The following is a 72089-nucleotide window of genomic DNA, read 5'->3' on the forward strand; positions in this document are numbered from 1 at the left end:
TAGTCGATTCAGAGGTGGTTTAATATCGGTTCAATTAAACTAGTGTGGGCTGAAGGAGGATGGGGGTTGCTAGGTTGGGTCACAAGTCTATGTATGGATCCTAGGCTTCCAAATGGCATCATTTTTGTTTTTTTTCTATAAAAGGGCTAAATTTTTTTAATTCAATTCAACTTTTTACAAAAACAAAAAACCTTTAATTTAAAAAAAAAAAAACTTTCAAAGCTTTCTATCGCAACTAAAAATTCAATGCTATCTTGCAATACCTCACTACTGGTGGTTGTTGGCCACTGTGTTAGTCACAAAAAAAGCCCAAAAAAATACCAAACTGTTCCTTCCGACTCCATCTACCCCTTTTTGACCTTTTCTTAATCTAAATCTACCCTAAGCTCCTTCGATCTAAACAAAAACCCTTTAAGTCCACTAAAAAAAAAATCAAAATTTTTGCCCCATTTTTTTTTAGCTTTTTTCTTTATCTTGAAGCACTAGGTCTCTGTTCCATGAGAGTTATATTTGGTGTTTTTTTTTTTTTTTGTAAGCAATGAGGTTTTTTTTTATTTATTTTCTTGTTTGACAAAAGCCTTTTTTTTATAATTTTTTTTGTTTGCTTTCTAGTAGAATCTCACCCTTTTTTTTTTGTTATTTTATGGCGAGGTTTTTTTTTTCTTTTTTTTTCTTCTAGTCGCATGAAGGCTCAATTTATAAAGCCTAAACAAGGGATCAATCCCACATTTCTCGGCATGATCCATGTTGCAAGGATGATGGCGACAATTGAGGAAGGTGATGGCAACAATTGGGGGGTAATGGCAATAGTTTGGGCAATTAGGGGCTCAATGGGGTAGACGAGTGGGTTGCCAGTGCCGTGCATAATACCCACTACTATCAACCCCTTGATTTTTCCTCTTTTTATTAATTTTATTTAATTATTATTATTAAAACAAATAAAGTTAAGTAAATAAAAATGGGCCTTCAAATGGGCTCTATCTTAGGCCGTGGCCCCAGAAAAGTGAAATCAGGCTTTGACCCAAAAAACTTGATAAAACATAATGAATTTAAAACTGATGCCTAATTCGGAGAACCTAGACAAATTTGATATCTACGGTCGCCCCCCTTTGCGTATTGCTAAGAATTAAGAATAGGGCAAAGACAAAGATAACATTTATGTTCAAAGTTAAAAATTTTTATTTTTTTTAGCAAATTAAGAAGCTCTTCTTATTAAAGACCGGACAACTTGAAAGATCAAATCGAAATGCTCCTTTTACCAAAAACTCGATGACTTTTGAAAATTTAAATGGCTCATATAAGTAAAGGCTTAATAACTTTTAAAAGTTTAAAAAGTTCCTCTAAATAGAAACTTAACAACTTTTGAAATTTTAAATGGTTCCTTTAAGCAGAGGTTCGATAACTTTAAATACTCTTATCTTAAAAATGGCTTTTCTAAACAAAAACTCAACAACTTTAAAAATTTTCATCTTAAAAAAGCCTTATCTAAGTAAAGGCTCAATAACTTTAAAAATTCTTATTTTGAAAAAGACTTCTCTTAGTAGAGGCTCAACAATTTTAAAATCCTCATCTTTTTTTGAAACTAAAATCTCATCTTTGAAAAAGCAAATTTCTCTTTTCTAAATATTCAAGTCTTTTTTTTTATCATTATCCTTTCCTAAAGGCCAAAATCTTGATTTTCATTAAGGAATGAAAAATCCATGTCCTTGCTATAACTTGTAATCTTACTTGTTCATGAATGCATTTATTGAATGCTTTAGATACAGTGCATATAATGCAAACAAAATTATTCACTTCCAATTATGGTAAAAGGTTTTTAAAATCTTTCACCTTTTTGCTTTGATCATCATAATTCTCAACAATTGCCATAGGACTATCTTATTCTTAACGTTTGATTATTACCTTTTTTCTCAACAATTTTTTTTTTCCAAAAGTCTGTCACATCAATGTCTTGTCATGCTCTTTCATCATTTTCTACCTACCTTTATCAACCCTTAAAAATTAATGTTAAGATATTTTGTGTTATTGGTTTTTTCATCATTTTAATTGCAAGATAAAAAAAATGCAATCACACATTTCTCTTATTCATTTATAAGATGAATGAAGATAGCGAATGAGAAAGAGGAATGGATAGGCATTACTTTTAAAGAAAAGAAAACACATTTCATCAAGCAAATAATAAGTGCATGGCAATAAGAATGTTTAGGTAGGAATAAAAGCACCTAAATAATGATTACAAGATAATCATGAATAAATTATTTTTGGATTCTTTCTCCAAAACTCAACTAGATGACATCATTATTCTTCAAAGTTCATCAAACTATGTTTGCCCCTATGTTGTAAAGATATCTCCTAATGATGCTTCTGCTTTATATCCAAGCCACATTTTTAGGTTTTTTCTTTTCACCGCATCTTAGTTTATCAAAATAGGTAAATCATTTCCATCAATTTTTGTCAAAACTAATGCCCCTTCAAAAAAGGCCTTTTTCACCATATACAGACCTTTTCAATTTGGTATTCATTTTTCTCGATTATCATATTAATTCGAAAAGATCTTTTTTAGCACTAAATCTTTATTTCGAAAGCGCTGAGGGTAAATTTTTTTATCACGTGCTCTCATTATCCTCTTCTGGTATAATTGGCCATGGTAAAATGTTAGAAGTCTTTTTGCTTTAATGAGGTTTAACTGCTCATGGCGATTCTAGACTCATTCTACTTATCTAGCCCAACTTCCATCAGAATTCTCAATAAAGGAATTTTCACATAAACTGACAGCACAATTTTCATTCCATAAACCAACGAAAATTGGGTAGCCCCAGTAGATGTTCGAACTAATGTTCTATAAGCATGAAAGGAAAAAGGCAAATTCTCATGTCAATTTTTGTAAGTATCAATCATCTTTTTTAGGATCTTTTTGATATTCTTGTTTGTAGCTTCTACTATCTCATTTATCTTCAAATGATATGGTGCTAAATTACAATGACAGATCTTGAATTGAGTGCACACTTTATTCATCATTTTACTATTCAAGTTTTTGGCATTGTAAAAAATAATCATCTTCGAAAGCCTATATTTGTATATTATCTCTTTTTTATGAATTTGCATGCCTCTGATTGAGTCACGCTACATATGATATAGCTTCTACCCGTTTCATGAAATAACCAATCATTACAAAGATGAATCTATGTATATTTGAAACTTTTGGAATGATGGGGTTGATGACATCTATGCCCCACATAGAGAATGGGGATGAAAGAGCCAAAATATGCAAAACTGATAAAAGAGTATGAATCTTATCAGCATAAATCAACACTTATGACATCTTCTAGCATAATTAATACAATTACTCTCCAGTGTCAACCAATAATAACTAGCACTCATAATTTATCTAACCATCATATGACCATTTGCATGTGCCCCACAAACCTCGTCATGCATTTTTTCAAGAATCTTCTTTGCTTCAGCTGCATCATACATTTTAATAGTACTTGAACTGAACTTCTTTTATAAAGGATATCTACATCAAAGAAGAAACTCACAGCCAGCATTCTGATAATTCTTTTATCATTTTTTGTTGAATGCTCCAAGTATTACTAACTTTTGATATATTACATTATATTATGATACCATTGCTTCCTGACAACTTTTTTTTTAATACTTGAGCAATATGCTAGTACATTTTTCATATCTAGCTTGATGGGTTAGATGCTGGTATTTACATTTATTTTGATCATTACAACCAAAGTAGCCAATGTGTAAGTAATCTAGTTCTTTTTTCTAAGCAAATGATCAAATTGAAAATTTTCAAATTACTTGACCAATTTAGAGATGTATTTATGGTACTAAATTAACTTCAAATCTCTCATTTTTCATTCACCTTGTAATTGATATATGATCAGAGCTGAATCTTTAAACCCATCCAGCACTTTTATCTTCTTTACAATTATTGCTTGCAGCCTATAACATAAGCCTTATATTCAGTCACATTATTTGTGCAATTGAAATTTAATCTAGTTTGTGATAGGATAATAGCGTCCATATGGAGATATTAAAATAGCTCTAATACCATGACCCAAAAGATTTGTAGCTCCATCAAAATAAATCATCCAATATTTCTTAGCAAGTTCTTTCTCTTCAATAACTATCACATCTTCATCAAGAAAATCAAGCTTTATTGGTTCATAATCTTCGACCATGTGATCAACAAGGAACTCGGCTATTACACTCTTTTAATAGTCTTTTGAGTTACATAAATAATATCATATTCTAAAAGCATAAGTTACCATCACATTATTCTCCTTGTTAATTGAGGCTTCTTGAATATATGCTAAATGGGATCCAACTTTGCTATGAGCCATGTAGTGGGATAAAACATATATTATTCGAGATTTTAAGCTGTCCAGGCAATGTACAACATATCTTCTCTAATGGTAAATACTTAGACTCATGTCAATGAACTTCTTGCTTAAGTAGTAAATTACTCTTTCCTTCTTATTAGTTTCATCTCTTTACCCTAGTATACATCCCATTGAATTTTTATGTACTGTTAAGTACAAAATTAAAGGATTTTCTGAAAGTAATGGTACCAACACGGGTGAATTTGACAAGTGTTCTTTGACTTTATCAAACGCTTATTGGAATTCATTATTCCATTCTCCTAGATCATGTTTTTTAAAAAGCTTGAAAATGGGATCACACTTGTATGTCAGTTGAGAGATGAAATGAGTATTAGTTCAATATTCTAAAAAAGCCTCGCACTTTTTTTAAGGTACGAGAAAGGGATAAGTTCTTAATAGCACATATCTTATTTAGATCCACTTTGATTCCTCTTTCACTAACCACAAAACCCAATAGTTTTCCTGATTTAGCACCAAATATATACTTGACATGATTTAACTTCAACTGAAATTTTTTCAACCTATCAAATAGCTTTCTGAAATTGACTATATGATATTCTCTTTCACAAGATTTTGCAATCATATTACCTATATATACTTCTATCTCTTTATGCATCATCTCATCAAAAAAAGTCACCATTGCTCTTTGATAAGTAGCACTAGCTTTTTTTAACCCAAAAGGTATGACTTTGTAATAGAATGTCCCCCACATGATCACAAACATTGTTTTCTCCATATCATCTCGAGCTATCTTAATCTAATTATAGCTTGATAAGCCATCCATAAAGGAAAATATGGAATGTCAAGTAATACTATCCACTAAAATATTGATATGGGGTAGAGGAAAATTATCTTTATGACTCACCTTATTTAGATCTCAATAATCAACTCACATTCTCACATTTTTGTCTTTTTTGGGAACTAGCACTAAATTGGCCATCAATTCAGGATATTTTGCCACCTCCAAAAATTCAGCACCATATTGCTTTTTTACTTCTTAATTTTCAGCAACATTTCTAGCTTTATGTGTCTTAATTTTTGCTATACCAGCTTGTATTTTGGTTTCAAAGGAAATTTTTTCTCTACAATATCAATGTTGAATTCTAGCATATCTTGATAAGATCATGAAAACCCATCCATATATTTTTGGAGTAGTTTTTCTAGCCTTTACCTATCAACCGATAAAAGGGATGTACCAATTTTAACCTTTCTTTTGTTTTCATCATTCCCCAAATTCACTAGTTTAGTAATTTTCTAATGGGGCTCAATTGGTTTGTTTTCATGTTCTATTAATTTCAATGAATGAAGAGGCAATGTGTAAATATTTGAGTCTTTTTTATTATCAAGTTCATAAACATGAATTGGGTTTTCGAAATCAAATCCAAGATTATTGTCATGATTATCTTCATGTTCATTATTTGGAAACCTGCAAGTGGGTGAGATCAAGAGAATATTGGCACATAATAGTGAAATGATAAGAAAATGAAAATGAGAGAATGAAAAAAAAATGTATTGAATAAATGAAAATGAAAGTAATAGAAGAAATGTAGATACATCTTCTAAATCTTTTACTAAAATGACAAATACAAAACATCACAAAAGATCTCCTAATGCTTAAAAAATGAGCAATTAGGGATTTAAAGTTTCACAATACATTATTTTTCGAAAGTTAAAAAAAAAAAACAGGTAACTCTATGACTTTTCAATTATTTAGCTTGAAATCCAAATGACAAGGGCACACGAACAACTCTTCATCCAAACTATTATTTTCTTCTTTATCCACCAACTGAATGGTGAACATAGAAAAAGCTTCTACCAATTTTGCACTTAGGGCTTCAAGTTAATCTTGATAAATGCATCATTCAAAACAAAAAGAAAAATAGAGGTAAGGAATGACCATTGGCTCCGACTCTAGCTCATATCCCTTAAGATTAGCCATTCTCTTTTCTTTCTTCTCATTCATCATTTTCATTATGCCCCTTTTTATTGATTTATAACCCAAGCTAAATCTATCTCTATTTTTATATATTGCTAGTAGCTTCATGATTCATTGTAAATTTCTTTCAAGTCTAGTTCCAGGCTACCATCCCGTTCCAATAAATTGCTTGACGACTATTTTAATAATCGTTGATAGGTGCAGTGAATATAATTTAGATTTTTTAGCCACATATGAAGCATTAGCAATTTCAAAAGATCTATAAAAATACTACAGGGCTTTATCTGCCACTTTCACATAAGGAATATTTATCTGTTAGGTTACTAGCAAATCTTCTTCTCCTGCTATGTATGTAAGCTTTCCATCAATAATGAATTTGACTTTCTAGTGTGATGAGGATGGAATAGCACCTATCATATGAATCCATAACCTACCCAATAGGCAACTATATGAGGGAGAGATATCTATAACTTACAATTTCACATTGAAAGTACAAAGCCTAATTTGCAATGGTATTTCTATATCACCCAGCACCTCTCATCGAGTCCCATTAAAGGCTCAAACAACCATATAACTAGGCTTCATGTAAGATCCATCAACAAGTAGTTTTTCCAAAGTAGTCATAGGTATAACATTAGTTGATGAGCCATTGTCAATTAGAACTTTAGCAATTTTATGACTTTTACACTTTATAATAATGTGAAAAGCCTTGGTACTTTTTTTATCCTCTAGAGGAATCTTTTTATCACTGAAGAAGATGTAGTTTGAGGTTGCCAGACTACCAACAATCTATTCCACTACTCAACAGATATGTTGTGGGACATATATATTTGATTTATTACATTTAGCAAAGTATTATGGTAAAATTCTGAACTTAGTAAGAGTGACAATAGTGAAATTCTAGCTTACATCTTATTTAACTATTTCACCATGCTATTCTTACTATACTTTATCAACTTTAAATATTGACAAGCTTCATTTTCAGAGATCGATTTTTGGTATTTTTATGAGGGACTACCACAAGATTACTCTTACTTCGCTCTTCCTTCTTAACATTCTTTTTTTTTATTAGCTTTTTTCAATGTTTTTAGAGTGTAACATTGTCCCTTTAGGTCATAACTCCTATGCCTGTTATGTTTGCAATGTCTAGGTTGACAACAATATCACAATCATACTGCTATGGTATTGTCTTATCGCTCTAGTATGAAAAAAGGATAGGACTTTGATAGTCACTTTCAGTTAGGAGATAGGCCTTTCTGGCATCAAGGTTGGCTTCTCATCATAATATATGGTTTTAGTCTATGCATAAATTTCATCTTTGCATCAATGGTAGACACTTTTGTTTTTATCAAATTTTTATTTTTTTTATAGAATTCTATCTGACCTATGTCTATCAACTTTTGTACTTCTTGATGGAATTGATCACAATTTTTGATAGAATGACCTTAAACACCTTTGTGATAATTGTAACTCTCAACTGACTAATCATCCTGATACAATTATAAAGCTCTATTGGTTTCAACATATCAACATTAACGAAGCCTCACCAAACACTTTAGTCATCAAAGTTTTGACTTCATTTATCCTTATTTTCATATAGCATGCTTGCCCATCAATCAAAGAATTTATTGCTAGTCTAGTATGATTTCGTAGAGGATTTTCATTAACATTTTGAGCCTTTAGCTAGCTAGTATCAAAGTTTAACACTCTTTTCTTGATTAACCCTTGCACCTTGCTTTAGGGCAATGTAGTTCTCCGTAGAATGGCCTAACATTTTATAATGATAGTCAAATATACATTAGGATCATACCATTTAGGAAAAAAAAGTTTTAATGGTTCAACAATAATCGGGGCTAGTAAATGTTTTTCAACAACTCGAGGGAATAAGTCAATATATATCATGGGGATAGGGTCAAAAAGGGCTTTTTCTTAGGTATATTTAAAGGCTTTTGGACCACTGTTTGGGTTGGATCTCCATTTTGTTCTAGTAAATGCAGTAGGAAGGTTGTATGCATAGGTAGGTGTCTAAAAGGATGGTTGAAAATGGGTGGATAAGCTAATTGTTATATTTGGTATGGATAAGACATGAATGTCGCATTATTTATGAAAGGGTAATGGGTTTGGCACATTGGTGTAGGGTACAGAGTGAAACCTCTGATCTGTTACCTCACATAGTTTACTACTTGAGCTTCACTTTCTTGTTTTTAGGAGCTTTGCCTTTTCTTGCACCACTTGTCCCTTCTGTATCAAGCTTGCCATTCTTTATAACATTCTCAATAATCTTACCTAATATCACTATATCTACAAAATTCTTAATCATATTGGCAATCAGTCTTTCATAGTATGATGCTTTCAGGATGTTAACAAATAAGACAATTATTTCTTTCTTAATGAATGGAGGCTATACCTATATAGTCACACCTCTCCATCTTTGCGATTATTCCTTGAAGTTTTCAGTTCCCTTCTTTTTCATGCTCTACAGAGATAAATGACCTTGAGGTAGATTTATGAAATGCCAATATTGTGTAATAAATGCCTTTGTAAGCTCCTTTCAAGAATGGTACGAGTCTCGTTAAATTGAACATACCATCTACCTACAAAACCCATAAGGCTATCCTGAAATATATACATTAGCAGCCTTTCATCATAAACATATGCTGTTATCTTACAACAATAAATGGTGATATAAGTCATTAGGCATTTTGTGCCATCACATTTTCAAACTTGGAGACCTTAAATTTATGTGAGATAACCAAGTCTGGGACCAAACAAAGCTCAGTTGTATCCATGAAACCATAAAAATTTATTCCTTCTATAGCTCTAAGTCTTTTTTCTAATAATTTTTTCTTTTATTAAGCAATTGTATCTTTTGCTTTCTTAGATATTTTCATTCCTAGCCCTTTTTTCTCCTTGGGATCATCTAAGTCAAGATCAAGATTAGCTCAGATGGTTCTCTATCAAAACTGGTTTAGCAAAATTTTGGAACTGTTTTGAAGTAAGTGTGGATATCATTCTTGGATAAGGATATGGATATCCTTCAGGAGTAAGAATTTGCACTCTGGCTCTTTGAAAAGTTTAAGGTGGTTGGGGCTCAAACCCTAAAAGGTATATAGAATCCACTATGTTTGGTGATTACTCTTAAAAGTTAGGATTTCTTTCTATCATTTTTCCTTTATCGATGTTTTTAAGTATGTCCATTATCTTATTAAGATCCCTTTTTAGTTATTCTTACTCCTTTTAAATCTTTTCAAATTGAATGACCTATTCTTGTTCTTGGTGTTGTATGAATGGTGAATAGGTTGAGTCAAAATTTTTTATAAATAAGCTATTCTTAAACCTTTATTATCATAATTTAAAAAAAAAAAAAAACAAAATGCCATGCGTTGGAAATTTTTTTTCTAACTTCTTTTTGTGGTTTCTTTTTTGAAAAAAAATATGGTTATTAAAACAAAAATGGTGCACATGATGAATGAATGCATGTGAGGGATATTTGCTTTTAGACAAATTTCAACACTAGAATTTTCATTAATTTTAAATAACTTTTGTTACATGAAGTTTATCATTCTAGAATTATATCCATAAATACATTTGATTTGCTCATAATGATTATTAGCCTCATCTAAAAAGTTTATTAGGCGTTGTCCATATTCTCCTATAGGATTGACTTATTACTTTAATGCCTTTACCTTTTCAACCATTTCCCATGCTTTCTTCACCACCTTGCAAACTTGACTGGTCACGTGCTCTATGTATTGTTTCCTTCCTAAGTTTTTTTATTTTTCACTTGATATGAGCATCTTTTTTTGAATCACATGCGAAGATCTAATCATTTTCCTTTCTCTACCATTCATCTATGATTGTTGAAATATGATTTTTATGGTTTTGCAATTGATGCTCCAACCTTTGGATCACTTAGTAAAGTGATTCCTTTTCATTTAGTATTTCAAGGTACTTTTTTCTCTTCTTTGTAAGCATAATCTTCAACCTTTCTTTCTTTTTCTGGTATTCCACCAATCTTGGTGAAGCTGTAGAGTATAATCCCTTCCAATTCTAGCATTCTTGAGAAATTCTAGTAACTTCTACTTACTTTTCTTGAGTTTTGCCTTTCCAGTGATTCATTTCCTTTTAGAGCTCATCGATTTCACTTTGCTAACTAAGGTAAGATTTGGTAACTTTTCCAATCTTGAATTAGACTCACAATTTCTTGTTTTCTTGGGGCATATCTTTCAAATCATTATTGGCCACATCCAATTCTTTTATGACTTTCTTTAACCTATTTCATTATACTTTTGCTTTATATTTCAATTGTCCCATATTCTAACAAAGTTTCAAATTTTTTTGTCTTATTTTTTCCTTTTCAACTTTCAATTCTTTCTTAATAAGCTCAACTTTTGATAATTGTACTTTTTCTAAAAATTTAATTGATTGATGTAAGCCATCATCAGGAGGGAACACTATGTCTCTGAGTTGTTTCGCTCTCCAAATCCGGTAATCAAAAGTGACTTTGTAGAAGAGAAGCCCTAATCTCATCCTTTGTGTTTTCTTCCATATTTGGATTAATTACTCTGAAGTTATTGGTGGGTTGGGTTCCCCATAAGTGAATTCTACTTGAGCCAAGCCATGAATAGCTTAAACAAATTATTTTGCATCGAATTGCCTAAGTACTATCAACGAAGCGTAACTTACCACACCCTATAGTCCTAACAATGGTATTCATGATTTATTTCCTCCTCAATACAACATAGGCACATGAGGTATCAATGATGACATCCATTATATTTCATCTCCAGTAAACCTTCGTAGGAATAACCCATTTTTCCTTAGTATTCAATATTGGTCATTAGCTCTTGTAAAATTCTTCAATTGGTGCCTTATTTCAAAAAAACGACTTTGAGAATACACTTTTTCCTTACTTAAAGTAACTTTTAATCCACATGTGCAATAACGATGCATAACCTATAAAGCGTCATTTTCCATTCCATCGACAGAAATTAAATGACCTAATTACTGATGTGGGATTAATTGCTTAGGTTTCAATTTGCTTGAAAGAATCTAGCACAATTATCTCTATATATAGCTCAAAGTCCTTAGAAAGATCACCATGCCATATAATGCCAAAGTGAACATAGCCATGCCTTGATCATATCTAAATGCCCTTGAACAAAATTACAAAGAAAGTCCCAACGGATACCAAGATGTTCAACTTTAGGTTTGTGAAGGAATCTATGGTTTCCACTTCAACCCTCATAAGCTTGGCCAACTTTTTATGGTAACCTAATTTTGGCTTTCAGGTAAACACTTTATTCGAACACTGTAGTTCTATCTCGAGCAAAATCAAGTACTCCTTAATGGTTGGTACCAAATCTTCCTGATTAAAAGTGAAGCATCTATTGGACAAGTCCTAAAACTGTATAATTGCTCTAATCAATTGTTCCTCAATCACAACTGAAACGAGGGATGCAATCTACCTATACTTTTTGTAAAATTTTTCTTTTCTTTCTTCGCTTAACTAACCTTAGGTAATGTCTAAGTCTTTTAAATTGTTTTGAGTGGTATCTAAATGCACTTTTTAGGCAACTTAGACATATAACTAGTAGACAAACAATCTATATTCTTTTGTTGGATTTCCTTCAACCAAACATTTACTTCATTATATGACTTACATGGGACATTCACAGCTGATGAGCAAATCTATAGTTTTACTAGTTCCATGAAAGAATTTCTTAGAAAAAAGGTATTCTTAAGCAAATACCTCAATGTAGAACTATATAATATAATCTATATAAAAGGAAAAGAAAAGAAAGCAAAAGTTAGTGTGAGGATGTGGTTTGAGATTGAAAAAATTTTTTTTGAGATTTTTCATTTATTTATGTTTTGCTGTTGTTCTTTTTTTTTTTAACAGATAATTTTTATTTCTACACGTTTTGGAATTACCTATCTTCTATAACAAGGTTGGCTTCTTACAGCTTATTACATGCTTAGTTCGAATTGACATGTGTCTAGAGGTTATCAAATTCTTTCTCACTATCGTCTATGCTAGACTAATAAGGCACTCAAATCCTCATAGATTACAAGCTACGAACAAAAAGGGTTCAATTTGAGCGAAAGTACTTTACTTGCCATTGCAAAAGTTATCATCTGACGAAAGTATAGATACTTTACTTCCTCTTATAAGGGATGGAGCCCAGGTATAAAGCTCATGAATAAAATGCAATGTGTCATTATGTGTGCAAATGTCTCCTAATTTATTCAAAATAATATATACAAAAATATAAAATGAAAAATGAACAAAAGACATAGTAAAAAAAATAATGCCTGTGAAATTTATCTTTTTTGTTTTTTATTTTTTTATTTTTTGATTGGTTTTTTTATTTTTAGATTGGTTTTTTTATTTCTAGATTGGATTTTTTATTGAAAATAAAATCAAAATCTATGAAATTAAAATTAAATACCAACTAAGACTATTTAAATCAAAATTAAGGATAACACATAATTAATTTTTGGCTCAACTCTTAAAAAAAACAGCATCCCTAGTGGAGTTGAAAACAATCTTAACAGTTTTGGAGCCATCTGACAAATTTGAAAACAAAAAAAAAAACAAAATTAGAGTCACTACAAATCTTTTTTGGTTAGATGTGAATGACCACATATTAAAACATATCTTTTTAATAAAATCTTAAAATTTATTAAAAAGATAATTTTAGAGTTTACGAAATAATTTGGGTTCGAGAGTCAATTATGCATAGAAAATGTTAGTACCTCCATAGTGCCCATTTAAAATGATACCAATTAATTATGTGTCATCCTTTAATTTCGATAAAAATGGTCTTAATTTTGGTGTTTATCCTTGATTTTCTTTATTTATTGAATTTTTTTTCCTTTTATTATTGTTATTTTATTTTATTCGAGAAAAATAAATTAAAATTTTTTTATTAAAATAATTCTTAAAATGTTCTAATACGTTAGTAACATTAAAAGAACTTTTCTTCACCTAAAGATTTTTTAGGAATCGCTTCTCGGAATACCTTAGAATCTCATCCTCGAAGGTTCATACTTATTTTTCATAAAAGCAAGGACATGTACTCCATGAAAATGACAATATATGGAAGCACATATCTTATTTCTCTTTTATTAAAAAATTATTGGTTTTTTAATTATCATTACTATTTTTTTATAAATTTTTTAAAAGAAAAGAGAAATTTTTATTATATTAAAATTTTTTTACAAATACTCCAATACATTGGTAGTAATTTAAAAAATTTTCTCACTTAGAGATTTTTAAGGTATTACTACTCAAATACCTTAAAATCTCATCATCAGGTAAACTTTTTTTCCCTCATTTTTATTATTTTTATTAATAATTTTAGTTAATTTTTTATTAATAATTTTTAATTTTATTTTATAGAAAAAAAAGAAGATTTTTATTGTATTGAAAACTTTTATAAATATTCTAATATACTGACAGTATTTAAAAAATTCTTTTCACCAAGAGATTTTTTAAGGGATCATTACTCGGAGTATTTTAAAATCTCATCCTTGGATAAAAATTTTCTTTCTTATATTTTTTAATTAGTTTTTTAAAATGGAGTAATTTATAATTATAAAAAATTAACTTATTTTTATTTTTATTTTTCATTTTTAGTATTATTATTTTTTAAAAAAATAACAAATATTTATTTTAGGAAAATTTGAAATTTTAAACATACATAAATACAAAATAAACTTAAAAAAAAACTTAGAATGATTAAAAATAAAAAAATACAAAAAAAGAAAACATACTTAAACCAAAAATTCAATGATTTTTAGCTGTTTAGCCTGTCCACGAGGTTTGACAGTAGCTCAAGCAGTTCAGCAAGCAGTTTAAGGGATTTTGGCCGATTCTAAGGTAGTTCAATATTAGTTCAACTGAATCAATATGGGTTGAATAGGGACATGAGTTGCCAGGTTTGGTGCGTGGACCCTAGGTCGGTTTAAAAGTCTAAGTGCCAATCTTAGACTTCCAAATGGCATCGTTTTTTTTTCTATAAAAGGGCCAATTTTTTTAATTCATTTCATCTTTTTACAAAAAAAAAAAAAAAAAAAAACCTTTCAGACCTTTCTGTCGTAGCTTGGAATTTGGCACCATGCCGTTGTGCCTGTCATCGTGCCTTTGCCGTTGGTGATCGCTAATCGTCAAAAAAGCTTAACAAAAGTACCCAACTACTCCCTCTGACTCCTACAACCTTCTTTTGACCTCTTCTTAGCCTGAATCTACCCCAAGCTCCCTGGATCTAGGCAAAAACCTTTTAGCTCCACCCAAAAAAAAAAAAAATGAAAAGTTTTGCTCCCTTTTTTTTTAGCTTTTTTGTTTTTCTTGAGGACTTGGTTACCTTTTCCAGAGGACTATGGTTTTTTGTTATGTTTGGTATTTTTTTCTTTGTAGACAGTGTGGTTTTTTTGTTATAGAAGCCTATTTTTTATAATTTTTTTGTTTTCTTTTTGGTAGAATTTCACCTTTTCTTTTTGTTATTTTCTAGCAATTTTTTTTTTTTGGTTGCATGGAGGCTCAATTTATAAAGCCTAAACAAGGGATCAATCCCACATTTCTCGACATGATCTAGTTTGCAAGGACAATGGTGACAGTTGGGGAAGGTAATGGTAGTAGTTCCAGGCTCAAGGGGTAGTGGTGGCTCAGGCAAATGGGTCGCTAGTGCCATGGATGGCACCCACTTCTACCAACCCCCTGATTTCTTTTTTTTATTAATTTTTATTTAATATTTTATTTAACATTTAATTATTACTTTTATAAAACAAATAAAGTTACATAAACAAAATGGGCCCTTAAATGGGTTATGTCTTGGGCCTTGAGCCTACGAAATTGAAATTGGGCCTTGGCCCCAAAAATTTGATAAACTCGATGAATTTAAAAATAAGGCTCAATTTGAAGAACCTAAACAAATTTGGTGTCTACAAGATGGCTAGTAAGAAGTAGTTGGAATGTATTGTTCTGGTTTAACAAATGGCATGGTGGTAAGACTTCAATGGAATACTTTCCGAGACTGTTTTGGATTGCATCCGATAAGTATGCAAGAGTAGTAGATTATGCAATTAACAACAAATTAGGTCATCTAAATTAGGCCTCTCTCTGAAGAAGGAATTTATTTCAATGGGAGGAGGAGATGTTGTAAGAACTATGACCAAAATGTGAAACAGTTCAACTAGTACAAAGAAAACAAGATAGGATAATGTGAAAGCAAAAAATGTCAGGTAAATTTTTTATTAAAAAAATAATTATTGATGAATGATTTCCTTTATCAGTCTGGTCTGTTTGAATTTAGCAAGTTATGGACAATCAAAATACCTCCAAAGGTTCAATGTTTCATGTGGTTGGTAATGTTGGATAGGATCTTTACTAAGTCTTTTTTGCTGAAATACAAAATTTTGATAGCCTATTCGTTATGTCCATAGTGTCAAGGTGTGGAAAAGTGCATGAATCATGTGTCATTTTCATGTGTATGGGTGGGAAGTTTTTGGAGTAAGTTTGTAGGATGGTAGTGTAAGTGGGTGCCAATTTCAGTCATTAAAGACATTCTTCCTAGAAGGTTTTGGCTCTCTATTTATTTGTTATTGTCAAAATATAATGGGAGGTTTCTTTATCTGCTGCACTATAGACTATTTGGTTGGCTAGAAACCAAATGGTTTTCAATCATAAAACCTTCACAATTGGTGATCTGACAATGCTGAGGACATTATACTAGATAAAGATAGCTGAAGAAAGGTGTTGATATAAGAATTGGAATGGTGGGATTACCCTCGAAAATGTGTGTTGGTAGTTTAGAATGTAGTGAATCCTACATTGGATAGAAAGATTTAATTATTGATGAATAAATTTAAATAATTATGTTTGAACAAAAATAATTATCATATGACAAATGGTTGTAACTATTTGAATATAAATAGATTATTATTCATAAAGGTCATAATTATACAAATTGTCATAACCATCTAAATAGAAGTTTATGTCTATTCATTCATTATAAATAAATCTTACAGTATAACCACTTTCACTGCTTTTGATTGGAGAGTTTAAAGCTTTGTTGTATCCTAAAAGCATAATTGTCTTTAAGAAAGTGTTCTTCACGCCTCAAAGCCAAAAAATTTTTCTAGTATTTCTCTTCTCTTATTTATTTTTTCTAACAATTGAAAGGCAATTATGAGAAATTTATATTTCACACAAGGAAGATACAAGGAAAAGGAATTGGCATGATTTGGATATCAATATTAACAAAGGTTCAAGGGGTTAAAGGATTAATTTTTCTATAGACCAAAATGTTAATTTTTATAAAGATCTTCATTAGAGGTATGTATTTTATTTTTTGTATAATTGTTGATAAAAAAATTGACTAAATGAGATAAATACGTTAACAATTTATTTTATTAGTGTGCAAAGTCAAAACACTATACAAAATATTGATTACATTGCATAAGTTTATGCATATACTGAAATTGACTCCACAATTGGATTTAATGAATTGTATTATAGTTTTTTGAAAAATCGATGCTTATAAAGACTAGGACGGGAAATAGCTTGAAAACATAAAAAAGAAAGACATGAATTGATTTACGACCAAAAGAATTATAACTTGTTATCAAGTAACGAATTAAATAGGGTTCTAATGGAATGACCAATTATTTAATTGTCATGTCTTGATTATATATAGAACAAGCAAATTGTCCCATAGTTTCTATGAAAACAATCAAAAATGGGTAAAGGAGTTTACCATGGGAAATTAGATGCAAGGAGAGAATATATGCAGAAAATAAGATTTGGCTACAAGATTAGTTTTATTATTAAATCATGGCACCAAAATTGAGATAATAAGTTGAGTCAAGCTATTTGTATGATTCTATCTTTGTTGGCTATTTATAAATCAAATGTTGATACATATATATAGAATTTATTATTGGTTCAAATTTTGACTAGTGTTTAATTTTCATGAAAACCAAATAAAATTAAATTGATATATGTGAATAATAATAATTATTATTATTAAGATATGGTGTTTCATGTATTAAATGGTGAATAATAAACCAAATAATGATTATTATCATAAACATAGGCAAAGTGACATGTATTTTGCCTGCAGAGTGTATTACACTAGAAGTAATTTTATAAAATAAAATTTTATTATGAACAAATCACAAAGTGAAAATCATAAAACGCCATAAAAGAGTTAATCAATAGTTACAAAAAAAAACATTATTGCTTTTCGTATATGGGATGTTGATTAAATGAAAAGGCATGGCATTAAAAAATATTAAAGCATTTGTCAGTTATTAGCATTTTGAAGGAAGCTCATCAATGTCTAATTAGGCATGTTTATAAATTAGAAAAGAACATGCAAATTCAAAGTTTCAAAGGCACCAATACATGCATATGTTCAATTCCATTTTGTGATGGCATGAAGAACATTGATATAGTTTGCCATATATTATGAAAATGAACTGAATGGGATGGAATTTTCTTTCTTATACATATAAAAAAGATATGGACTATGGAGATAGAATGCCATCAACTAATTAATACGTTATTCGTTAAAGACAATGAAGGTAATTTTGCCTTTTATACCCGAAAAAATGGCTTTTTGCAGGCTGTTAAAATGAAAACTGAACAAGTTTTTAAGGTTTTTAATAGTTTCATGACAATGGCAAGGATGTGGCTAATTATATATTATATTAACATATGAGCTTAGATAACAATATTGGTTTGTGAAAGCCATAAGCCTTAGAGTTAGCCAATCAATGATTTAACCTAAGCAAATTATCATGAATTTTTGCATGAAACATGAGTAGAACTGATGTTATAATTATTGTTTATACTATTTTATGAAAATGATTCTTTGGATTCATGTTTCATGACTTGCATTGTTATGGTGATCTAGATATGAACATATTGGTCACAACATGATTGTTAAATATATTATAAACTCTTATTGTATATAGGCATATTGGTCCTATAAGTAAAGTTTGAATTTATTATATATCCAAAAATGTTTTGACCGATTAAAAATGGTAAATAACAGAGATATATAGGCTACACAATGATGGAGAAATAAAGCACTCACAAAATTTTAATATCAAATTTAGAGGTTTCAATATCATGAACTTGGAAATTGGCCATTAGGCAATTACTATATGCATTAAAAACTCATGATAACATTTGAGATAGTTAGTTTTCACTAAAAACTATCATTATAAACGAAATAATTTTAATAGCCAAATCTACATAATTTGTAAGTATGAGGTCGATTATTATGGTTGGCTTAGAATAGCCATAAGGCAAAATTGATGCCACAATCTTGATCATGTTGTGGTACTTTTTTGTTATGTATATAGTCTAATTTATAGATTGTACAAATAATTTATTTTCTATGGTTTTATATAGTGAAAATTTCAAAGTATATTTACTTTGAAAGCCGTGAGTGATTCAAAGATCTTGTGAATTTGAAAACTTTTATAATAGCTAAAAGAATGATATTTGATCCATTTGGGTGATGAAAATGGTTTGTTCATGATAATAAATAGTGTCCATAATGAAATCGATTCATATAAATATTTATGAATTCACATAAAAGTCTTAAAAGGAGACTATAGAAGCATGATAATATTTGAAATATGCTTATTGATGTAAACTCTTATATTAAGTTAAAATATAAAAGTTTTGAAACTTTTACTGAAATATTAAGATATCAGCTAATTATCTTTCACTAAAGGTAGATGTAGAGGCCTCCAACTTAAAAAAAAAACCACCAAATAGCGAAAAGATAAATAAAATGGCAACTTGATTAAGTATATATAATATCTTGATAATTAAATGAGATATTCTTTAATAAAAAAATGCATACTTGCATAATAAGAATCAAAAGAAATAAAAATTACCACTATAGTATTGTAAGATTTTAGTATAATTTTAGGAGCATATTATGCAAGCTAATAAGTTTAAACACTTATTAAAGTAAAGTCATAAAAAGGTTCTTAAAAATTTTAAAAAGACTAAAATTATTTGGTTTATTCATTGAGTTTATCCAATTGTACTAGAAGTATAATTATATTAAAATGTATAAAAATATGGAAACAGAATGGTTGAAATTAATAAATATAGAGTTGTCGCCACAACCAAAGCCAACTATTTTTTAAAATGATAAGGATGAGGCAATAATGTCTGAAGCATATAAATGATATGCAAAATAAAAAGTTTGGACATATTAGCCTGAAGTGAGTATATTAGAGATTCAATCTCAAATGGGGATAATTACCATAAAAGAAAATTAAATTCCAAAATATTTGGTTAGTTGTACTACAAGTAAAATGGATTTAAACTCCTACTATTATATACCAATGATGGAAACTCAACTTTGAATTAGTAACCTCTAATTACAAAGTTTAATGAGTAAAAATAAGTTATTTTTATGTGTCTGTTAAACACTAGTAAAATCCATTCAAATTTTAGTAACTAGTGTGATCTATTACGTAGGGAGGATGAGTTTTTGTACTCTTAATGGAGTTTTCAATGTCTAAAGCAACAGAGACATAATGAAAACGCTAGCTATATAAATATAGAAGTGGTGCCGCTTCAATAAAAAGTATTGGGGTCTCTTTTATAAATATTTATCAATAGGATAAGCATATAGCCATAATAGTATTAAAAGTGATTATAAACCTCTGACAGAAGAATAAATAAGTATTATATGTTATATCTTCAATTGTAACACTAGGAGCTGAGGTTTAATCTACGGACTCCAACAACTTCATTAGAATTCTAAGATATATAAGCTAATTGAATATTTAAATCGAGAGATACATTCTTGTATTTATAATTTTTTTTTGTGAAAAATAAAAATTAAGCACCAAAATTTCAAACTAATAGGGGATTATTGGTACTCTAAAATGTGAGACATCCTACATTGGATAGAAAGATTTAATTATTGATAAATAAAATTAATTTTTGTATTAATTTTATTCATATTTTAAATAATTATGTTTGAATAAAAATAATTATCATATGACAAATGGTCGTAACTATTCGAATATAGATAGATTATTATTCATAAAGGTCATGATTATGCAGAAGATCATAACCATCTAAATAAAAGTTTATGTCTATTTATTCATTATAAATAAATCTTTAAGTATAACCATTTTCACTACTTCTGATTGAAAATTTGAAGCTTTATTGCATCCTAAAAATATAATTACCTTTAAAAAAGTATTCTTCACATCTCAAAGCTAAAATTTTTTTTTATTATTTTTTTTATCTTATTTATTTTTTCTAACAGTGTGTTCTGAGACTAAGTAGAGATAGTGCCCATTAGAGACCACCAAAGGATTTCTTGAAGTTCAATGTGGATGGTTAAGTAAAAGGTGATCATGGGCCGGCTGATTGTGGGGGTGTCCTACAAAACGAAGTCGGGGTAATTCTTGGGATGTTTTTAGGACCGTTAGGAAATCAGGAAACCAGTGAAGCAGAATTACTAGCTATTAAGACGGCCTCGGACGTGCTAACTAAAAAGGGCGAGATGGAAAAGGTGGGTTTGTTAATAGAATCTGATACTACAGGGGTGGTGGAATGGTGTGTAAGGAAAGAAACAAGACCATGGTGAGGTTTGTCAAGGTATCATGAGAACCATTATATAATAAAATCTTGACTTACCAAAAAGATATATTTTTTACTTTTTTATAAAATAAAAATTAATTAATTAATTAAACTTTTTAATAAATATTTTTTAATTTAGATAAAATATTTTATTCACATTCATAAATGACTAGAATTGCATAAAAAATAGAATATTAAATATGAAACTTCCACTATGATACAGTGATAAATTTGACTTTTTTTTTCCTATTCTCATAATCACACGGCGATAAATTTGACTTTTTTTCCCGTTCTCATTATCAAACTTCATTTGCACTCAATTAGGTGAGACGAAAGATCAACGAAAATATTTTAGCGGGTTTGACCATGACTTAAACTTTCAGATTATGCGTCTAGAAAGTTGGCAAATTTCTGTTGTATAGAATTGAATTTCTGATTGGGTACAGCGATTTCAAAGTCTTCGGTTTTTTTTCAAGACAATAACGCAAGCAAATGACTTGAGCATGGACAATGGCTGCTTTTATAAATCAGAAAATGGATAGAAACCAAAAGAGCACGAAGAAAAGGGAGAACTGAAGAACAGGGATACACAAAATGGGTTCTCAAAAGCAGGGCTTTATTTGGTTATCAGGGCTTTTGTTTCTGAATATCCTTCTCTTTTCCAGTGCTGATGTCCACCATTATGAATTTGTTGTAAGTTACGGCGGCTTTCCCCTTTCTTTCCCGTTGATTAGAGTGTTGAATTTTTATTTTGGGTTGTTTTCTTATCTCTGATTGCAGCTACAAGAATCCGAGTTCACAAAGCTGTGTAGCACAAAGAGCATCTTGACCGTAAATGGCAGTTTTCCAGGGCCAGAGATTCGGGTTCGCAGAGGGGACACAGTTTTTGTCAATGTCCATAATCAAGGAAACGATGCTGTTTCCATAGTGTGGTACTTCCTCTAGCACTCCATCTTCTGATCAATTTGTCAGCTACTATTTTATGATGAGATAATTCAAATCTTTTTTATTTTTTGCTGGTTTTTCTTTCTTGGAACATCTGTAGGGAGGGTGTTGAGGATTCAATTGATGGTTCCGATGATTTGATTCAGCCTGGTAGAAACTTAACTTATGAGATCGAATTAGACGAGGAACTAGGAACTCTTTGGTGGCATGCTAAGAGTGCCTGGGCCAGTGCCACCGTCCATGGCGCCTTTGTCATTTTGCCTGCAGCCAATGAAACTTATCCTTTTCCTGCCCCTACTTCAGACCAAACAATTATACTTGGTACGATTAATATATGTTCATAATTCTTCTATTTCTGCTTATGTTTTTATTTGATTCATATTTTCTAAATCTTATAAATCTGAACAATTCTTTGGCATATTCTTTCTGTCAGGATCATGGTTTAAACAAGAATTAACGGAAGCTAATGAAACCCTTGCTCCAGGCCAAGCAGATGCTTACACAATCAATGGCCATCCTGGAGAAACATATGGATGCAGCAACGGTATGTATGCACCATTGTTTATATATTTTTTGGTATTTAAGATTGTTAGGATTTGAGTCTTAATTACTGAAACTAAGTATCTAGCGTACCAACAATCCGCGAGGCTGTAATTGGCACTATTGTTTATATCAAAAATTAAATATGCATGACATGAATTTTTGCATCCTCTTCCCTAGCAACAATGAAAGCTTATGACTTGACTTCTGGGAGATAGAGATAGAGGCGAAGAGAATCAATGATAAAAACAATTATATAATTAAGTTTTAGCCTTCTATTTCAAAGGATGACTTTTATTGGTAATAACAATTACATAATTTCATGTTGCAGATACAACATATCAACTACAAGTAGATTACGAGGGTGTTTACCTTCTTCGCTTAGTAAATGCTGCGGTCAATGAAACAATGGTGTTTGGAATCGCATACCACAGCTTCACAATTGTCGGACAAAGTGGGGCTTACAGCAGACGCTCTTTTGCCAATTCTCTGACACTAGCCCCAGGCCAAACATTGGACATTTTGTTAGCCGCAAACCAAAATCTTGGCCAATATTACATGACTGCTCGGCCTTCCTCTGGTAGATATGTTACCACCGGAATCATACAATATACCGCCAGTACTGGTGTTTAATTTAATTACATAATTTCAAGTGCCCAGGATATAGCTTGCTGCTTCAATAAGAGATTCAATAAGGCAAATCACTTACATATCAATGCCCTCTGAATAATTCATGTTAGCTGTGGAAATTATTTGTGATTTTTCATTAAAAAGTTCTTTGTTAGCTGTAATTGGTGTTTGTTGTTCGAACAAGGAATTTTTAATATTGTATTTCTTTTTTTTTTTTTTTGTGGGTGGGGAAGGAAAGGGGGTGACGGAAAGTTTTCCTTAGACTACAATGTGATTTGTTTGAGACTATAATTAACTGAACATGGCTTCAATTGCCACGGGTTGGGCCAGATTTTATGCAAAATATAATCGAAATTCATCTGGTCGGAAGTTGAATTGCACAAATTTCATATAAAACTTATAGCTTAATTAGTTGGTTCATATAATTATTCTCAAGAGTTAATATTTAATAAGTCTAGAGTTCAAATACCAATTGTTACAACTCTTTTTATATCCAAACATGCAACCTCTTTTATGAAAAATAAATAAATAACATTCAAATGAGACAGGGAGAGTTAACTTTTCTTCACAAATAAAGATTTACTTTCAATCAACCTTTAATATATGACCATTTTGAAAAGCTTATTACAAGCTCCGCAAAGTATTTTATTAGTCTAATAGATAGATACATTTGTATTTTAGTCAAATGATGGAATTAGTCTTTCTATTTTAATGTATTCAAATTGAATATTTATATTCCAATTAGTTGTCATATTTAGACAAATTATTAATGGTTCAAACTTTTTTCATTAAAATTGATGATGTGATATTTTGACTTTTTTATATAACCTTTTTGCTTACATAATCATTAATTTTACTGATATATCAAGTCCATATAGTCAAAAATGATTTTTGTCACATTAGTATTTTTTATATAAATTTTTTTCAAATTATATGGCTTGTCCTCATACTTTAGTTAAATGATGAAATTAGTCGTTTAACCTTAATATGTATTTAAATTTAATCTATATACATTATTTAATTGTTGCATTTAAGATTTGACCTAAAATAACACATAAAAAAACATAAATTATTAATTTGACTGTAACATTTTTTCATATTTGGATTTTTTTTTGAAAATTTGAATTATTAATTAGACTTAATTTAAGAAATTGGGTTAATCTCAAACTAGATTATAAACCCAACATAAATTGAATTCTATCTTTTCTTTATCCTTCTTTTCTTTATTTATTTATTTTGATTTTATTTTTTTGATAATTTTTATTTTCAATATTTTTAAAATAAAAAAGATTAAAAAATATTTAAAAATGATAGAAATATAGAAGTTAGATCAATAAACCCGCAATCAACATGCCCAACAAACCTAGATATACAATCAACAACAAAAGCAATTGTAGACATCCCATTTTGTTCGAAAATTTTTTCAATATTAAATAGGCTTCGAATTTCGTCTGGACATTAAGTTCTAAAGTCATTTTTGGATCAATTGGATTTTAATTGTGAAATTATATTTAAAGGTCCAAAAGTACTTTATTTATTATTTGTTATTTTCTTTACTTATTTCTATTGTTTAGTTGGTGAAAGTCAATAAATCAAAGCAAAAAAAAAAAAGGCAAAAAAAAAAGAGATTGGAAATTGAAAAATTAAAAAAATGAAAATTTTAAAAATTTAACAACATTCGACATGATAACATGACAAAAACAGAAACAACCAACAAAAACAATTAGAAACAATTTTTTGATTGAGAAATTTTTTTCTTAGAGGTTTTAGATTTAACCTTTTTAGGGCATTATACTTAGTTTTGTTTTGGATAATAATACAAAACAATGGTGTCAATCATTAATTTTTGGGTATTGGTAGTTTTTGTGTTTTTAGAATAAATTTTTTTTCTTTTATGATTGTTGAATTTTTCGATTACTAGTTTTTAGAAATTTCATTGAAATATGAGTTCGTTGAATAAAACTTATAAAGAAAAGTAAGAGGAAAATGAGGATGAAAGAGAGGAGAAAAAAGGGAAATTAAAAAAATATAATTTTTTCGTTTTTTATAATAAGTTGAAATAATGTCGTTTTAAAAGACAAGTCTAGTGCAACTCACATGTTTACTCATGTATGAAATCTGTTACGACTCAACTTATTTGCATTAAAAAAAAAAAATTTTCTTTTTATTTTAGTTTTATTTTACTTATTTTAGGTCAAATCTTAAATTCAAAAATTAATTGATGTATGAGGACTAAATTTAAATATACATTAAGGTAAAATTACTAATTTTATCATTTAATCAAAATATAAAGATGAGCCATACAATTTGAGAAAAGTTAAAGTGAAAAAAGCTAATGTAGAAAAAAATTTTATTGCATCATCGTCTTTAACCATGTGGATTTGATACGTCAGCAAAGTCAATGACTGTAAGCAAAAATGCCATATAAAAAAAGTCAAAGTACCACATCATCAATTTTAATAGAAAAACTTTAAACTATTAATAATTTGATTAAATTTAATTATTTATTGAAGTATAAAGATTCAATTTAAGCAAATTAAGATAGATAGATTAATTCTACAATTTCACTAAAATACAAATATCAATTGTACAATTTAACATATTTTATTGAAACCACATGCTTGAAATATTAAATTTACTATAAAGTATAACATATAAAATTAGGATGTAGGACAAGGAGGCATATAATCAAGGGCGGCCGATTTTTTAATTGATGTTATGGTCAGTGACAGATCTTACATTTGATTTTAAGGGAACCAAATATTATTATTTTTTGTAAGATTATTTTATTATATTTATTAATATCAATATATATGTGTAAAAAATAAACTAATAAAAAATGAGCATATAAAATTATAAAAGAAAATATTATTATAACAAATGTTTAAAAATAATATAACTTTTAAATTAGTAGTTGAATTACCAATTACATAATTTTTCAATGAAATATAAAATGTCTCTTATTTTTTATAGTTTAAATTTGAAATAAAAAAGAAAACAAATCAATATTGTTATTGGCAAAATTCTATCGAAAGATCGTTAAAATTTATACAAACAAAAAAATAAATACTTTTAAAAATAAAGAAAATTTAAGGATTGAAAATCAATGGTGTTTTTTTAACTTTTTAAAGTGATTCTAGTATGATTTTTGTGTGTTGAAAAATATTCTAAGACAATATAAGATAAAGATCTAAAGTAATTAAAAGTGATATATGATAAGGATGAAAAAATTTATAATGAGCTAAAAAAAATCAACAATCATGGTAAAAAAAACATTTAATCCTTTGTCGGAGACTTAATATTGTTGAAAACCCTAGAAAATTAAAATCACATGATTGTGATTTAAAATAAATTACAAATCTCTTAGTTTTAAAGATTTTTTAATAATAATTAATCAATACAATAAAATGATAAATATTAATGTGCTTTTAACCCTTTAAATTGCACTGCAAAATATTAAATTATGAAACCATAAAAAATAAAAAATATTAATATATTTAGTTTGAGGGAACCAATTTAAAATTTTTTAACCCAATATACATGCATATTAAAGGGTTTCTCAATTTTTGGGGGCGCCAAGGCCCGCTCAAGCATACATTACGGCCTGTCATTGGCTACGGTGACTAAATGAATTAAGCTAATAAGCGCCGGGTTTCGTAACACAATTCTACTTTTCATCATATTCCAATGCTATCAACTTTGTCCTTAGCTAAACATATGTTGCCATGTCAGAGTTATTTCCCGTAAAGTTAAAAATAAAAGGGGGCTGATCTGGAATCACCTATGTTATGTTGCTTATTCTTCCATTATAGTATTATAGTAGTCAATTGGCGCTTGGCGTGTTGTTTAAGCTAGCTGCTAGCCTGCTAATATCATTAGCATGCTGGACATGCTGGTGCGTTGGAACAAAATACTGGACTTATAGACACTGTTATGAAGGTTTCTCCGTGGTGATGTTTCTTTGGGCCCTGATGGGCGGGCAGCATCTGCTATACTCTGCAATCTAACATAAGAAATTTAAGCCGATAGCGACTCATTGGGGATTGGAAAGCCTGGTACAGCCATATGCGTAAAGTAGAGGCCCAACAACCATGACCATCTTGCAAACGAACCGAAGCCATGTTTTAAAATAGGTTGGCGATTAATTAAGTACTTCTACATACAATTAGAGACAAACGAGATAGATACAGATTTCCTAGAAATTTTATTTCATATGAAGTCTTAATGACTTTATCAAGCCATTCACTCCATGTTAACAAACCCTCCACGCACTAAACTGATGTAGAATTAAGAGCAAGGAGGCATATAAGAAGGTGGTGGACGCATGCTTGTTTCGTTGGTGTCTCCATTCTTCACTATGACAGCAGTAGCCATTCCCCAAGTCGTGTGCCGCTCAAAATGGCAGTGCATAAACCAAACCCCTGATTCAAAAAGGAAAACAAATAAACTTTGAGTAAATAGGGCATAAAGCAGATATGTTATGTATGTAGTTACGAAGATATAAGAGAAGAAGTGTATACATACCAGGATTATCGGCTTTGAATCTAATAGCACTCCATCCTAGTCTAGGGACAGCAATGGTGTTGACCTCTGGTGGATCATCCAAATTAAACCTGCTAGGGTCAGTGCCATTGTCAAAATCCCCTGAACCTGTTCCAACCAAATAAAAGCTATAGCCATGGAGATGCATGGGATGATTCTGCGTGGCTCCTATCTTCGTCCCTTGGAACACAATTTCCACTTCGTCACCATATTCGAATGTTATCACCTGTGTTCCTTCTTTTGTATATGTAGACATGTTCGCCACTGTTGAGTAGTTAAAAGGAGTGGGCGGCTTGTTTGGTAACTCATCCGCAATGAGGCTCACATTATAGTTATTGTCATAATATTCTTGTAGCAGAGCGGTTGATGGCGACACAAAGCTATTGTTATTTAAGCTTGCTGCCAGCTTATTATTGCCATCAACTGTGCAACCTGTTGAATTTGGGCAAGCGAATAGATTCACAGATACTGTCATGAAGATTTGTCTAGTGATGTTTTTGGGGACACTTATAGGGTGAGCTGAATCTGCTAAACTCTTCAATCGAACAACAAAGAGTTGTGCAGATATTGAGTCACTAATATTAGGAAATGTTGGCGTAGGAATTGAGGTTGGAGTTGTATAATTTCCACTATATTTGATAAGTGCCCTAGAGGTGGTGTTGTCATATGAAGAATCAGTATCAAGAAAAGGAGTAAGAACCATGTAGTAGTAACTTGCTGAATTGTTTGCTGTAACCAAAACGTCCATTGTTTGGCCTGGGGTGATGAACAAATAATCACTAGAAAAGGGTTTGACGTATGCTCCATCCGACCCAACAACTGTCATGCTGTGGTTTGCGATCGCGAAGAACATTTCTTCATTCAGGATTGAGTTGAGAATGCGGAGAAGATAAGTCTTGCCCTTCTCAACCAACAAACTGTACATTGTTTCTGCAACCAGATATAGATCATATTGGCAATTAATGATTAGAGGCAAATTCAAATTTTTAAAACTGTATCCCCGCTTCAAGTTCAACGTTAGGTAATGCCTTTGGTCTAGTTTAGCATTGATGTTGAAAGTAGATTTTGCATTCAAAAGCAGTTTTTGACCAAACCTCAATGATAAACAACAACAACAACAAAATATATATACATATATATATATTTATATTTATATTTATATTTATATTTATAGTTTTTCAATTTAAAAACTCAATTTTCAAACCTAAACCAAAGTTCCTCGCTCAAAAAATATATTGGAAATAAAAAATCAGTATATTATCATTCTATTTCTAATATTTTATTATTTTATGCATATATTTTTTATATATTTCAATTACTCTCAGTGATTTTTAACAGTAAGATCAAATATTTAAAATTTTTAACCACTGTTTTTCCCACCTGTACTTTTTCTTTTATAAACTTGAATTAGCCTCTACAAATCATAATCTTGATCTGATAAAGCAGATAATTACAGAATTCTAAAACTAAGTATCTCTCTGTTCCTTCCCTAATTCACCATTATCTTAGATTAGTTCCATGTTTAAGGCTATGAGGACTCAAAACATAGACAATCCTGAAAGAAAAATTACGGAATCATTGGTTCGTTTTTATTTTATACCATTAGAGCAGTCGTACAAGTCCCCTGGTTCCCCGTTGATGGTGTAAGCATCTGAAACATTCGGATCATCGCCGGTTGAAATAGATTCGTCTAATACATCCATCACATTTGCTTTGTACCATGAGGCTGCCACCAAGAAAAAGGTGTTGGTTAACAGTTGTAACACGCACCAAAGCTGTGAAAAACAGATTGATAGTGAGAAAACTTTTCATTTAAACTCATCAGCATGCTCTGAATCATGCTGACCATCAGTCCTGGTTCACCTACAGAATACAATTGTTTGATCTCCATCAGGCTCATCGAATGGATAACTGGTTCCGTTGGCCGGGGAAACTTTGATGGCACCATGAACTGTGGCACGCGACCAGTCACTATGGGCATGCCACCAGAGTGTTCCTTCCTCGGTAGACAAATCGATCTCCTGTGTGAAATTTCCTCCAGACTTAATCGGGCATTGTGTAATGTACTCTGGACCATCTGACCATGGATTCCTCGGCATTCTAACTCCATGCCTGCAAATATCAATTTTTTTTTCTTAATCTGGTATACTTTTTCTTTTCATTTAAACATCATCACTTTTCCTAGAAATTAATCTTCAAGAGATTGTTTGAGAGAAATTATCAATATACCAATGAATAGTGATACCATATGGCCCGTCATTCTGGACTGTGACAAAAACGGTATCACCTTTCTGAGCATGAATCTCTGGCCCTGGAAAACTGTCGTTCACGGTAAGAACGGTGGATGTGGTACAGAGCTTTGTAAATTTAGTCTCCTTCACCTGCAAATATATTATTCCCCGAAAGATTATTAAACCCAACAACTTTATTAGTTTCTAGGACTTTTGCTATGATTCAAACGTGACAAAGAACACTTACAACCCAGTAATAGCTATGGACAGCACCATGAGCCTTGCCGAAAAGCAGAGCACTAAGGAAAATAAACCCTAAAACCCCAGAGATTAATCCCATCTTTGGTTTCATTTTACTGAAACAAATGAAAACTCTGCACCGACTTGTGTTGGTCACCAACTTACATGCATGAGCTATTTATAGAAAAAGCTTGAGCTGGTTAATGCTCATTATGGTTTGTTTATCAGATAAGGTTAAGGAACACCGTAGAAAGATTAAATCTTCAAAACAAAAATCGTGGAAAACATGAGAACAATATTGTGCAACGTCGCATTCAATTATTGGCAAGAGCAAATTCAAGGGAGTCATGTCCTGCAGTAAACTTAAGGTTGCAGATGTGAAAACAAGAACAAAAGGTCAAAAAGAGTGTCCATTGATCCAACAAGTGTTTATGTGTACGATGTTTTATTTATTTACATCGATATTTTTATTTTTAAAAATTTTGAATAAATAGATGGTTTAACCCTTAGGAGACAGTACGCGTCATGTCACTAGAATTGTAACGTCAATAAAAGATCATTGAGGTATATCAAATCCAAATGAATATTTATATATTGAATTAGTATTTGATATATTATTGGTGTAAATTTTTAATTTATAAATGATTTTAAGAAATTAATATATATTTTATTTTTTATTATTTTAAATAAAAAAATTATCAAATATATTGAAAGTGTAATTTTAACTTTATAAGTATGATTAACAAAATGATATATATTTTTTAAATATATTTTAAAAAATTAATTAAAAAAATATTAATATCTATATTAATCTCATTTGTAAAATTAAAAATTTTTATTATTAATATATCAAATAATTTTTTTAAAAAATATAGCCTGATATATTCACCCTTTCCCCTTTAGACAAGGAAGGTCCACGCATGGTAATCATCATTCATTCAACAAACCGCCAATTACCGTTAGGTTAATTTGTTATTTGTCTGCTGAAATATATCATTTTTGTCCTGTAACATGCCCACATTCAAAGATGGATCAATTGATTCCATTGAATTTTCAAAAATATTAATTTATCATAGGTATTTTAATAAAATTTTATGTAATTTATTTATATTGACCTCATAAAAAAAATAAAAATATAAAAAAGTGTGAAATTTTTTCTTAAAAAAAGCTTTTATTTATGTTATATTATTATAAATTTTTTATTCATTACTATTTAATTATTAATAAAAATATTCAATTAAAATGCGAAATGCGATATATTTTTAAATATATTATCACATAGTTTAATCTTTAACTTTTACGTATTTAAATATTAAATAAATGGCTAAAATAATAAAAAAGAGATAAATTTTACCACTTTATATAGATAAGCCGTTATATTATTATTATATTAGAATAAATTTTTAACATTTACTTTATACTTAAATAAACTTCTAACATAAATCAATATTTTGTTTGAGACAATGACTTATAATTAGATATAAATCAAAGAATAAAGACTTATTGAGTACAATAAAAATATATGAGATTATTTAAGTAAAATGATAAAATTTAAAGGCTCTTTTAGTATTTTTGCCAAAAAAATTACTGATTTGAAAATACTATTTACTTACTAATGAAATCTTATCTAAGTTCAAGCCACATGAGAGTTTTGCCCAAATTTTCATATTGATGGGTTAGTTGTTAATTTGATTTACTTTTTAGTTTCTTTTCTTGATGAATATTAAAAATTATTTAATTATTGCTTGTAATTTTTTTATTACATATAATTTCATAAAAAATTTGTTTACTCTTGTATCTAAACACAAAATCTGTCTTCTTTTAGTGGAAAAAATAAATAATAACAAAGAAAAATGAAATAAAATTCAACTTAACTTATAAAATTTATAGATGATCAAATCATAGATCTAAAATAATATTGTATTATCATTATATTAACTTTTTAATAAAATAACGAGATAATATATTCTATGATTTTTTAAACTTAAAACTTTCATATTTAATATATAATTTTTAATAATATAATATATAAAAGATCGTATTTACATAACAAAAGTTGACATATGATCCACTGAAAATTTGTTCTGACTTGCCTCTACTTTTGTCATATTGTTATCTGTAAAATAAAAACTCATTATTAAATATTTAAATGCCTCCATTAAAAACTCTGACATTACTTTACTGACCAATAATAACCTACCATCTCTCGTACAAAGGCTGAGTCATATAACATGTGAGCATCAAGCCAGCAAAAGAAAAATTTTTATGTTTAGTTTTTTAAAATTTATTAAAGAAATTCAAAATAAAAAATTTATTTTTATAATAAAAAAATTTCAAGAAAATTTTAAAATATAAAAAATATTTTTTCTTTTTTATTTTTATGATTCTTAAATTACAAATTCTGGAAGTTAAAGTTTTGAAAAATAAAAAAAAAATCCAAAAAAATAAAAATTGAAAAAAATGAAAATTACAAAAAAGGGCCCCTTAACTTTGTAATTTTGATCATATTGGTACCTAAATAATTTTTTTATTATATTAATACCTAAATGTTCAAATCCGTTATTATATTAATCCCTCGAACTAACAACATTAATTAATTTTTCGGACGTAACATGCATATTTAATAAGATAACGACACATATCAAAAAAGTCTAATCAATGTTACATCATCAATTTCACATCATGCCATCATTTTAAAAAAGAGAAATTTACAAAAAATTCTAAAGTATTTTTAAAATTATTTAAAAAATAAAAATATTGTAAAATTTTCAAAAAAAATTTAGAAGTTCAAAAAATCTAAAAAAATTATAAAAATTAAGAAATTATAAAAAATTTTTAAAAAATCTAAAATTTCTAAAATAATATTTTTAAAAAAATCAAACAACTCAAAAAAAATAAAAAATTCAAATAAAAATTTTAAAAAATTTTAAAAATTTTAAAATTCATAAAAATATTTTCAAAATTACTAAAAATTATAAAAGAATTCTAAAAATTCTAATAAATTTTTTAAAAATTTTCAAAAATTCTAACAAATTTTCAAAAAATTCTAAAATTTGTTAATAACTCTAAAAAATTTTTAGAAAATTAAAAACAAATTTTAAAATTCTAAAATTCTAAAAAAATTATAAAAATTCAAGAAACTTTTTAAAATTCAAACAGAATTAAGGAAACTTAAAAATTTTCAAAAATTTTCAAACTATTAAAAAAATTAAACAATGAAAAAACAAAAAATGGAGATTTTAATAAAATTAAAATATTGATAAAATTAAAAAAAAAATAACAAAAAGTCAAAAAATAAAATAAAATTTATAAAATTTATAAAAAACGTTATAAAATTTTTACATATTTTTATTTTTTAATCTTACAATTTCAATTTTTATCTATTTGTTGAATTTTAAAATTTTTTTAAATCTTTTGGATTTTTATTAACTTTTTCGCTATATTATTTTTTTAGATTTTTTTATTTTAAAGTATGTTTCAAAATTTTGAAATTATTTAATTTTTCAAAAATTTTTAAAAGTTTGTAGATTTTTTTCTTATAATCAGATTTTTAAGTTTTTTGTGATTTTTTTAAACCCTAAGAAAATTTAATTTTTATAAATTTAATTTTTTTATTTTTTAAAAAGTTTTCAAAAATTTTCGAATTATGATAATTTTTATAGTTTATAAAAATATTTTTTTATTTTTTATAAATTATTAAATTTATTAAATTTTTTATAATTTTTTAGAATTGTTTTGAATTTTTTAGAATTTTTAATTTTTTATAAAATTTTAAAAAGTTTTTTGCAGGTTTTTCAAAATTTTTTAAAAAATTAAATTAAAATTTTAAAAAATTTTAAATTTCTTAAAAAATGTTTTTAATAATTTTTTAAATTTTTTTAGAAATATTTTAAGTTTTTAAAAGTTTTTTGAAGTTGTCAAAATTTTTTAGAAATTTTTAAAATTTTAGAATTTTGAAAAAAATTAAAAATTTAGAATTTTTTCATAAAAAAGTTAAGAATTTTTTAGAATTTTTATAATTTGTAAAAAAGTTTTATATATATTTTTTTTAATTTTTAATGTAAAGATGATGTGGGCATGATGTGGCATTGATAATATGACACTAACTGGACTTTTCTTATTTGTGTTAATATCTTATTAGATATTCTTACTACATTAACAAAGTTAACTAACGGTATTAGTCTTGGGTATCAACTTGATAACGAATTTGGATGTTTAAGTACTAATGTATATAGACACCTATTTCAGTCCGAGCCCATTCTTGTCCAAGCTTAGTTGGACCCATTCTGGCCCTGACCCAACTGGGCCTATTTTGGCCCTGGCCCAACTAGATTCATTCTGGCCAGAGCTTAATTAGGCCCATCTTGGTTTGAGACCAGTTAGGCCCATTTCAATCAAACCCGATTAGGCCTATTTTAGTCCAATTGGATTTTGTTACCATTATTATTATTATTATTATTTGTTTCCTTTTCTGCTCAATTTGCATGTGAATAAGGATCAGAATCACCATATTTTTGGGTCAACACAGAATCAAATTAATACGGTTGAAATTTTGGACCTAAAATCTCGTTTGGACAGAATGCAATCCCATGAATTGATTCTATCCATTTCCTAAATTTGATCCAAGGCTGCCTATAAATTAGACTGATTCTGACATAGAAAAACACACAAAAACGAAGAGAAAGCAGAGAGAAAATTACTGGAGAAGATCTAAGGAAATTCAGGTAGAAAGGGGCTTCTGCGATTCGAAAATTGGGACTTTGGTTTTGATTTGGAGTTCTTGAGGCATTTTGTGTTTCTGGAAGTGATTTTAAAGTAGTAAAACATTTTGGGGAGTTTTAGGACAACCTAGGAATTTTTTTGAATTTTTCAAGATTTTTTTTTTTAGGAATTTTTTTGGGTTTTTCTGGGTTTGGGATGAATTTTTCGACGAATGATGAATTTTTCGGTTGAATTTTTTGGCAGGGTTTGAATTTTCTAGCAAGATTTTGACCAGATTTCCAAAATTCGACAGACTTTTTAAAAACTTGTGGGTTCTCCAGTTTTCGACTGAATTTTTTGGCGAAGTTTTCAGAAACCAATGGGATTTTCAATTTTTCAGTTGAACTTTCTAGTGGGTTTTTATAGAGAGGTCAGAAGATTTTGAAGGGTTGAGAGAGAAAGGTTCTGAGGTTTCTGAGAAAAAAAACTGAAAGGACCCTTTTATACGGCTCTAGAATGACCTCGTTTTGCCAAGCCAGGATCCACGCGCTGACACACATCTTGACCAGACTTAACCGCAAGTTTTTTCTTTTTCATTTTCTATTTATTTTTTGATTTTATTTTATTTATTTTTACCTATATTTCATTTCTTTTTTTAAATAAAAAGAAGAACAAAAAAATAAAAAAATTATTTTATCATTTCTTAAGAAAAATGAGACTTCTTCAAAAAAAAAAAAAAAGATAAAAACAAAATAAGGAAAAAATATAAAATTTACTATTTGGTATATTATAAAAATGAACAAGGCTTGGATAATTTGAAATCGAAATTGGTACAATCCTTGGATGGGCGTTATGGGGGTGCTATAATCTTCCTCAAGCGTAATCGACTTTCGAATCTAACCTCTGTTCTGTATACTAGCTTTAATCAGGTGGCCAGTCACACCTAATCAAAAAAATTGGTGGTGACTCTTTTTCATTTCAAGTCTAGCGATAGGTCCATGGATCTATACGTTATAACTGCTTGGAGACTCCACTAGGGACCTTATGAGAGTCAAGCCAATAAAAGACTTCTTATTATCCAAGCCTTGTTTAACAAATTTGAATTACTCATTTTCATCGCTTATATCTATTTTATTATTATTTATATGTCTGCCTTACTACTCAATATTTATTTGCCTAAATACATGCTTATTATATCTGTCATTCACTTGTATGTGCATAACATAAACCTTTCACCCGGGCTCTATTTTTAAGAGGGAGTGAAGTACCTATGCCCTCGTGAGAATTTATATCTCCGCATAGGCCTGTGAAACACTTCCACCCAGATTGAACCATTTTCGCTTGAAACCTATAATGGATGAGGATTTTGATACCTTACTAGTCTGTAATGGACCATGATGTAGGGAACAATTTGGGAACCTTTTAGAAATGGCCCAAACCACATATAGTTTTATTTTAGAAGCCCAACCATAGATAAAACCTTATTCTCCCACCCTCTGTAGAAAATCCAAATTCTAAATCATGCTATTATCTTAATGTTATATTTTCCCTATATTTCCTTGAAATGACTAACTAATTTCTTTGTCTTCCTTTTATTTTTTTATTTTTGCATACATTCATGAACATATTCACAGATTGCATAGAATTCTTGCCCCAAAACTATTTCAATAAAGGTCCCCATGGTTTTCATAAAACGTCAGGTTTGTGTCTCATCTATTCTGTTCAAATATGATTCTTCTATAGAGGTGAAGATTGAATCAGAAAAAAGAGTTGAAAAAAAGAAATTGTTTGCCACCTGGCTATACCCCTACATTAGGAGAAGTCCACTTACTTCTCAAGCACAATAACTTGAAAAGTCTCTTTGACATATAGAGTGGTATGACCCCTTCAATGCATGAGGCTTTTGTGAGAAGTTTGGACATATAACGTATCTCTTATCAGTGGAGGTTAACTACTCACTAATCATGGATATGATATAATTTTGGGATCCCTTTCTATTAGTGTTTTATCTTCAATAAGGTTGATCTAGTACCAATAATTGAGGAGTACTCAACTCTGATAGGTATGCATCTATTATATCAAAACAGAACATACATGAAGAAATATAAATCAGGAAGTCACAGAAAGCTAAGTCAGATGCTAGGGGTTGTAAAGGAGACTATAGATTCACACATTCGAGAGAAAGGTGATCATAAAGGTATTCCATGAGAGGTTCTCCGAGATTTCATTACCAAGCACCCGGATGATGACTAGGGAATGAACATATTTTCTCTAGCCATATATGGGTTGGTCATCTTCCCTAAGGTTTTAAGGCACATTGAGATAGAAATGGTGGATCTATTTGAGTAGATTGAATGAAGTTGCAACCCTTCATCAATTATCTTGGTAAAAACTATCAGATTTTTAAGTTTTTGTAGGCAAATGGATAAAACACGCTTTATGGGTTGCATACCCTTATTATATGTGTGGATGAAAAGCCATTTTGAATGTAAGAAAGTGCCTTCACTAAACTTTTTCTCCACACTCAAAATTCGATTAGAGAATTCTGTCAGAGCACTTGGCAAGAGTCAAGAACTCAAAAAGAATGAAAATGTTTACTATAAGGACTCAATGCTAGCCAGGTAAGATGGTTAGCTCTATGGATAGGCAGAGAACCTATGCTTTACCAATGTGAAGATGAGATAGGGGTCACATTTCTAGGCTTATAGGGGTTAACAAGTTATGCCCCATTAATGGTAAGGAGGTAGCACGGAGCTGAATAGTTTATTCCCATGAACCACAAGCTCGACCAGTTTGACTGCTCATATGGGGAGCCCAAAACCTTCCAAAAGATTGATAGCATAATCAAAACCTAGAAAAAGCCCAAAAGAGTAAGCCTAGTATCATTCACAGATTGAGATATTCAGGGATATTTGGCTTGGAAGAGGAAGAAAGGTCAGGAGATTGCATCTGGGCCTTAGGATTATCACTTACCAAAAAAGCCTGATAAACAGCTTTCAGAATCAGAGCATGAAATGAAAAAAGAGAAACTGAGACAAGAGGTCTTGAAGCTGTAGGAAGAAAAAGACCAATGGAAAAACAAAGCAAAAAAACTATAAGTCCAAGCCCATAGAATTTCCAAAGAATATAGCAAGGCTCAAAAAATTGTTAGAGAGCAGGATGATGCCCTAAAAAAGCTAAAGGAGTTACAACATGAGCATAAAAGGTTGTGTATACAGGTATAAGCCAAAGAAATAAACAATAATGAGTTGACTCACGAAAATGAAGAGTTGAAGGAGGAGCGCAACCACGTTGAATCAAGGTTGAGTAAGAGAATCAATGCTTCTCGGATCACATCTTGACTCTAACATTAAAATTGAGGGAACAAAAAAATCATGTCAGGACCTTTATAGAATAGCATAGAGAATTATCCCATTAGGTATGGTGTGACAAAAGAGAAGAGTTAAGAAGACAGAGGTACATAGAACATCTTACTGCTCATATAGACAAAGCTATAATCCAAGCAGGGGAAATGACAAAAAAGATTGAGACTCTGAAGGCATTGATCACACAAGTAGGGGAGCATGGGCAAAAATTGTTTAACTTTATTGATAAAGCTAAGGACTTGTATAAGCAAGTTAGACATTTCTATAGAGGAACAGTATTAGGTTTAATGTAAAATAGACTTCTGAGGAATAAATGAAAATTTCTTTTTGTTGGATCTTTTTCAAATGGCAAATATTTTTACTTTTTATCTTCTTTCATTTGCATTACATTCATTCATGCACTCATTATCATAGCATTATCATTGAATCTTTAATTGTGGTGCTAATGTGCAAGAATAGCTTCTCATCAATACAACATTTAGGCTCGAGCTAGGAAGACGGAACAGGATAATACAAGTCATTTTGAAAAAAATAGACAAAGCCCAAGAAGCATTAGAAAGAAAGTTGAGCTAAATTCTAAAGGCCCTGAAAAGGATAAATATGGAAAAAATCAATGAAAGAAGATACTTTACAAAAAGCTACTAATTCGACATACCCTCCAGGCTTCAGCCCATTATAACATCGAACCACACCATTCTTTCAGCCTCAACAAGCAGCTCATTCAAAGGTAGGTCACGAGAATGTCCAAAGCTATGATAACTTGTTTTTATCGAGAAAGCAGCTGAGCCCATTCAACCTCCTACTATAGATGAGGACAAAGAAAAAGATAAGCCACAGGCAGCTATGCCCTTGAAAGACTCTAAAACTGGTCAAGCTATGAACAGACTTAAAAAAAGACTAAAGGCTATAAAGGGAATAAACTTTTATGGATCTATAGATGTAATGGGACTTTGCTTGGTACCAGATGTAGTGATACCACCAAAATTTAAAGTACCAAAATTTGAAAAGTATGATGGTACCAAGCGTCCTATCACATATATTAGTATGTATTATCGTAAAATGGCTGCACATGCTAGTAATGAAAAATTATTCATACATATGATTCAAGACAGTTTGACTAGATTTACGATAAAATGGTATGTCTAATTAGATGGGACTCATATCAAGACATGGAAGGATCTAACTAGATATTTTATTAACTAGTATTGGTACATCATTGACATGAATCCTGATCGTCTCTCCCTACAAACAAAAGGAAAAGAAGGTGTTTGAATCTTTCAAGCAATATGCTCAAAAGTAATGGGATGTGGCTGCCCAAGTACAACTCCTTTTAATAGAAAAAAAAAACCACTGTGCTATTTGTAAGTACTCTAAAATTACCTTATTATGAGAAGATGATCAAGAATGCAACTAAGAATTTCGTAGACATGGTGATTTCAAGAAAGTCTTTCAAGAAAATGGCAAGTTTGAAGAAGATGAGTCTTTTAATAAAGCACCTAAGAAAAAAAAAGTGAGACTCAGGTCGTGAGTCTTAAGAGGCAGCAATTCAGAAGCTATTCTTGATCTACCTACCTACATACCATCACATAATAAGCCATACTTCTACATCTCTATACCAGTTAACTACTCGACCATCTTATCCATCTTTTTCAATCTCCATCTCACCCAATCAGCACCATAAGCAATACTAGAGAATCATGAACCAGAGAAAGATAACCTTTGGCCCCATACCTATGAGCTATACAGAGTTATATCAAAAGCTTTACAAAAACCATTTAATAGCTCCTGTCCTTGCAAACTAACTTAAACCTCCTTACCCCAAGTGGTATGATTTCAATGCCCATTACGACTATCATTTCAAAATGGTAGGGCATTCTACTGAAAACTATGTCCTTTTTAGATATATGGTACAAAATTTGATTAAAGAAGGGTTGGTAAGCTTTAATGCAAATGAAAGTTCTGTACCTAATGTCAGTGAAAGCCCTTTGCCCAATCATAAGATTAATGTTTTGGACACGGATAAAAGACATGTGAAAAGGAGAGTAGATGAGCTTAAGATGCCATTCGACCAGCTATTAAGGCTTTACATAAAGCTGGAATGATACAACTAATGACTTCATGCACTTATGTAAAAAAATCTAACCTAGCTCAGATATATAAATATCATGGTAGGACATCAAGTCATTCAATTAACATCTGCAAACAATTTCATGGTGAAATTCAAAAATTAATGGACTCCCGCCAAATAAAGTTGTATGAAGAGTCGAAAGCTTTAAAGGACACTGAGGTAGCTATGACAGATAAGTGGGTGCCAAAACCTGTAGTTATACGTTATAAAGAGAAACTATAATCAACTGGGAATAAGTTTGTTCCCAAACCAGTAGCCTTCAAAGTTTCACACCTATTTTCTTATAAAAATAATAAAGCAGTACTCTAGAATTATGAATGTGGGGTAACAATTCAAGGGCAACTGAAGGATATGCTAAAAGCTAAAATTGCTTACATAATAGGAGTAAGGGGCATAACTAGAAGTGAGAGATATTATACTCCAGAAACTTTGAATAAATCAACCACTATGGAGTCCCAATACACCTAAAACCAATAGTGCTTTAGACTATTAATAACCCGATCTAAGGTGCTCGACATCAATATACTATACCTTTTCTCTAACAAAATGAAAGTTCATTCCCAAAAAATAGATGTGATGAGCAAAACACATATTAAGGCAATCTTCAAGAATAGCTATGCATTTTAAGTTATTCATCATATTTTTAAGGATCATGCTTAAGAAGCAAATGTGTAGGCTGAGACCTCAGCCAACTCATTTGATTTCAATAAGGATTCCCTCTCACATTTGTCTTCTTCAACATCAAAAGTTTCATTATCAAAAGACTTAAACTCTTTAGGATGAGTAAGATTCTGAGCTAGAATAATGGTGAAAAGCACTCAAAAGAAGATGAAAGATAAAAAGATTTCTCAAAATAAGAAAAATAAAGACATGAATGAGGAGCTAACTAAAAAGGAAAAGAAGAAAGAACAAAAGCATTAATGGCAAGTTAAGGAGCAAAGAAGGTAAAAAGATGATGAGGTTAGATCTTAAAAGAAAAAAAACCAAAAAAGAAGGAAAGTCAACTAAAAAAGTTAGTCTGACTTAAAAAATGAGGAAAAAAAGATGATTTTTTAAATCAAAATCAATTTGAGCACATAGCTTGTCAATATTCAAGACCTATTCTCCTCAAGTCTGAGCATTTTCTTCAACTCTTCGTAACTCTTCCTCTGACTTCAAATTGAGTTAGTAGGCCATCTTGTTATAGTTTCGACCAGTGATGATCAATGGGACGAGGTCGTTATCTTTATACCTGAGCTAACCCTTTTTGGGCTTTACCCTAAAAATCACTTCTCCTTTAAAACAAGCACTAGTAAACATGGAGAAAGAGTACATACCAAAGCAAAAAAAAAAAAAAAAAGTGATTGGAAAGAGAAAAACTTTAAAGTTGGGAAAAACATGAAATCTCTTTAGGTTAAAAAATTTAGGTCGGATTAATAGCTAGAAAGTAGAAAGGTAAAAAATGAAGGCCCCAACAGCTCTTTATATAGTTTCATCTTAGATCAGATGAATAGTTCATATTGTGCCATATGTCAAAACATTATTGGAGAGTGTCTTTTCACCTTTCTAATTTTAGATTTTATCACCCAAAAATCGCTCTCCACATTAAATGCGATCTCACCCACTTGAACTAGTCAAACCAGCCATACCAAACAAAAATTTTAAGTCAAACCTGTTTAGTGAACCAATTGCCAGGTTCATACATAAGGAACAAAGTTTAGAAACACTAAGTTCCACATTAGCTAGACAAATCTTGCTAACTTGCCCAATCTTCTTCATTTTCACCTTAGGCCATCTAAAGCAAAGTCGTTTCGATAATCCTTGAACAAACCATATACCTAATCTAAAGTCCATGTGCAAGATCAGACTGACACTAGGTAGGCATAGGCCAAGACTGTTCAAATGGAGTTGAACAACAAATGTAGGCCTTTAATGCTTGCACGTCTGCCTCACAAACATTCGACCTTACCATAAGAGGTTGAATCTATAGTAATTCTTCAAAGCCCGTATTCGTAAAGATCAAGGTCAAGTTCATAAACATATACAAAAGCAAATTAATCACATACCCGACAATCTAATACTCATACTATTTGATGAGGGGACAGAATGTTAGGGACATTTAGTGGTCTAAAAGGTATTCTAGTCTTTTTCCTTTATTATAGGCTGCCAGTAAATAACCAAGGGCATTTTAAACTTTTAGATCAACCTGACATGTCAAACCAACCTAGTATGTCAGTGCCACATCAGCTTGGCCATGTCACTTTTATCCTCTATAGGTCTATTGCCTCCTATCTATAAAAATGGACACCCAAGTATTATCATTCCATTATGCCTTATTCTTAATTCTTTACTTTTCTCTCTTTTTTATCTCTTTCATACTAATCTCTAACTTGTAAATTGGAGTGCAAACGTAAGAACACTATTTACTTTACTTCTAACTACTCTTTTTTATTTCTTGTCTTTCTAGGATTACCCTAAAGTTGAAGCTCGACACAAACATATTGTCATTTGATAATTAAACCAAAATCATTTGGTAACTTAATCAAAAGATTTATTTAATTAGTTCATGTATTCATATTTAAAAAATGACATCCAATAAGTTTGGGATTCAAAGTTTAATACATGTAAGATTTTTTCTATCTTTGGAATATGGACTCTTTTATACAAAAAAAAATAGTTAAAAGCTACACCATTATTAATTGAGTCAAAGGTGCCTTGTTTAAGGAATCACCTCTTATTTGCCTTATTTTTTTTACTTAAATTCACATTTGGCATTGAAATTATAGAAACATACAAATGATACATGGATGAAAGAATGTTGCACTCTAAACTTTTAAATAGTATACATTAATCCAAATTATTCTAATACCTTTAACCTAACCCACCTATATATGGCATATTTTAACTAAGATAGTCGCACCATGAATATACTACGTACATGTTAATTATATAGAAATGCTAAATATTTTGTGAAAATTCTATGTTGACTCTACGTACATGTCATGTAGCATTTAATAATAATTGGTCTATTTTGGATAATACTTTTAGATTATGGTTAAATATATATATATATATATATATACATTTTAAAAGATTGATAGTTTTATATGACGTATTCATTATATGATAATATTGGTAATAAAGGCACCATGTGGACAATTGGGTTAGTGATATTAAAAGTTTGAATTAATGTGATACATATTTTGAAAATTTAAAATACAAGTTGTACATTTCTTAAATATATATATAAGTTTGTACATTTTTATTCATATTACACTAATCATACATTTACAATTTTGATATCAAATGTTTAATTCATTTTTTAATTAATGGTGGATTATTAAATCCCCAATTGCTATGATGACTCAGAAACTTGTAATGTCACATTCGCTTAGGGAAAAGACATAGCCAATCAAGTCAAAGCCTGACATTTAAAACATGAAGAAGATTCTATTTCTTTTCATATTTAAAGTGGTGTCTCAGAGTATTTCTATTTATCAGTCATGTGATATAGGCTTGAGTTAGACATTCAATTACTTCAATTTGAAGTATTCGGAGGACGTCTTGCATATATTAAAATTATATTAAATGTATATAAAAGGTTAATAGCACGTATGGTCCTTAAATTATAAGCCAAATTCTATATTGGTTCTTAAATTTTAAAAAGTTCTAATCGGGTCCTTAATTACCCAAACGTGTGTCAATGTGGCATCTCTCTGCTAGATCTTTTAAATTGATGACAAATCCTACATAGCATGACACATAATCTGAAAAACTTGTATGACGTTAAATTTTTTGAATGCCAACTAAACAAATAAACAAAGCAAAAGAATTTTTAACATTTTACCTAAAAAAAATAAGCATCTAAAGAAAATATACTTGTTAGATCTTGTAAAATTTTAAGGTGTTGAAGAGAAAGGGGGAGCTAAGGTTTGAAAGGGAAGAGCTACGGGTGTTTAAAAGGAAAACAAAGGGAGTTTGAAAGCGAAAAGCTAGGGGTTGAAAGTAAAGAACCCATTGAAGGTTGAAAGGCAAAGTTAAAGGTTGAATGGGATGCGTTATAGGTTGCCATATGGAACATATAGACTTGTCACTTGTTTGTCATTATGGTTAAGAAGCTTGAATTAGGACATCATTGACTAACAATAACCCAGGTCATCAGTTGTTCATTTGTAACAACTATGAAGTAAGAACACAACATTTTATTTTTTTAAATGGGTAATTTAATAGATATTTAAGAACACAAAAAATTGTGTGTATTTTTTTGAAATGGGTAGCAAGTAGCAACAACAGGTAGCAAATCATAGTTTTTATGATTTTTATTTCTTTAATTTACTGTGTTTTTATTCATTTAATTTTGTGATGATTTTTTTTAAAATTTGCAGCAACTTTGTGTATGTGAGTTTTTTTCAATGGTGTGATTCTCCAATAAATGAACACAATAAGGTAGTCATTTTGAAAACTTCAATCGCATTGCCTTACTCCACTGTTGCTAGCATCTAAAAAATTCCTTAAAATCCCAAAAAAATTCTTTTTTTAATCCTTTACACTTTCATCGGATTAGTTTTTCCAAAAATGTAATTGAAAGCCCTAGATCTAAGACTAAAAATTAGGTTCTCCCATTGCCCAAAATGACTTTTGCTGCCAACCAAACAATCACAAGACCACCAAATGCTTTCCTCTTTAAATCTCCCTCTTCACTTAAATTTTAAAACCCAAAAACTATTGGAACACTCTTATCAAAATCCAAAAACCACTATAAAAAAAAAAAAAAAAAATCATTGCCAAAAGAGTTTTTGTTTTATGTGATTTTGTTTATGTGCCTATGTATCTTATTGTTGTGTTTACAGTGGCTTTCTCTCTATATTGTTGTGTATCATTACTGATTCTTGTGTGTATTGCTTTTGTTTAGTAGGGTTGTGCATTTATGGAATTTTTGAAACTAATCTTAGGCTTCTAAAACTTAACAAAAAGCTCTACTAATGTCCCTTTTCTTTGAAGCCAGATACTTGGTTCCTCTTTTTGATGTGTTTGCTAATCACCAGAAAGTCTATAATATTTACTTTCAAACTCTAACCAAACTCGAGAGCTGTAAATTTTTTTTGGTAAATAAATCTACCCTTTTTATGTTTTGACTAACTATTTATATAGAGAATGAATTCAATCCAATAAAGATCCTAGATCAAACAAAAGTTGTGTTATCTATTAGGAATTTCATCATTTAAGGGATTCAATTCCAAAAACAACTTTATCGCTAAAGAAATTCAATCCAAATCTTTTTGGATTTTTCTTAAGATTTTTTTTAATTTTTCTCGTTTCAAATAAAAATTAAAAAAAGAGTAAGATTAGTTTTTTATTTAGGTATACCATAACAAATTGCTCCAGGGATTAGATCATTAGAAGTCAAAATCAAGAGTCATCACCAATCTTTTTTTATTGAGGTGTGATTGGCCACTAATCCTATCTATTGGTCTATGAAATCAAGATTGAATTTTGAAGTACAGCTACACATGAGAAAAGTCATAGCACCCCTACAACGTCTATCCGAAGATGGTACCAACTAATTTTAGAGGATCCTTGAATGGTCTTGTTCAAATAGTCTTTTACTTAATATTTTATCATTTTTTATTTTAATTATCTGTATATTAAAAATTTTCTACGTTATTTCCTACACTTTCGATACAATTTAAAAAATTTTCTCGCTTTGAGAGTATTCAAAGAAATCGCTTATTTCCTTGAAAGGGCTCCATCATTGAATTTATTTTAATATTTTAGTAACAAAGCAAACTATAATTCTCTTGTTGTAATATTTCTAAAAAACATACCAACACTTTTGGTATGTTTTAAAGAAATTTCTTATCTAAAATTTTGAGAAAATTACCACTTGTGATTTTTTTTTTAATTTTATTATCAACAAGAATTTGAATCTACTTTGAAACATTTATTTATTTTTCATATTATTACGGAAGTAAGTAAAAATTCTATTAGTCTAATTCTCAAAATATTTTCAACACATTTGGAAAATTCTTAAAGAATTTTCTCGCCTAGGAATTTTAATAAAATCACCACTCATAACTTTATTTTTATCCCATTATAAGAAAATTTTACTTATCTTAACAATTTATTTTTAAGTTATACACATATATATATATATATGTATGTATATGTATATGTATATATATATATATGTTATCATTTTATATTTTTATTTTTTAATGAAAATATTTTCAAAAATCCTACCAACATTTTTGGCAAAAGTTTGGAAAACGCCTTTCTCAGGAATTATTGTTAAAACTACCACTTGTTATTTTATTTAGTTGGAGATTTCATTATTATTTTTTTTCTAAAAAATTTTAAAATATTTCTAACAATTTTAGAATATTTTAAAAAATTTCCTTACCTAAATGTTTTCAATAAAATCACCACTTATGATTTCTTTTGTATTTAAAAGAAATTCATTTTACTAAAAACATTTTATAAATTTTTATTAGAAAAATTCTCAAAATATTCCCAATACTTTTGGTAAATTTTTTAGAAAATTCCTTAATTCGAGATCATCAATGAAATCACCACTTGTGACTTTATTTTTATTTCATTATTTTGTTTATGATCTTTTTTTACTTTTAATATTTCATTTATATTTTTTTAAAAGTATTTAGGAAAAATGATAGTTCAACTTTTTCCTAAATTGATTTATCCTAAATTTATTTATACAATTATTTTAAATAAATTTCAACTTAAAAATATTTTATTTTTCACACAAATTTTGCCTAATTATTTTCCACCATTTATTTTATTCCTCCTATCAAAGTTCATAAAAAAATAAAATATTTAAAATATACTAAATATATTTAAAAAATAGGCAAAAATGAAAAAAATACAAAAAAATTAACTAAAATACCCCTGATCAATGCAGTTAATGATAGCTCGACTAAAATGGTAGCTCGATTGGGTGGCTTGAGATAGGAATCGGCTTAAATGCCTTGACTTAGCTCGGCTTAATAGGCTCTATCAAACAGCTCTAAGGTATGGGAAACAGGTCAGGTTATACAAATCTCAAGTTGGGTCGTAGGTTAGCACACGGATCCACCTAGCTTTAAACAACGTCGTTTTACCTTTTTTTTAGTTAAAACAGATAGTTTTTTTACATCATTTCACTCTTTTCTTATTTAAAAAAAAAAAAAACAAAACAAAACAAACCTAGCTCTCTTTGAAGCAAAAAGGCGGGCCACTTAAAATTCAAATTTAAATTGGCGGTGTCGCTTGACATCGTTGGCCAACCTTTTTTCTGACTCAAACTTTCACCAAATATTCATTAAGACCTTTACGTCTCAAATTCAACCTTTGTTTTTCATAAATCACCTCAAATTAACTAGATATGCCTTTAAAATGCATAAACACCCAAAAATCTCTCTCATCGCCTCTACAAATGCCACCCCCTCATAATTTGTCCTTCATCTAGCCTTATCTTCCCTTTCTACAAAGTTTGAGGTCCTAAAACTCTCTACAACGCCCAACTAAAATAGTGAAAAAGTGTTTGCCTTTTTTTTTTTTTTATCTATTTGCTACTATGTTCCCTAAGAAGGGATGCTAATTTTTTTATTTTACTTTTTATAGGTTCAGACATGTTTCAGGCAAATCAGATTTATTAGGTCTGGAGGTGGTAAACGGTGGGTTGCTCTGGCTTTATGGTTGCTTGAGTAATGGTTATGGTGATGGTTTTTTTGCTAGAAAGATATTTCGGGTATGATGGGGAATTTGATTGTTTTGGTTGTAGATGGTGGTAGTTTTGTGGTGATGCTTAGAGTATTTTTTTTGGAATTTCGGTGGTGGCTTTATTATCACAGTGGTGAGGAAAGGCTGTAAAGGTGTAACTTTGAATATGTTTTGGAATTTTTTTCACTCCCCATTTTTATCGATTGTAAGGCTCAATTTATAGAGCTTTTGAAAATCAAATCCCGAATTTTTTGGGATTTGGAGGGGAAAATATGAGGCCATCGACGGCTCCACCAAAATTTTAGACTTAGATGGCTACAACTGGTGGGCAATGCATTTAATGCACTAAAAACTCTTGGGGAAAATAAAAAAGAAAGAAGAGAAGCAAGAAAAGGTAGGAAAGAACAAAAAAATAATAAATAATAATAATAAAATCAAATAAATAAATAATAAATAAAAAGAAAAAGAAACAAAATTACATTTGTGCTTAAACTAATTAGGCCCAATAAATAATCTAAGAATGGATTAAAACAAAATCAAAAATCAATTCGGATTTCTTTTGAAATAACACTTGATTTTTCCCAAACAAAATAGATGCCTATAATTGCCCCTATTTACACATTGTTAAGAATCAAGAATAGTCAAAATTTTAAACAACAATTATGTTTGGGACTATCAATGTAAACATTTTTTTGTTCTTTTCATTTTTTAAGTTTTTGTTTGTTTTTTTTTTTAAACTTATCATAACTTTTGAAAAGATTGATATAACTTGAACTAAACCAAAGCCTAAAAGTAAAACTACTTGGATTGAACCAAAGTTGAAAAACGAAGTGAGTGAGATTAAACCTTAAGTCAAAAATGAAATGACCCTGATTAAACCACAAGGTGAAAAATGAAGTGACTTAGATCAAGCCGAAGTCAAAAATTGAACTGACTAGGACTAAACCATAAGTTAAAAAATGAAGTGATCTGAACTAAATCGATGTCAAAAATGAAATGATTAGGACTAAACCAAAAGTCAAAAAATTAAATGACTTAGACTAAACTGAGGTAAAAAATGAACTAACCAGACTAAACCATAAGTCAAAAATGAAATAACTAGGATTGAATCGCAAGTTAGAAAATTAACCTAGAATAAATCGAGGTCGAAAATAAAGTGATCCAAATTGAACCGCAAGTTGAAAAATGAAATGACTAAGATTGAACTGAAGTCAAAAAATGAAGTGACTATGGCTGAACCATAAGTTAGAAAATTAAATGACCAAAACTAAACAAAGGTCAAAAATAAAGTGACCAAGATTAAACCATAAGTTAAAAAATAAAATGATCGATAACAAATCGCAACTCAAAAAATCAAAGTGATTGGGATTGAACCGTAATTGAAAATTGAAATAACCAAGATTAAATCATAAGTCAAACATAAAGTGACCAGGATTGAACTACAAATCAAAAAATAAAATGACCAGAACTAAATCACAAGTCAAAAAATGAAGTGACTTGTATTGAGCCGAAGTTAAAAATTGAAATAACCAGGACTGAACAATAATTTTAAAAATGACATCACCACCAATCTTTTTTTTATTGAGGTGTTATTGGCCACCAATCCTATCTTTTGATCTACAAAATCAAGATTGGATTCAGGAGTACGATTACATATGGGAATTGTTATAACATCTCCATAGTGTTTGTTTGAAAACGGTAACAGCTAATTTTATAAAATCCTAAAATGGTCTTGTTTAAATAGTCTTTTGGTTAATATTTTTTTGTTTTTTTGTTTTTAATATCTAAATATTAAAAATTCTTTTAAGTTATTCCTAACACTTTTGGTATAACTTAAGAAATTTTCTCACATAAAAAATGTTCAAAGAAATTGTTTATTTCCTTAAAGGGTCTTCATCGTTGGATTTATTTTAATATTTTAGTAACAAAACAAACTATAATTCTTTTATCATAGTATTTCTAAATATTACACCAACACTTTTGGTATGTTTTAATGAAATTTCTTATATAAAATTTTGCAAAAAACCACTTGTGATTTTCTTTTAATTTTATTATTGACAAGAATTTTAATCTATTTTGAAACATTTATTTATTATTCATATTATTATGGAGGTAAGTAAAAATTCTATTAGTCTAATTCTCAAAATATTTTCAACACGTTTGGAAAAATCTTAGAGAATTTTCTTACCTTGAAGTTTCAATAAAATTACCAATCGTAACTTTATTTTTATCCCATTATAATGAAATTTTACTTACTTTAACAATTTATTATTAAGTTTTTTTATATATTTTTTATCATGTTATATTTTTATTATTTATTTTACATTGAAAAGATTTCTAAAAATCCTATCAGCACTTTTGACAAAATTTTAAAAAACGCCTCTCCCAAGAATTATTATTAAAACCATCAGTTGTGATTTTATTTTAGTTCCATCGATGAGAGATTTCATCATCATCATTATTTTCTTTTCTTAACTTATTTATTAATTTTTGCTATTTATTCAAAGTAAATGTTATTATTATCATATATAATTTTCCAAAAAAATTTTAAAATATTTCCAGTACTTTTAGAATATATTATAAAATTTCTTTACCTAAATATTATTAACAAAATCACTACTTGTGATTTTTTTTTTTAAAGAATTTCATTTTACTAAAAATATTTTATAAAAATTTTATTAGAAAATTTCTCAAAAATATTTTCAATACTTTTGGTAGATATTTTAGAAAATTTATTAACTCAATATTATCAATAAAATCACCACTTGTAATTTTTTTTATTTCATTATTTTGTTTATTATTCTTTTTACTTTTATTATTTCATTTTTATTTTATTTTGTTTTAAAAATATTTAGGAAAAAATGATAATTCAACTTTTTCCTAAATTTATTTTACAATTATTTTAAATAAATTTAAACCTAAAAATATTGTATTTTTCACACAAATTATGCCTAACTATTTTTCACCATTTATTTTATTTTTCCTATCAAAGTTTATATAAAAATAAAATACAAAAAAAGAAATAAAAAATTAAAAATATATATAAAAAATTAGTTAAAAATAAAAAAAATAAAAAATTATAAAAAAAATATCGAAAATACCCCTAATCAACGGGATCAATAACGGTTAGGTTCAAACGGCAACTTGATTGGGTGGCTTGAGGTAATAATCGACTTAAATGGCTTGGCTCAGTTGGCTCGATCAAATGGCTTAGAGGTGTGGGAAATGAGTTGGGTCAAGCAGATCTTGAAGTTAGGTCTTGTGTTGGCGTGCGAATCTTCCTAGCTCAAAACGATATTATTTTGCCCCTCCTTTTTTTGTCTATTTGCTGTTGTTGTTCCCCGAAAAGGGATAAGCAATTTTTTATTTTATTTTTATGGGTTTGAGCATGTCTCAGGCAGATAGGATTTATTGGGTCTAGAGGTGGTAAATGGTGAGTTGCCGTTGGGTACTTGGTTGCTTGGTTGGTGGTCATGGACATTTTTTTTTGGTGGGTAGATATTCCAAGTATGACGAGGATTCAGTTATTTTGGTTGCAGGTGGTGGTCGTTTGTGATGATGCTCAAGGTTTTTTTCTTTTTTTTTGGAATTTTAGTGATGCTTTTCTGATCACAGTGGTAAGGAGGGGCTGTGAAAGTGTGACTTTGAGTATGTTTTGGAAATTTTTTGCTTCCCTTTTCTGTCAATTGTAAGGCTCGATTTATAGAGCCTTTGAAAAATCAAAATTCAAATTTTGGACTTAGATGGCTATTGTTGGCCGTCGGTGCATTTAATGCATTGAAAATTCAAAAAAAATAAGAAAAAAATAAGAAAAAAATAATTATAAAATAAATCAAAATCAAATAAATAAATAATTAAGATAAAAAGAAACAAAAATTACATTTGGACTGACATTAATTGGGCCAAATAAATAATTCGAGAACAGAGGAAAACAAAATAAAAAATCAATTTAGATTTACTTTGAAATAAAACAGATGTCTATAGGGTCTCTGATAAAAAACAAAGCTGCCAAAACTCAAATGGCATGTTTAAAGCCCAATTATAACTTTAAATCCACAACTCCATTAATGATCCGAAATAGATATTTCGAATTAAAAAACAATTTTAAAAAATTTAGACATAAAATATCTGAATAGAGTTCCAAATAATGATATATATATATATATATAAAAGCCTGATTATACAATTCCTAATCCTAAAATAAATGAAATGTAAGAAAGTTATCGGAGATTCAACTTTACTTGCATGCACGACTATTGACAAAAAATTTTGAAAAAGGATCTTTTATTTGCATGCACGATTGTTGACAACAAAACACATAATTATTGACAAAAAAATTATCTTTTCAATTTTATATATTGGAAGGCAAAGTATTAACTATTAAAGGATCTTTTCTTTTAAATTAAGATCTAGGATTGTAACTAAATGAAAAAAGATTATATAGTATTTGCTTTTTAAATATAAAACTCTATTTTAAATTTACCTTCCATTTTCCGTCATTGTTGCACTTTTTTTTTTCTTTCTAATTAACTACGTTATACAAATTTTCAACCAAAAAAAAAATTCATTTTATTTGCATTAATCATTTTTTATCTTATGACAATTTATTGGGTTTTGAATTATACAATGAACATTTTTTTCATGAACCTTACTACCGTCTCTATAATTCAAACGGCAAATTCATTTAATTAATTAATAAGTTATAGAGGCAGCTAGCAATAGCGTTTCATATTTTCTTTTCCATTCCTTATTCTTTCCCGAATCAAGTACCACCTGAAACACAATAATTGTATCTCCACCCGAATTGAATGAGGTTTGATTCTGATCAATACAAACGGTTTTTCGAATTCCATCAGATTTTATGACCTCTGTTTCGCCGTTTTTCGTTTAGGTAACGTTTACTATTTTTTGTAAAATTATCACAGTAATATAATTACTGGAGTGATTTTATTATCAAAGTGATCTTAATGTTTGTAATTTAAAATCATTTTATTTGATTAACAATAATTAATTCTTAAAATTTAAAGATCATTATATTTAATATTACTAAAAATCAAACATTATTTTATATAAAAATACTAAAATAACCATATATGTTATAATAGTTATACAAATTAATAAATTTAAAGTTGTTTACAGATAATAATTTGTAAAATATTGTAATATTTATTTATTTTATAATAAAATATAATTAAATTAATAAATATATTTATTGACAGGTAAATTGATTTCTATAATATAAATTATGTAAAAAAAAATTTGAATTAGAAAATAAAACCAATCTATTAAATTTATAATAAAAGAAAAATAAAAAATTATATTATATAGAAATTTAAAAAAAATAAAAAAATATGCAAACTATTTTAAACTTGTTATAATGAATATTAGTTTGAAAATATAAATATTCATACTATAAAATAATTACAATTTTAAGATACAATAAATTTTAATTCACATATTAAATAAGTAAAATTAAATATTATTAATTTTATGTATCACTTCACCTAGATGATAAATTTTTTTTATCATTTTGTATAGGAATTAGATTACACCCAAGATAATGATTTACTTATTTTCGGTTATCCAAAATTTTCACCACATAAAATCAACGAATATTTATCAAATACAGTGATTTAATTATTATGTATCGATCATCATAATTTTTGAAATGATCGCCCCATTCCACTGCCTTATTGTGATAGCATCATAAGTCGTAACTTTGGGGCAAAGTGAAATAGTGGGAAAATGTCATTGATTTTGATGACCCAAATTTATTTTCATTTGCATGGTTTCTTCACCCATCACATGTTACTTTCCTGATCAAAGACAATCGGACTCATTAATTGCATCTCCATTTTTATTCTCACCCACTGAAACAGCCATATTACAATTAACTAATTTGTGACACAATAAAATAGTAATGGAAAAAAAGTTGTTGAATTTTTTAACCCAATTTTTATTTACATTTTCTTATATCCATTTTCAACAAGGAACATCCTCATCCTAATTTACACCCTGCGGGATATATTTCATACAATATTCAGCTCGGAATCACCAACAGCATTAATAAACCAATCATTTAATTTTGTTATTTATATTTTATTTTTTTGAAAAAATGATAAAAAAAAAAAAGGTGAAGAATAAAAGATAATATTCGATTAAAAATTAAAAAAGGATAAAAATTAATATAATATATTTTTAGGACGTGATGTTTGTTCGATATTTATCGATTAATATATAGAGAATAGAAAATTTAAATATAAACTCTATTTTTGGAATATGATGATGGTGATCATTTATTTTTTGGCCAATGGATCATGATGGTCATTTAGTGGATGTTAGGTATTATATTTTATCCTCTATAAACATTAATGGTCAAATTTAAAAATTCCACCAGATGTTCATCTAATTGCATATGGTAACTTATTATAGATTTACAGGTTATATATTTGTTGGTTCTTAAATTTTGTTTGGTATCTGTTGATGGTTAATTTTGCTACTTGCTTTTCCTTTTCCTTTATTGCCAAAAAGTTTTTACAAAGTACAACATTGCAAAAGATAATCAAGTAAAAGCAAGTTAATTAATCAATGATGTCACCTTAGGTTAATGGTAAAGAGAAGGCTTTGGTGTTAAAATTTATTTAAATTTTTTATAAATGTTAAGAGTATGTCTGGAATCTTACACTAGATGTTTAATAAAGTTATAGAAGTTTTATCTTTATAAATAAGATGTTTTAGTTTTAATTGAGTTATTTTAAATATTTAGAGTAAGTGACTAGGCTTGAGATTGAGTTTTGAGTAAAAAGTTTTTTTTTTTTTTTTCATTTCAAAAGTCTCAGAGTTGTAAAGATTTATTTATTAATAGATTAAGTTTGAAGTAAACCACTTTAGGTTGAGCTAAACTAAGTATATTTGCATGTTCTTATTTTTTAGCTTACTCTATTATTTATGTGTTAGAGTTTTATGTATCTTTGTTTATTTCAAACAAGTAGTGTTAGAGCGAGGTTCGAGATACTGGACAAAGCAAGCCCAAGAGAGTGTGATTTGAGAAAGGAGTTCGAGTTCCATGAAGTTGGTGTGATTATTTCAAAATATCTTAAAGTATATAAAGTACACCTAAGTTTAAGTTTACTCTATTTGATGAAAAGAATAATTTTATGCTATGATAAAGTACTATTCAAGATTTGTTAGTGTAAAGGTTAAATCAGGCATTAAAGAATAGTAAATCTGAGGGAATAACTTATAGTAATTGGAATAGAATTTAGAGAAAAATAGTTGGTATTATTAGATTGGCGCTAACCCCAAAGATAAAATATAGTGTATTGACCAAGAGTAATCCAAATAATTTGTGGGATAAGTTCGAGGGCATTTATACATTAAAGTCATTAACTATAGGGATGGCAATGGATAGTAAATAAACGAACATCCATTATTATCCTATCTATTTGTGTCAAATTTGGATAGTTATAAACACTTAATTAACGGATTCAGATAAGGATTCGGAGTAGATATGGATAGTATCCCCTAGATATTTAATATCCAAATGCATTTAAGTTTTAATAAATAGTAATGAATATCTGAATCTATTACCCATTTACATTACATATATAAAATATATAAAATTTTATACTTGTAGAAGATTTTGAACCTTAAAAATAAATTTTATTTATTATTAATTAAGAGTAAACTTGAATTTTAAAATAAATAATTAATTAAGAGTAACATTGAATTTTAAATTAAATTCTTATTTTTTTATATTTTGATAAAAATTTTAAATAAATGGATATTTTAACATATTTGGATATTTAAATAATAATACTTTTTTAAACGGATTTAGATTTGGATAATAATATTCAACTTAAACGAATTTGGATATTATAAATATTAAACAGATTCAGATATAGTTATCTCAGAAATAGCGAAAATTCACTTCGTTGCCATTCTTAATTAACTAATAAGTTGTGTTTGAAGATGGATCAAGAAGGAGATTCAAGTTAAGAGATAGAGATTACAATGATACAAAGTGTTATTATTGTAGTAAAAAAGAACATATTCAAGTATATTGCAAGAAGCTTAAAGAGGATATGACTTCTTTCAAAAAGGCGAATGATGAGAAAAAGTTAGATGAAGAAAAGAGTGACATTACTGTTATTTTGTTTAATGATGATCTCTTTTTGACGATTTGTGTTTATGAGACTTAGACTTTGAAAGGTGATAAAAGTTATGTTTTAGATTTAGTTGCTTCTATCTATATCTGCAATGATAAAAGTTACTTTATAGAATTGAAAGAAAATGAGAAATATGGTGATATTATGGTTGCCAACAAGGAAAAAGTGCAAATTTAAGGCATTAAGAGTATCCACCTTAGATCTCACAATGGTGCTATTAGGATTCTTCGTCATATAAAGTATATACTAAGTTATAGCTACAATTTGACTGTCTTGGGTGAGTTAGCTTTTCATAGGTATACAATTATTGACGAAATGACTAGTGCAAAATCTACAAAAATGATAGTATAGTTTTGCAAGGCAAGAAAGTTAATAATCACTTGTATATGCTTAGTGGAGGTTCAGTTGCTACAAAGATTGAAGATGAAGGCTTATCAATTCTTATGCCAAAAGAGAAGAAAAGTGGTAAACATGTTAATTTTTGCATATTTTATTGAAATGTTTGGAGATTCAAGTCAAGGGAGAATTTATTAAGATTTGCCTGTAATCTTTGAGTCCCACATAGAAAATTTGGTTAATTTATAAATGTTGAAAGTTTATTTTAAATCCCACATAGGATGTTTAGTAAAATTATAAGAAGTTTCACCTTTATAAATAAGATACTTTCTTTTTAGTTGAATTATTCTAAATAGTTAGATACTAAAAGAATAGTTAAGTGAGTAGGCTATTAAAATTGTGTAATTGAGATTTTGGTTAAGTTTTAAGAGTTTTTGTTGACTTTTCTCATTCCAAAAGTTTCATGGTTGTAAAAATTTATTTATAAGTGGATTAGGTGTTTGGAGTAAGCTACTTTAGGTTAGGCCGAACCAAGTATATTTGTGTGATCCTCTTTTTGGGCTTGCTCTATTTCTTTTGTACGTTAAAGTGCTAAACAAATTTGTTTGTTTCAAACACTTAGAATCTTGAAGTCTTAGGTTCAAGTCCCATTATGTGTGGATTTGATTGTCTAATTAAGTTATAATTTATTAGTTGATTTTTTAGTGATGTAATAATTGATTATTCAATTAATTATATGGATGTAATACTTTATTATGACACTTCAAAAAAATTTTAATATGTATATTTTAAAAAGTATGTTAATTAGAAAAGTAATCATATTAAATTTAATTCTTGTAATATAGAAAAAAGTCTATATTAAAAGGGAATTTAATTCTAATTATGTATAGTATAATCAAAAGTACATTTAGAAAAATAAAAATTTATCATTTTTTTACACTATACATCTGTAGCCGAAACATATGGATAAAAAACAAGACTTTATGATTGTTGGATATTTTCAAAATAATTACATATGTAAAGACAGATCTACATATGGAGTTGTAGGGGCAGTTGCCCCCGCTGAGATACTAAAATTCTTTAAATTTATTATAAAAAAGTCTCATAAATTTTAGAAATTTCAAGCTTTGCTCCCACTAAAATTTTTTTTTATCATATTTGCCCCAATTAAATTCATAATCAAAAAAAGAAAGCTTTTTATTGTTTGTCTAGTAATTGAATATTTATACTTTGCATGCTAAATAATTTCATTATAATATCTACATTAATTTTGAAGAAAAACAAATAAAAACTTTTAGAATTCACATAGATAACATATAAAGTGTCAATTAATAAGAATAAAAAATATAAAATGATTTTTAACTAACATAAATTTACATTTTCATTCTTGTATTCATTGTATATGAAAAAAATATCATTTTCATTGTATATAACAAAATAAGCATTTGCTATTCTCTACATTATAATGAATAAGAAATGAAAATAAATGATAAAACTAGAAATATTGATTTTTATTCTTTCACATATTATATTTATATTTAAGGATTTTATAAGTAAAATTTTATTAAATAAATATATACATATATTTATATATGTATGTGTTTGTGTCACGGGTCGAGACTTAAGTTTCAGGCTCGCGCGACTTCAGGACCTAGGCAGAGACTCATCCAGCATCTTAAATTAGTCTAACTGCCATAGTTCACATCCTTATGAGATATTGTCCTCTTCAACCTCCCTTGACCTCACGATTTTATCCCATAAAAGGTATATCACAAGGAGAAGGTGGTGTGAACTCTTATATTCCATGACCAACTCCAATACACAACTGATGTGAAATTCATGGCTCTTCTTTAGGACTGTGACATCCTCCCCTACTCCAACAAAGGCCCACCATCTTCGGTGGTACATTGCTAGTACCCCCAGAGTTAGCTCTGATATCACTTGTCACAAGTCGAGACTTAAGCTCTAAGCTTAAGCAGTTTCAAGATCTGAGCATGGACTCGTCTAGCATTTCAGATCAGTCTAACTGTCATGGTTCATACCCTTGTGAGGTATTGTCTGCTTCAGCCCCCTATGACTTCACGATTTTGTCCCAAAAAAGGCGTTTCACAAAGAGAAGATGGTGTGAACCCTTAGATCTTATGACCAACTCTAGTATACAGTCGATGTAAAATTCATGGCTTTTCCTTAGGACCTTGATATTTGCACGTGCATGTGTTAAAAGATAATTAAGTATAATATTATAGTGTTTAGGCTATATTTGTCAACAATCATGTAGTTAATTTTAGCTATGTAAATATTATATCTATGACATAAATAATTGTATTTTATAGAAAAAAATTGTTATACATATTAATTTGTTTGGAATTTTTTATATAAATTTATTTTCAATAAAAATTTTAATGAATTAAGTTAAAATACTTGCCCCCACTGATCAAAAATCCAAGATTCATCCTTGTATACATGCGAAGTAATCTCACACTAATAAAAAAAAGGAAAAGCCATTTAAATTAAGAGCAATGAAATTACAATGTAGTTAGATTAAAGTGGCCAAAGTACAACGTTAAACCATGGGTTTGGATTTTTAAACTTTAGGTTAGTTTTGAATTAATTAAATAATTTAAACATGTTTAATATATGTCATAACGTCTAGATCCGGGGATCTATCGCTAGACATTGACTTAAGGAGTCGTCACTAATCTTTTTTATCTAGGTGCGATTGGCCACCTAAGGAATCTATCTTTTTCGGGAACACTTAAGTTTAAAGGTTCCTAAAAGAATAGATTTGGGTCCACTAACTAGAACAAAGTTCGGGAGTTCGGTTACGTGTGAGGAAGGTTATAGCACCCTCACAACGCCCATCAAAAGATGGTGCCAGCTTAATTTTGTGTTATCCAATAAGCCTTAAAAATTTATCAAGCAATTAACTATTAAAAATTATTCTTAATTGACTCTAATATTTTTAGCAAAAAATTGAAAAAATTTCCTCACCTCAAGAGTATGCAAGAAAACTATTGTTTCACTTGCAGAGACTCCATCATCGGATTATTTAACATTAAAGAAAATCCAAAAAAATGAAAAAGGAAAAGAAAAATGATTGCTTTTGTACAAGAAAAATTGATACTTTCAACTTTTCCCCAAAATATTTTTTAGAAACTTTTAATTTCGAGAAAAATTGATACTTTCAACTTTTTCTCAAAACTCTTTTTTGAAAATTTATTTTTAAGGAAAATTAATACTTTTAACTTTTCCCTAAAAATATTTTTTGAAAACTTTTAATTTCAGAAAAATTGATACTTTCAACTTTTCCTCAAAACCCTTTTTTTGAAAATTTATTTTTAAGAAAAATTGATACTTTTAACTTTTTTCCAAAAATATTTTTTGGAAACTTTTAATTTTAAGGAAAATTGATACTTTCAACTTTTCTTTAAAACCCTTTTTTGAAAATTTATTTTTAAGGAAAATTGATACTTTCAACTTTTTTTCAAAAATATTTTTTTTTGAATTTTAATTTCGAGAAAAATTGATACTTTTAATTTTTCCTCAAAAATATTTTTTTTGAATTTTATTTAAAGAAAATAAAATAATAAAATAAATAAAAATAAAAATATTAAACAATCCTAATAATAATAATAAATAAAATAAATAACTAAACGAAAAAAAAAAACCTGAGAATGGCTCGGCTTGATGAAGAAAAAATGGTTCGGAGGCACGGCTCAGGGGTGTCGGCTCGGCTCGGCTAACAGCTCGAAGACGCGGGTCGCACGCGGGTCGAAAGAGAGTCGACGCTCGGGTCAGGTCGGATCTTGGCAAAATACGCGGATCCTCTAGATTACTTAATGCAGAAACGACGTCATTTTGAGAAAGTATATAAGGCTGATTTTTTTGTTTTTTCAACAGAACTCTTTTTCCCTTTCTTTCTTCCTTCCCCTTCTCTCCCTTCTCTCTAAAAACTCGAAGAACTCCAGTTGAATGTCTGTCGGATTCTAAAAATTTTCGTCAGAATCTGAGTTTTTTATCAAAAGTTCATCGAAAAATTGATCGATTTCTGGAAATGGTTGCCGAAAACTGGGAAGTTGATCGAAAAATTCAAACTTGACCGGAATAGTCGTCGAAAAATTCAACCGGAATCTAAAAATTTTTCAGAAATTTCCAAGAAAAAAATTCCAAAAAATTCTCCAAAAAATTCCTATCGATTCCTAGAGCTATTCTAAACGCACCAAAATCCTTTTAGCTTTTAAATCTTCTCTGTGTATGCTTTTTCTCTCAGCCAGTAGCTCTTTTTCTGTGTGTTTTTCTTTTGATCCGTGGGTCTTTTTATAGGAATTGATCAGAAGAGTTTCTGATCAATCCCAACTCCTCTTTGGATTAAAATTCAATCATTGAATCCAATATGAACTCTGATTGAATCTCAATTCACGGTGAAATTCCTCCAAAACCAATCCAATCTTCAGCCGAAAAAAATAAAAAAAAATTAAAAATCAAATAAAAAATATTAATAGATAATTAAATAAAAATAATCAAATAAACCAAAAAATTAACAGATAAATTAAAAATAATAATGGATAAATTATAATATATAAATAGATAAATAATAATAAATATATAACTAGATAAATAAAAATATATATAAATATTAACAGAAAAGAAAGAAAAAGAAAAGAAAAAATAATAATAATAAAGATATATATATTAATAAATAGTAATAATAAATACATAAGATACAAAGGAAAATATATATAAAATATAAAATAAAAATAAAGATAAAAAAATATAAAATACAAAATAAAAGCAAAATTGGGCTTATTCATTTGGGCCAGGCCTAATTGATCCGGGCCTGGATCAAATTGGGTGTCTACAATATATATTATTATAATTTAAATTGATAATAAATATGTTTTATTTAAACTTTAATTTTTTTAGTTAAACAGAATGCCCAATGTCTTGATAATTATGTTTATTTAAAACAGACAATTTTGTTTAAACATACATTTATATCTAAATAAATAATTTATTTGAAAAAATGTTGAACTTGCTTGGATAACTATATTTGTTCAAAGCAGATAGTTGTGCCTATTAAAATAAACAAACATTTAATTATAAATATTATCTAGTTTTCTAAAAAATATATAAAAACAATCTTTCTGAACATTCCCTTCTCCTCCAAATAGTTTTTCAAATTTCTTCTATAATTTTTGCTATAGGAATTATTTATAGAAGTTCATTAATCTTATTATATGTCTATGAATTCTCAGTAGACTAATTTTGCTAGTATAAAAAGCAATTAGTCACTAGATTTCATTGTATATATTTATCATCTGGCATACCTATTAAGTAAATAATAAGGTAGGGCAAATAAAACCATAAGAAAAATGACATTGTTTCATGCCTTGGAGTCTTTCCATGAATTTCTAGATTTTTCATAAGCTTTATTCCAAATTTTGGTTCTAACAATGAGTAATAAGTAACTATGATTTCAAAAACATACTTTTGTAAAATTAAGGAACTGCCACAATTTTTTTTGCATAAACTATTGGTAATTTAGAATGTGGTGTAACTATATTGAATAGAAAAATATTTATATGTAATTTAAAAGAGACCACTTTTGTGGTTTAAGTAATTAAACTAAGTTTAAGTAATTAAACAAAATGTTGGAGTGAGTTAAGTTATTTGAGCTTTTTAAAAAATTTTCTAGTGGGTCAAAAAATTTTAAAAGTTAAAGATTGAGTATTTGGACACTTGGGCTATGTGGTAAGCAAATTTATTTTTTTAAATCTCTTACTTACTAATTTTTAAAAAATTGATAAACTAATATATTTATTTATTCTGCATAAGTTTGTATGAATAAAAATAATTGTTTTAATAAAATAAAATATCATAATTATTTAAAATAGATAATTGTTCAAATAGTCATAATTATTTTAACAAAAAAAATATGATTATACATGTCATTTTTTTAAATAGAAATTTGTAACTAGTTGTTTATTATAAATAGATCTTTCTATATAACCGATTTCACTAATTCTATTTGAAAAATTTAAAATTTTGTTGTATCCTATAGCCATAATTACCTTTAAAATAGTATTATTCACACCTAAAAGCCATATTTCTTCATTCTTATTCTTTCTATTTTCTTAAATTTTCTAACATAAACTTCTATAGATACTAACAAAAGATCTTCTCATAAACTTCTACGAATACTAAAGAAAGATCTTCTACAATATTCTCCAAAAGTGATAGCACCAAGTATGTAGGCTAAATGTCAAGAGCCAACATTGTATAGAGCTATAACCAGGTATAGGATATCATGAGTCACCCATGTACAGGGCTATGACCAAGTAAAGGTGCCAAATGAGAGGGTAGATCTAATGTGCTAGGAAAAAGCATCCCCATTTTAAACATTACAATGATTCTTAGTAGCATAGCTATAAAATCTTTTAAACTCTTTAGAGGGGGTGAGCAATCAACGTGTTGTAGGGCTATCTCACTGGTAAAGTACGTGCTAAACCACCCATCTAGAACTATCTTTCTGGCTCCGACGATGGTGGCAAGACTCGATACTCTTTTTGTACTTGTTATATTATTATCGATATTAATAAAACACCTTTTTTCTTACGAGAATACCAGGTTTGCCATGGTGTGCTCCCATTATGTTTTGGTATATCGTTATGCATTTTTTAGATTAACTTGTGACTTATTGGTTGCCTATTCAAATATTGAGCTATCTTTAGCTATCTTTGGTTGACTTATATGGAAGCATCCATCCAAGTATCGCACAATCTATTGCTTCATCCAAAGAAAGCTTAACTTGTGACACTAGACTTGTCAATTCTGATCTAAACTCGAAAAATTCATCCAACTTACCTAAATCAAAACTTGATTAAATCCGTTTGACCATAAAATGTCAATAATCCAAACTAGTTCAATTTGAACCCAAAAACAACCAGAACTCAAATTGTACTAAATCCAAAAATAACCTGAATTAGAAATGACTTGAACTTAAATTAAGTATAATTTAATTTTTAAAAAATTAACTTAATAATAATAATATTTAAAAAACAAAATTTTAATTTATTTTAATTATATAACATTAAATTATCTTTTAAAAATTTTTCTTTACTATTACAAGTTATTTCTATTACTATATTATAATTGAATTGAATTTTTATTTTTATTAGTATATATTAAAAATAATGCTATTTGTTTTCCTTTGATAAAATAATTAATAAATCAGCTATCCATTAATCATTTTTAAAGTAAAAAATAATTAACAATATTTCAATAAAACTAAATATAACATTTTATTTCATTGAATTCAAATCAGATTTTATTAAAATATTATTAAAAAAATCAAAAATAAAAAATATTTTTAAAAAGGTTAATGTCATAGTTAATCCCTAAACTATAATAAAATATTTAACGTAGTATCTAAATAATATTTTATGTGATATTTGAATTATAAATCTATTAATTAATATCATACTTACTCTTAACATGATTCATTTTAAATAATAACATATGAAGTACAAATAACTTTCTAAATACTATATTAATTAATATATTTATAATTTAAATATAAAAATTTTTTAAAATTCAAATATCATATTGAATATTTTATTATAATTTAAAAATCTTTCATAATATTTAAAAAAAAAATAATTTTTTCTTCTTTCTCTTTCAATTTTTTTATTTCAAATCAATTCAACCAATCATAATCAAGGCTTGGCCTATCTAGATCGAATCCAATGTTAAATTATCATAACAACCTAAACCAGTCGAACTCGGCATTGACAAAATATTTAGTTGGAATATACTTGAAATCGATCACACCCGTTTCAAACGTGTGATATTTTACGAGAGATGTTTAGGAAAAGTATAAAAACTCTTTGAGAAAGGTGCTTCACAAGAAAAGGAAAAGATGATTTTTTTTTTTTTTTGCTAGCCAAAGAAAAACCTTAAACTAGATTCGAGATAAAATAACCAAACAGCCACGAACCAACGGCCATGAACCAGAGGATATATGCCAATGAAGCAAACAAAATAATTCCAAGGGAAGACAAAATAAGATTTCATAATTGAAATGAGAGACAAACCAGTACTCAAGCAGAGGACAAATCTCTATCAAGTGATCCAAGTCCAAGGAGGCAAGAATTTGTGGCGCTTAACATTGGATTTAGACATGCAGCGTGGTATATTTGGGAACCAAAAATAATTGTTCTTATTACATAATTGAATATGTATGACTGCATGTTTTTTCCTAAATCTGGTGCAGCAGCTACCTTTTCTGTGCCTGTCGGGAAAATATTGACCTACCACGATGTCAGGAATTTGCATTATGTAGCATCTTTTCTCTTAATATATATACATACATTCATTAAACCACTTTCATAAAATCTAAAACCACTATTTTTATTGAACTTCAAAATCAAAATTAAATCAAAATTCATTTTCATTTGTCTATTTGTGTGCAAAAATCCTAAGTTGGTAAGTTTATATAATATATATTTTATATTTTTTTAGGAAAACTTACTTTGGTATTTTATTTATCAAATTCATGATAAACGTTTTCAAAATTGATTTTCAAATCAAACAGTTGATGAGACAAAATTAGGACGTAAGTTCATTTCAAATTAAATTATTCATGCCACTTGTCGACAAGTCTTTTTTTATAGGAAAATAACAAATCTTTATTATGCAGAAATATCATCAACATTGAATAAAGAGTGTGGGAGGATAATCTGGCCTACCGAGCACTCCAATCTAGCAATGTTATTGGCTAAAATATTAACAGATCTATTGGTGTGACTGAAAAGACAACCTCTTGCAGCTATTCTCACAATGATTTAATTTTGATAATAATATACCTAAAAAACTTATTTATAGGGAGGGAGATAAGTTATGCCCATTTTATATAAACCCAACTCATTAAATTAAACCTCAAATCTTAACCATTTTAGATGTTTGAGAATAAAAAGTGCTTAAAAACAAATGAGCAATGAACTTGAAACTAGCCTCATATAATTTATTTAATTATTTTTAAAAAATAATATTTTATAAATTTGGTATACAAATTTCAATATTTACAAGTTTTTCTTTTATATTCAAATTAAAGCTTCCTATAAAAAAAAAAAAACTAATGGATCTAGATCTGAAAATTATCATCGTCTCTCTAATTTGATACCTTTAACATCACTATGTACATTATGAAATCCCACTAGCATAGACAAGCTAATGAATGTGTCGAAGCAAGAAACAAAGAAGAAAAAATTATCATGGAATATATGACAATAATCCTCCTGCAGTATTGGGTCCATGACAACACAGACAGATGGAAACCAGCTGAAAATTGTCCCACACTTATCGTCCTATATTCATATATGATAAATTGTAGTTGTCTGTTCGATTGACTGTTTGAACAGGGGAAAAAGTTCTTGCTTTACAGCTCATAAAATATCACTTTAAAAAATATTCGTACCTATATATATATTAAATATTATTTTTTAAATAATTATATAAATTAATTAAAAAATATTTATAATTATATATCGAATGTTATTTTTAAAATGATTATATAAATTAATTAAAATAAATTCAAGATTCAATATCTCTTCTTTGTTATTAACAATAACACATTATATTATAATAATTTTGCATTTTTACTGTTTCTTATACTAACCAAGCAAATTAAGAACTGAAACCAGAGTTTACCAGGGAAGCTGCCCAAAACTAATTTGCATCCTTAAAGAGTTAAACAATCTTCACGCAATTTGCTTTATTTCAGGCATCAGAGCAAGAGCAATATCCGGATTCTGCCGAGAAAAGAGAAAGAAATGACTACAAATCATGGTAACTAGTTGATATTTTTTGGTATCATTCTGTTTGATTTTTACTCATCTTCCTACCTGTTGATTAGAAATTTAAAGTATAACAAAATTAACCCTATTATTTACCTAAATTAAGATAACAGTATGAACAACTCGAGTTTAGCCTAATGATTGTTACCCTCTTTAAAATGATCAAGATTAAAAATAGATAATTGAATCTCTCTCCTCGCATCTACCATGTGTGCAACAGAAAAAAATGAACATCATGGGCCACCACCTGATGTTGAAAAATGAAAATAATGATGACAGGTCACAACTATGTTTGCTTCTATTCTCCTTAAATTAATCCACTATATTCAATAATTCTTTCTTTGCTGGACACAACAAATCTCCACTTACTAACTATATATGCAGCTTGCGCCAAGGATTTAAGAAAGATTTTTTTTTTTTTTTTTTTGATAATACACTTTTAATGGCTGCACATAAAAGCTTTCATCTATCTGTTTTTAGAAACTCAATAAAATAAATTCTCAACGAAAGTAAGAAATTCAATATGCAATTAACTCATACAAACACTCATCCTAAAGTAAAATTTTTGCATCCAAACATTTGATTCAATATATAATTATATTTTACTCATCTCAAAGTTTTATTTAATTTAATAATTGATGCATACATATAACTCTATTTAAAAAGCAGAGGTCGATTCTCCTTATTAAAAAAAAAAGTTAAATCTTAATATATTAATGAGTGCCAAACTTATGAACAAATGATCGGATTAAAGCTCAATTTGATGTCACTGATATATCAAATAGAGAGAAAAAATTAAAAAGAAAAATATCAATTCAGAAATTACTCAGACAGTAACAGAGAGACATGAGAGAATTTCCTAGTTCATGGGTAAGATGACCAAAAAAGAGGAACAAAAACAACAAAGAAAATCAAATTTTTATCACCCAAAAAAAAAAAAAAAAAGCAAATTTAATTCGCAGATTGGTAGATAGACGGAAACTCATGTGAGAACTGAGATGATGGAGAAGATGAAACTTTAGATGAATATTTATTTGTTCCATTTTTAGGGAAGATTACATGAATTTATAATCAAGATTTTTTTTTCTTGCAGTACATAAACTTAAGTACAAGTTTCTGTACTGCATGCTCTTATCACGGTTTACTTGTTTTTTGTGACCTAAACTATGATAGGTTAAGATGTTTTGAAGACATTATTATTAACCGTTTTTTTAATTGAAATAGTTTGAAATTTAAATTTTAATTACTAAAATTAAAAAAAATATTTAATATATAAAATAATCGAAAGAATAGATAATAATTATTTTATATTATATTTAATTTATATTAAAAAAATAAGATTTTGAAGAAAATTAATTATTTTTTAGTATAAAATGATTTTTAATTTATGAAATTTAATTTATATGTATTATTATAGTCTTAAAAATTATATTAATAATTTAAATTATATAAATTTTGAAAAAAATTAATTTTAATTAATAAATAAATTATTTTATTATATGTTAAATATAAAATAAAATAATATTATTTAATTTAATCTTATTTATAATATTATTTTATTTTATCTTATTATAATTTTATAAATTAAACATATCTTAAAAGTTTAATTATATATCAATAAATTACGTAATTGTAGATGCATTATTAAGGTTTCATAAAATAAGATTTAAAAAATTTTTAAATTTTAGATTTTTAAAATTTATTTTTTGAAATTTTAATTAAAAATAAAATTATATTATGCAATCATCAAGATGGTGTTGATCGATTAAAAAACAAAAGTACGAATGGACATTTAGTTAGGAATAGGTCCACAAATTTGGAGTCACATAATTAGTTCTTGTACTTCCAAATATTACATGTTAATCCCTATCAGTCCTTCCATCAGTCCCAGCATCAATTTACGGGATAAGTGCCACTTAACGTCATGTGTCTCACTCGTGGCTTTAGCTCCACAAATCTCACTTGTGGGTCAGTTTATATATACGGAATAGAAGATATAAACAACAATAATAATAAATTAAATTTTATATCACATGATTATAAAATTAATTATATAAAATACAAAACAAATTTTTTATTTATTTTTTAACTTTTATATTATTTTTTATTTTACATTCATTTTGATTTATTTTTAAAAGTTTTGATCTTCTTTAAAATAAAAAATTCATTTCTCTTAGATAATATACAGATAAATTTATATTTTACATATTCAAACTATTTTAAACAATTTTTTCTCATCTTTTCTTCAATTTGAATTATTCTTAATTTTCTTCAACTCTCTTTATTTTTAATTTTACCTTTTTAATCTTTTTCTTAATTTAGACTAACACTAATTTTCCTCCAATCTCACAAAATAAAAGATATAACATATTTTTGAAATAGAAAAACATATTTTTAAATTTTAAAAATAAATAGCTAATTAAAAAGTATAAGATTTAAAGAGTAAAATTTTAGAGGAAATAAAAAAGCAAAATCAAGAAAGCGAGATTTCATTTGTGAAAAAGGGGATAGTACTTTTCATAAAGGTCAAATTATGTCAAAAATTTTTATATTTTGTGAAAATTTAAAATTTAGTTTTCATATTATAATTCATAAAAATTTAGTTTTTATATTATTTTAATTTGATAATTTTAGTTCAATAGTAAATTTTATCAATTTTTTATCATTAAAATATTAACATGGCTATTGATTTTATTGACATAATATTGACTTATTGATAATTTAGATAAATAAAATTATTTGTTAAATTATATAAATAATTCTTATGTTTACATAAAATTTGAAATATAGTTCATCAAATTTTGAAATATAATCTCTCTAGTATAAAAAAATATTTTAAATTTTATAAATTTTTTTAGTTTTTAAAAATATTAAATTTATTTTTCAATATTTTAAATTTTTTATTTCATTTTAAAAAAATTTTTTATTTTTCAAAATTTAAAATTTTTATTATAAAAAAATTAATTTTATTATTTTTCATTTTTTGGCATTTTTATAAAATTTTCCATATTTTTAATTTTTAATTTTTTTGAAAATTTTTATAATATTTTATGTTTTAAAAAAGAGTTTATAAATTTTAATTTTTTTTACATGTTTTTCTATCTTTGTTCAAGTGAAAAATAATTTGAAATAAAAAATTCTTCATTGTTAGCTATTTGTTTGTTTTACACAGATTTTTATGTTCTTACATCTCAAATATACCAAACAAAACAAATTCTAAAGACATGTTTTTCTTAATAATTTAGTTATTTATTTTTATTTAAATATTAAAAAAATAGAAAAATTCTAAAAAACGTAAAAAATGAAAATAGAAAATATAAAATTTTATAAAAATGTTAAAAAAATAAAAAATTTTAAGTGTTTTATTAAAAGGGGTAAAATTTGAAAACATAAAAATTAAAAAATTATTTTTACTTAAAAAATTAAAATACTGAAAAATTTTAATTTAATATTTTTTAAAAACTAGTACATTTTCTAAAAGATTCAAATATTGAAATTTTTAAAAAAATTCCTAAATTTCTAAATATTAAAAAGATTAAAACTTTCAAATTTTTTTTTTTAAAAAAGTAAAATATTAAAAAAGTAAATTTAATATTTTTAAAAAACAAGAAAAATTCTAAATACTTTTATATTAAAAGAACTAAATTTCAAATTTTATGCTAGAGAGATTAAATTTTAAATTTCGTATAAATATAGGGACCATTTGTATAATTTAACAACAAATTATATTCATCTAAGTTATCACATTAACAAGTCAAAGTTACATTAACAGAAGTGAAAGCAAAATTAACATTTATAAGGACCATTTGTATAATTTAACAATTAATTTTATTCATTTAAGTTATCACATTAACAAGTCAAAGCTACTTTAACAGAAGTCAAAGTAAAATTAACATTTATATCATCAAGTCAACAACTACGTTAATATTTTTAATGATAAAATATTGACACAATTAGTTACTGAATTAAAATTATTAAATTAAAATAAAACACAAACCAAATTTTTATAAATTAAAATATATAGACTAAATTTTAAATATTTGTAAAATATAAAGAACTTTGGCATAATTTAACCTTTCAAACACACGGAAAAAATTTTTCAGAAAAAGGAATAAGTGCATTTATAGCCCCAAAGTCATCATTTGGGTTTCATTTTTATCCATAAACTTTAAATTGTTTCATGATAATTTCAAACCCTTTAAAATGGTGTCAATTTGGATTTTGGATCGAATTTTGCAAAAAAAATTAGAATTTAAGATAATAGATTTAGAAATATCACTTTTTGCTATGATACTAAAAAGTATTTATTAAAAAATAAATAAAAATTTTAAGTATGAAATAGAATTATCATTTTCATCTTTAATTTTAAAAATTCAACTTAAAATCAAGATAAAAAATGGTAATTTCTTTTCCTTGTAATAATATATAAAAATTTTATTTCCTTTCTAAAAAATACATTTTGGTATAATAACAAAGAGTAATAATTTTGAGTCCATTATTATTTTATTTCTTTATTCTTATTTTATCAAATTTATTTCCCCTATATTTATAAATTTTGATAAAAAATATATAATTAAATTTTATTTAAAATAAAGCAAGATTTTTTTTTTAAAGAAAGAAATAAACATACCAAATGATGTTTTAACACTTAACTAAGAAATAAATAGTAATTAATAATCCCACAAAGTACTTTTTGTCAATTATTATTGGTATAACTGGTATATTTCAAATTTTCTAAAATTCTGCCAATCTAACACAACTAACTAATTTATTATTATAATTTTTTTAGGAAATCTTTTATTAGAAGTAATTCATTCAAAATCACTTACCAGATGAGCATAATTCTTTTTATTATTTAAGTTTAAAATTATAGCTAAAGAGTAAATTTTATTAATTAAATCATTTAGTATATGCAAAATTTTTATATTCTTTTTTAGAAAAAAGAATGTCAACCACACGATAGTCAAAATTATTAGGGTATGTTTCATTTCTTTCTTTTTTGTTAAAATTAATTTTTAACTTTATTTTAAATAGAATTTAATTTCATATATTTATTTAAAATTTTAAATATTAAGAAAATAAAATATAATAAAATAAACTAAAAAAATGAAAAAAAAATCATGATAATGAACTTAGAATTATTATGCTTTACTATCATCTCAAAATATATTTATTAAAAAAATAAAATTTTTTAATTTTTACGAAAGAAAGTAAAGTACAATTTTGCTTCTAATTTTAAGTTGAATTTTTAAAATCAAGGGCAAAAATGATATTTATTTCCTTCTAAAAAATTATAAAACTTACTTTTTCTAATAAATACATTTAAATTATTTATTTTTTTGTTAAAAATAATTTCTAGATTTATTTTTAATATGATTTTATTTTATATTTTTATCCAAATTTGTAAATATTGGAAAATAAATTTTAATAAATTAAAATAAAGAAATGAAACAAATCAAGATAATTGACTTAAAATTATTACTTTTTATTAATGTAATTATTCTAAATAAAACAAAACTTTTATAATTATTTCAAAGGAAAGTAAATTATCATTTTGCACTTTATTTTAAATTGAATTTTTAAAACAATGGCAAAAATGATAGTTCTATTTTCTTCTTAAAAATTTTTAAAATTTCATTTATTTTTCGAAAAATACATTTTAGTATGGTGCAAAAGAGGAATAATTTTGGATCTATTACCTTAAGTTGTAATTCTCTTACAAATTTTGATGATAACGCAATTTTGACAC

The 72089-nt window shown here is 27.9% G+C and overlaps 2 protein-coding genes across 2 annotated transcripts; one reads left to right on the forward strand and one right to left on the reverse strand.

Moving 5' to 3' along the window:
* The first annotated feature begins 21498 nt into the window (after nt 1–21498).
* Nucleotides 21499–23281, forward strand: LOC111315035 (laccase-15-like). Its single transcript, XM_022916656.2, has 5 exons — nt 21499–21658; nt 21746–21897; nt 22011–22231; nt 22344–22454; nt 22782–23281. The coding sequence occupies exons 1-5, from the start codon at nt 21560–21562 to the stop codon at nt 23081–23083; spliced, it is 885 nt and encodes a 294-aa protein (XP_022772391.2). The 5' UTR covers nt 21499–21559; the 3' UTR covers nt 23084–23281.
* A 3921-nt stretch (nt 23282–27202) lies between these two features.
* LOC111315750 (laccase-14-like) lies at nt 27203–30244 on the reverse strand. The gene is made up of 6 exons (XM_022917729.2): nt 30101–30244; nt 29852–30003; nt 29490–29734; nt 29223–29348; nt 27605–28552; nt 27203–27501 (listed from the first exon to the last, which is right to left on the reverse strand). Exons 1-6 carry the CDS (start codon nt 30203–30205, stop codon nt 27368–27370), a joined length of 1710 nt encoding a protein of 569 aa, XP_022773464.2. The 5' UTR covers nt 30206–30244; the 3' UTR covers nt 27203–27367.
* Between the last annotated feature and the right edge of the window lie 41845 nt (nt 30245–72089).

The sequence above is a fragment of the Durio zibethinus genome, chromosome 20 (genome assembly GCF_047325235.1).
Source record: "Durio zibethinus cultivar Kanyao isolate XHJ-2024 chromosome 20, ASM4732523v1, whole genome shotgun sequence".
NCBI classification, from domain to species: Eukaryota; Viridiplantae; Streptophyta; class Magnoliopsida; order Malvales; family Malvaceae; genus Durio; species Durio zibethinus.

Excerpts from the sequence above, each read along its gene's own strand:
- LOC111315035 (XM_022916656.2), top strand. The coding sequence starts at position 21,560 with ATGGGTTCTCAAAAGCAGGGCTTTATTTGGTTATCAGGGCTTTTGTTT. Across the intron at positions 21,659-21,745 it reads TCCACCATTATGAATTTGTT|CTACAAGAATCCGAGTTCAC; the intron begins GTAAGTTACGGC and ends CTCTGATTGCAG. Across the intron at positions 22,455-22,781 it reads AACATATGGATGCAGCAACG|ATACAACATATCAACTACAA; the intron begins GTATGTATGCAC and ends TTCATGTTGCAG.
- LOC111315750 (XM_022917729.2), bottom strand. The coding sequence starts at position 30,205 with ATGAAACCAAAGATGGGATTAATCTCTGGGGTTTTAGGGTTTATTTTC. Across the intron at positions 30,004-30,100 it reads TCCATAGCTATTACTGGGTT|GTGAAGGAGACTAAATTTAC; the intron begins GTAAGTGTTCTT and ends ATATATTTGCAG. Across the intron at positions 29,349-29,489 it reads AGATCAAACAATTGTATTCT|CCTCATGGTACAAAGCAAAT; the intron begins GTAGGTGAACCA and ends TCTTGGTGGCAG.